Here is a 72,089-nt window from a genome sequence, read left to right as displayed (position 1 = left end):
GATGCCTAATTTTCGGAACGGAATTTCGAAGTATTTCTTTCTCTGGATTGCGAATCGGCGGCCGTTTAATAAATAAGGATCAATGGTTTCAGGTTCATTGCAGAAAAGACATAGCGGGGACATCGCCAGAGAAGACCTGTGTAGATAAAAATTTAGGGGTGGAATACGGCATCGTAATTTTGTAATTGAGATTTCCAATTTACGTGTGGGACACCATTGATTATCCCAAGGGTAAAGCAAATGCTTTAAGTCTGTGATTTGGAATGTCTGTTTTGCAGAGTAATTTAAGAGACATAGTTTTGTAAACCTAGCCGCGGTGATATAAGCAGAAGTCGGCAGAACATGCATGACTGGTCCCTGTAGGGATGTACGTGCGAGTGCGTCGGCCATTTCATTTAAAAACAAACCATGGTGACCTGGTACCCATATTAAACGCACCAGACGTAAGGTCGAAGGGATTAATCTTTCTAGTTTGTTCAAAACTATTGTCTGAGTATGAGGTGAGTGCTGTGCAAACTGACAACGAATCAGTTACTAATACAGCTGTCGAAGAATTTCAAGGAAGTTTACGAAGAGCTAATATAATTGCTAATAATTCTGCCTGAAATATAGGTGTAAAATCAGGCAGTCGCATTGAATAAGACCAGGATAGCGCCTCAGAAAAAATACCTATACCCGCTTTCTCGTCACACACTGATGCATCCGTCGCTATTACAGTATTGATTTTCATTTGCGCTAAATGATCTTGCAGTAATCCGCTTAGATATTAGTTGGCCGGAGTTTAGCATTGGAAGGAAATATATCATCAAATTCAATTCTAATAGCATTTACGGGTTTTTTGAGGGAAATGATCTCGCCTATCTGAACCTTTAACGGTTCTAGTTGAGTTTGCACAAAAGAACCTGCGGATTGTATAGACGGGACCATGTTCCTTCAAAGAAGGCAGATCTTTCCGTAATACATACTGCGATCGTCTCAATGAAGATGCGTAAATGTTTAAGTAGGTTTTTACTGTAGGGATGCGGAATCTGATAACGAGTGTGAGTAATCGGGCTTCTTGATATAATACATTATTAGCAACAAATTTTGGCAATCCAAGACAAATCCGGAGGGCCTCTCGCTCTAGAAGAACGAGGGGGTTGATTTTGTATTCTGGACCACCAGAGAATAAACACACCCAAATTAAAATATGGGGCGAACATACATACAATAAATCATAATGAGAGTGTCTCTGCGTAGGCCAGAGCGGCGGTGACTGAGTTTTTGAATCATGCCAACAGCCCGCGCTGCCTTAGACGTAACGTGTTCGATGTGGTTGCGCCAACTAAGTTTTTGATCGTCTATAACGCCTAGATACTTAATAAAGTCGCGCCGAGGGATTATTTCTTGACGGTATTGATTAACCGGTATATATAAGAGAAATACAAGCAGGCACTCTTGCTACATTTAATGTCATACGAATATCATCAAGCCAATCTTCAAGTATTGCTAGATATAATTGTAATATTCTTTGCAGAGATTGAATGTCACTCGCTGACTCAAAGAATGCAACGTCATCTGTGTAAACCTGCAATTGTACATCATCACACAGTGGAATTGAGCTAATTAGAATATTAAACAAAATGGGAGAAAGAACGGAACCCTGTGGAACTCCCCTGGACTGATTATATTTTGACGTCGGAACACAGCCTTGTGAGCAATCGAATTTTCTACATCTTAGGAATTCATAAATTTAATTTGTTATATATGGAGGAAAATTAATGTTCTTTAGGATATTGAGGAGAATGATGTGATCTACACTGTCGTATGCCTTAGCTATATCAAGAGCCACTAGCGCTGCAAACTGTCGCCTGTGACGAGCAAGCTTAATACGCAGTAGGGCAAGTGATGATGATGATGATGATGATGCCTCAATCAATTGCATAACCCACTGTGGGGGATAGGCCACGAACCGGGTGGTATTGTGATAGAAATTTAAAATAAATTAGTTTAGAAATAAATAAGTAATAAAAATTAAAGGAACATAAATAAATAATTGAACATGTGAAACGAACCGATAATAAAAGAATTAAGAAGTCTATACCAAGTTAGTCAGCCTTACCTAGATAGGAGTATTAATATGATTTTAATAATAATTAAATACAGTAAAGGACAGACGTAAATTTTGAATAATAATATCAACACTAATATAATTGTGATTTCGTGACATTACTTTTTGAATTTGCTAAGTGTATAATTTATTGAAGAATAAATAAATAAATCATGGAAAGTTGAGAAAATATTAATAAGGCAATCTTTTTGTGTCACAAAGAAAGTTATAAATTGCTCGGCAAGCATTCCCGTGGCCATATCCTAACACCGTGGCTCCAAGTGAGAATATAACTGGACTGCTTAAAGGCAGTCCTAGATTGCGAAGTGGGATTTCCAAACATCGTTGTCGATGATTAGAAAAGCGCCAACACGATAATAAAAAGTGATCGATGTATTCTGGTTCATTGCAGAGGTAGCATATTGGGGATGCCGCCAGACCACATCTGTGCAAGTAAAAATTTAGTTGTGGAATACGGCAACGCAGCCTTGTAAATGTTACTTCGAATTGCCGGTTAGGACACCACTGTCGGTTCCAAGAATAATTTAGATATATAAAATCTGTAGAATTTGCTAACGCGAGGCTTTTCTTGTCTTCGCTCAAAGAAAACTGCCTATATCTAGCGGCAGTGATATGCGCAGTTGCCGGCAGCACAGATATTGCTGGACCTTTTAAAGAAGATCGTGCTAAAGAATCAGCTATTTCATTAAGTTGGATGTCTCGGTGGCCTGGTACCCATACTAAATGAACTAACGTTAAGTGGGGTAGAGCTAATGTGTAAAACGTGTTCAATGCTGTTGAATTTGTAGACGTGTTAAGCGCGCTGCATACAGAAAGAGAATCTGTCACGATAACAACTTTTGTGACATTTAGCGGTAACTTTCGCAATGCAAGAACTATTGCCAGAAGTTCGGCCTGAAAAACTGATGTGTAATCTGGCAGGCGAAGTGAAAAAGACCAGTCGAGGGATGGTGAGTAAATTCCCACGCCTGCCTTCTCTTCACATGAGGAAGCATCAGTCGCTATTACATTTGTTGGGAAATGGTCCAAATAGTCTTGCAAAAGGGCATTCAAATATGTTGGTGGCAGTAGTTTTGCGTTATTGGGGAAAATGTCCGCAAATTCTATTTTAAGGGAGAATGAGGACCTATCAAACGGAATGATTTCCCTAATGCGAACATTTAAAGGAGCTAATTGTGCCTGCACAAATACAACCTGCGGGGTATGTAACCAGGGCCAGGTGTAATCAAAAAATAAATTTGGTTCACTAATAAATATATATTTTGTACGTCTAAGAGGATATTCATAAGTCCTTAAGTAGGTTTGAACCGTAAGCATGCGGAATCTCGTGTGAAGAGAAGGTAATCGTGCTTCCTGGTATAACACGTTATTAGCAACGAATTTAGGCAGACCTAAACGTAATCGAAGAGCTTGTCTTTCTAAAAGAAGAAGTGGTCTTATTTTATATTTTGCACTTCCGGAAAACAAAACACAACCAAATTCTAGAATTGGTCGTACATACATACGGTAAATCATAATTAATGTGTCACTTCGCATACCAGAACGCCGGTTACTGATTCTACGTAATAAACCTACAGCTCGGGTCCCTTTCGTTGCAATATTTTCTATGTGAGAACGCCAGTTAAGTTTTTCATCATATGTTATACCCAGGTACTTAAGCGACTCTACCTGTGGAATGGTTCTCTATTCACATACTAATAATAAATATATCGGTCCGGAAAGCGGAAAGACAAGGACTGCACTTTTGTTTACGTTTAGTGACAGGTGAAGGGTGTGAAGCCACTTCTCTAGAATACATAGGTACGTTTGCAAGGATATGTAGAGGGAATTTATGTCTCTTGCTGTCGCAAAAAATGCGATGTCGTCTGCATAGACATAAAGATGAACTTCCCGGCACAGTGGAATTGAACTCACCAAAAAGTTAATAGTACAGGAGACAGAACAGCCCCCTGGGGCACCCCTCTTGTCTGATCGAACTTTGTTGAAGAAAATCCGTTTTGAAAACAATAAAATTTTCTGTTTCTTAAAAATGCAAAAATCCATGTCGTTATATATGTCGGAAAATTGTAGGACTGTAATCTGTCCAGTAGTAGTGGGTACTCGACACTGTCATAAGCTTTCGCTACGTCAAGAGTCACTAAAGCACTCAATTCTTTTCTATTCCGAGCAAGTTGAATACGGCTTTCCGTATTCAACTTCATTTCCGTATTCAACTTCAAGAGCTCACAGCTCACACAGTGAGCTGTGAGCTCTTGTTTGCACCTCACTCTCTGTTTTCGTCCTTGTTTAGCGTGCGACATGAATTCAATATGGATACGAACTCATTCAAAGCGCTGCACTTCTGAATCAAGGCATTCTGGCCATGTGGTCGATATAACATGCGATTCACTAGTGCGCATGTAGAATGCCTACATGCGCACAACAAATGGAGAGACCATGTCGGAAACCTATTTGACTTGGGCTCAGTAACGAATTTTTAGATATATGATCCATCATGCGGTCATATAGAACTCTGTCAATAAGTTTTACCATATTTGACGTAAGAGAAATAGGCCTAATATTGTCAAGATTGTAGCCAGCTCCTTGTTTTTTAAGTAGCGGAATTATTTTAGCTGTCCTCCATTCTTGAGGAATCCAAGCATTTTTTAGAGAATAAATTACTGTGTTCAGAAGTTCCTCAGGAGACATTGCAAACAAAATTTTTAGCATGGCATTGGAAATGCCATCAGGACCTGGTGCTGAGGCAGGCAAAGATATAACGATATTGGAAAGCTCCGACACTGTGACTTGCACAAAGTCATCCGCGATGGGAGGTCTTAATTGTCGATTCGGCAAACGTGATGTTAAGCGTTGTGCTAAGCCCTTTGTTATGAATTCTAATGAAGCAGTCATCTCGCGTGGTGAAAGAATTACCGACGCAATATTCACTGGTGTTGGTATGAACTTTCTATACCGAAAGAATCTGAATATAGCTTTTTTGTTGTTAGGCTTAGAGAGGAATGCATGATTTTTTTCATCATATTCGTCTTTGGCATGTGATATTGTTCTCATGAATGTGGCAGCTGCAAAATTATAATCACTCCAGTTATTCGGAGACTGATTGTAAAGTAGTTTTTTCCAAGCAGCTTTTCGTCGTCTATAATCCCGGGTGCATTCCGAAAGAATGAGTACTTTTATCTTTGGTAGCATTAAACTGAGACCTTTTATAGGAACTTTTTAATACAGCGCAAAGGCTCATGGCTTTGATGTCATCCGGCACCGTTATCTGGGAGTTGAGGGTCGCTTTTAAAATACTCTGAAATTTCTGGTAATTAACAAAAGTGCGCGCCGGAGACTCTAAAGAAGTAAGAGGGCACACAATATATAACCGAATGGGTAGATGGTCACTGTTTGAGGCAGAGTCGACTGTAGACCAGGAAGTGACGGACATCCCCGAACTGGCAAATGTTAGATCCAATGCTGATTTATAAAGGCTAGTGGGTGCCGGTACTACACGTCGTCCTTCTCTTCCTCGATGCTCTCCTAATTTTGTTGTTGCTGCTGCTGATGCTGCCTCCCCACTACCTTTGACCCACTGTAACAATACACCGCACCCTACAAGCAAACTGACACCAGTGAATGTTACGCCTCATCTGGCATGGATCCTTTGGATAAAAGTTTCCTCGGATTTCATCTACAGGCATGCGTAGAAGAAAACGAAGAACGCATCTGTCTCGTGCATTGCGCACCCGCCGCCATTGTGTGCAGCAAAAGGAAGCTCCACTCTACAAAATTGGATTAGGTTTAAACATACCAGTATTGTTATCATTTGGGGCCTCAGCACTAGGCTATAGTCACAGAGACGTGTGTTGCGCAGTACTTAATATTTTAACTGAAACAAAACGATTACACTGCTAATTATTGTATTTGTATTCTACACATCAGATGCATTCATATCACCTAAATTGATTTCTCCAAATTGTTTTGTTAATGTTACCTCCCCCTGGTTGTAACAGCTCCTCAATTTCACCTTTTCAGTTAGTCTGACTGCTCGCTCGCATGGTAATCTAGTTATTGCGACATCTGCCTTTTTTGTCTTTTACTGGGCGTTTCTTGTTTTTTTGGTTTCAAATATGAATTTTCTTTAGCATTCCCACTGCCGCCCGATTCTTGGCCTAGCCCCCTTAGTGGGTGCGAGCCATGACAGAGGCACATCATCATCATCATGATTAAAAGGGCTCCTTCGTCCCGCAGTGCTGTATACCAAGAATCCGGCGAGGTTTTAGGGCGCGCCCAGTGGCAACGCCTTCTTTAGCACCAAACTACTGCCAACGCCGAGCTATACTGTTCCGACACCTCGTGTCGATCATGATGGAACGGCCTCACCCTGATGCTGGGGCACTGCACCGGGATTTGGAGATGACTGGCCATGGATCTCGGGACGCGGCTCTTCTAGACGACCGATGCGGCTGCGCTCAGCGATCAGAATCTGTGTCCGTGCACGGTTCCTCTCGGCCTCGAAGCCCTCGTAGGTGCACGAAACACGGCGGGCATCTGTGCATCTTTCCTCCTGGCGGCTGCCACGTCAACGGGATGGCTAAGAGGTAAATATTCGTTTCATATTCTGCAACCACAACTAAAGCGTTTCTGGCAGATAAATTTGGAAAGGTAGCCGCCACATGCAGTCCTCTGTCGACAGTTCGCGCTCATCTCGGTGGCACCATGCACTTAATTTGGCGGGAATCGTCGCTAGAGCAGTAGTAGGGCTATTTGAAATACTCCTTTTCACTTTGTGGTAGTCGCAATAGAAACCTCCATGAAAGTGTACACTGGTTGCGCAGACTCCTGGAAATTGCTCATGGGCAAGTTGAGGCTAACTTAAATACAGTTCAGGCACGGCAAAAAAAAATAAAACAAAGGAAGAGAGATCACACTGCACCTGCATCGTGTGAAGGTGTTATTTTCATGGCTGCCTGATCACACTGCTTCTTATATTTTAATGCAGCAGGCAAGCGAGCAGACGCTCCTTGTTGTTAAGTGGCAGTTTGTCATTGGCAGGTCGACTTCGGTAATCAAACGTCCAAAATCATGATCGGCTTCCATCTGCTGTTGAGAACAGTTCAAGCATAATGATGATTTTGTGAATACACGCCTAGCAGCCAAATGCACGTTTTACAATTAAAGACTTCGAATGACCTTTACCCATGAAGTTATTAGAATAAAGAAAGAGCATTTGATTTCGCGTTACTTTTGTGCAATTGAGGCATTTAGCATCGAAGTTCATAATTGGAACAAAATATTATAAGATGGAACGAATAACCTACAAGGTAATTTTGGCATTCTTGGTACAAGTATTCTGATTTACGGCGACATATTTATCTTTCAGCGGAGAGCTGCACATGAGAGGCGGCCCTTGTAATTCTGGGCGTGCATCGGCTGGTGCAGCCACGGCGTCGCTTCTGGCCTCAGTTGTCTTGTCCAAGACGATGGCTCACAAGGGGCTGAACGAGCTCGCAGCTGGTGCAGTGAGTTGTCACCCCACCCCAGCCCTGGGTTATCGAAGCATCCGCCCACCGCCTGACAATCACAGGAACACTGCGCTGCCCTAGACACGTTTCCAGCGATTGTGCTTGGAGCAAGGGCAACGTGTCTGGCGTTGAGCGCAGCCACAGCTTGTGCGTGGTTGGCTTCGCGCGTGGCGTCGACAATCCCACAGTGGTCCCCTTCCACGCATCGCTCCGTTTCGCGGCCACCCTGACCATCACTGTCATCCACGGGGGCTTCGAAATTCTGTGAGGCAAAGCACTCCACCACTGTTCTGACTTTGGTGGGGTAATCGTCCCACGAATTCTCGTACTTTTCACGCAGTACGAGGACGTCCTGGTAGGTCTTCTGGAGGTTATGTAGGCTTCCATAAAATCGGCTCTGCAAAGACCGACCCGGAAGCCAGGCTGCGCCAGCGAAATTTTGCCGATGACGCGCTAGTCGAGGAAACGGCGGATGACGAAGCTCGCCTGTGACGCGGACTATCCGGCGTTCTTTATTTGCGTACCGTCCTGTAAAAACTCGTACGCAGCTTCGTTATTAGCGTGAGATCTTATTTTGTCTTGGATTTGTAAAAATATATTGTCATACATGCTATAGTTGTTGATTGGCTGGAATTTCTTTTTTACTCATCATTTTTACTTTCTTGTTCTAGTACCTTGTTATTTTAACAGACATAAGTTAAAACGTCTTGCCATCACCATGGACGAAACGCACTCCCTCCCGCCCGTGCCGTCGTATACGTTGCGCGCAATAAAAATAGGGGGGGAGGGGGGGGGGGGAAGCTCACATAGTGAGCTGTGAGCTCTTGTTTGCACCTCACTCTCTGTTTTCGTCCTTGTTTAGCGTGCGACATGAATTCAATATGGATACGAACTCATTCAAAGCGCTGCACTTCTGAATCAAGGCATTCTGGCCATGTGGTCGATATAACATGCGATTCACTAGCTTTTACACACACACACATATGTGTGTGGACACGCAGGGTATCCCAGCTATCACGCAGCACGATTAAAAAAAAAAGGAATGGCGTTACGCGAAGCAAACCTAGTGCGTATTGTTTCGAGTACAGTGTAGTAGCCGCCAGTAATTTTTTCGTTACTGAGATTTGTATAGGTAATTGTAATTATTATCTAACTCGTTAAGTACTGTCCTAATTATCAAAGTGTAAATGAGAAAGTTCTAGATGAACATGAAAAACTACCGATACAGCTTTCTTTTGCTCAATACGTGCTACTTAAGTGTGTTTTTCCGAGCGTGAAAGAAGTCTGCGAATACACGAAAAGTGCCTCGAGCGGCCAGTCGCGCGGCAATTGTGCGTGTATTCGCGGGCTTCTTTCACACTCGGAAAAACACATTTATGTAGCACGTATTGAGCAAAAGAAAGCTGTATCGGTAGTTTTTCATGTTGATCTACAACTTTCTCATTGACACTTTTATAATTAGGACAGTACTTAACGAGTTAGATAATAAATTAAAATTGCCTAATTAAATCTCATTAACGAAAAAATTACTGGCGGCTACTACACTGTACTGGAAACAATACGCACTAGGTTGGCTTCGCGTAACGCCGTTCCTCTTTTTGTAAATCGTGCTGCGTGATAGCTGGGACACCCTGTATATATATATACAGTGATGTTGAACAACACAGTAGCAAAACTGTGAATCACGAAGCTAACTATTGGGCGAACCTGTGCACTGAACGCTAAAGTCCCTATATAGTAAAGTACCGCCACCTATACTCTCTGCCATCGGCGCAGAGGGACTTTCGACATGGCTCTCAGGCGAACAAAAAAACAATATAAAGCAGTGAAAGCGCGCTATATCATCGTCCAATCGGAGATACAGGAGAGAGAGAAGCGGCGTTGTTCAAAGGATGGCGGTACTTGTCCGAAGGTATAGGGACTTTAGTGAAGCAGGGGACACTCAGCGCACAACGATAGCGGCGAGCACAGGCGGTGATCGTGGAAAATCTCATCTGCGAGTCAAGCGCAGTTGGCTCTTATACGGGACTTGTCGAAGATACCAGCATAATCGCTGGTGCCCGCGTGCCTTCCAGAAAATACTACGCAATTCGTGTCGCGCATACAATCTGATTACACACGGTTCGGCGGGAACTTACACGACACATAGAATCACCGATAACGTTTAGTAAGTTACAATCATGCAGGCGTGTCACGCGGTGAGCGATAACTTGAAGTTGTGTTGTGAAGGAGTGAAATGCAGACCCCGATAAAAGTATAACTACACGTGTCAATGGCCCCCTCTTAAAAAGCATCGCACCGATGCTACAAACAGAAGAGCAAGAAAACTAAAGCACAAGTAGCGAAGAAAACCCATAAAGAAGAAAAAGAGCTGTCCCAACGTTATCCAGCGGCTTAGAAAGGCTCAAGGCGCATCACGTGTACGGCTTCAGGTCGATCGCGGCGCTGCCGTGATTGCGAAATGCCGTCTGCCGCGACCACATAGTTCAGTGCGCCAATACGTCGGATGATCTTGTGGGGCCCGAAGTAACGTAGCAAAAGTTTCTCACTCAGACCTCGTCGGCATATCGGGGTCCAAACGCTAACACTGTCGCCGGGCTGGTTTTCCACGTAGCGTCGTCGAAGATTTTAGTGCCGGCTGTCGGTCCTCTGCTGGTTCTTGATGCGCAGGCGGGCGAGCTGTCGGGCTTTTTCGGCGCGCTGGAGATAGGCCACGACATCGAGGCTGTCTGCCTCAGTGACGTGCGGTAGCATGGCGTCGAGAGTCGTCGTCGGGTTTCTTCCGTAAACCAGATTGAATGGCGTCATCTGCTATGTTTCTTGCAGCGCCGTGTTATAAACGAAGGTTACGTATGGAAGGACCGCATCCCAGGCCTTGTGTTCGACGTTGACGTACATAGAGAACACGTCGGCAAACATATATATACGCAGACTACCCTTTCTTCGCTACTGTAATATTCACTCACTCTATCATTGACTACAGAACTACGTCTACGCCAAAGAAACCTGGTTAAACATGATTCGCGTTTCACCTAACGTTAGAAAGTGCTCGGTATAATGGTTTTTCCTCTTAATAATCCCGTTAACATATCGCTATGCAACCGTCTCGAGACTGAACCTCAAGTGGAGTTTGTGAAGTGTTTGGGTCTACTCTATGACGGTTCCCTTAGTTGGCTTGGCTAGACTGACCACATAGTTAAAAATGAAGGCAGTTGGCATGCTACGTCAGCTCTGCAACAGTCGTTCGGGGATGTGTAGTGACGCACTTCTAATGATATACAAAATGTAAATGTGGCCCACTTTAGAATCTGGATGTGCAGTGTTTTCTGGTGCACCAGCTTATAAATCGTTTTTTTTTATTATTCTTCCGCCGTTTTTCTGCGTTAAGCAAATACATTTTAGAATCAACGTTCAGACAACTTGGTTTAAATTTTTCTGATCTGAATATTCTTTCTCTAAGAGCCTCGTCTCTTGGAAACTCCCACAGTGACGTTTACTCAGCCGTGGAGGAATCTCTATCTGTTTCAGGGCGATTTTCTTAAGTTCTTCATTCGTTATTTTTGTTCATTTCCTCCTGACAATTTTACCAATTTTAGTATTAACAGCAACTTCCTAATTACATCCAAATATTGGCGAATTTCTCGCGGTGCGCATGCGCCATCGTAGAAGGAAAAGCAAAGCCAAGCAGCTCTCTGGTTACGGTGGCTAGATTGGTAGGTGTGCCGACCGGCGTAGTTCACTGCTTCTCCGCATCATGACAGCAGGAGTGGCGCGGCGGTCAGAAGTTTGCCGCGAAGCGCACCTCGTCTGCTACTGAGAGTGTTTTATTGCGCGCTTGTTATATTTAAGATGATAAGTTTTCATAGTAAAACCTGAAAGAAAATGGTTAAATTATGTTGAGAGAGTGCTTAACAGTGCGAGGTTTCTTGTTGCAATGAGTAATTTTCAAAAGCGGTCATTTATATCGTCTGTTAACAGGCTCACGCCACGGAGCGCTGCGCTCGCAGTCACGATAGTTCTTCGAATTCTTGTGATTTCCTTGGACGTTTAAGGAGCGAAGTGAAGACTGTGGGTGATATTCGTGAGACTCCGGGACAGAGTGAAAATGTTCCTGCACAGAAGAAAAGAAGCCGGAAGGGCACCACTTGCATTGCGCCTAATTGTAAGTTCGGCTAGAAACATGCAAGCCACGCGCAAAACAATAATTGGTTTCGATGCGCTGAGACCCACAACTTTCCGAGAGGCGTGAGCTTGCCCTTCGCCATGCTGAAAAAATGTTTCAACCGCATTAGTGATGTGCCAGGGCTACTTCAAGGAGCATGTCATCGAGCGTATGACCGGCAGGAAGATTGTGCTGCAGCAGATACCGATGGCGTACGTGCGATTAGAGTGACACTGTTCCTTCGGTGCTACCCGACGCTGCGCCTTACACATTGAAGAAAATTTCTAGAAAAAGATCAAGCGAGGCTCCAACGGCATGTTGGCCGTTGAAATAATCCGAAAGAGATAGCGAGCCAAACCAATGCCTCCTCTGGCGACATTGGCCAAACTTACACACGCTCCAAGCAAATAGGATACCAATGGAAATGTCGCGTGTTCTACAGGTGAAGAATGAGTATTTGTGGACAAGTGAAGAAATGAACCTGCTCAAAGACGGTCACCGAAATGTTTGTGCGTGCAAAATTTCAGCTTCAACTGCAGCGGCCGCGGCTTATAACGCAACGACTGGCAGATATGCCATGCCGCTGGCATTTTTTTTCCCTTTCGCCAGCTGAAGCGTTCAGGAGTCATCGGTTGTGAGCAGCATAAAATCTAAATTACGAACAGCATCATCAAGCTAATACATTGCTCGACTGCACTTCCTTGTCACAACCAAAACTTTGCTTCTGAGCGTACTCCAGAAAATAAAAAGCACCTTACGCTGCGGCTACGCTACGTGCATTTTGAGCGCAGCAGTGATGCAGTGCAGTGTCTCATTTAAAGCTATAGTTGCAATAAAAGCTTGGTGTTGCTGCATAGTTTGCGTGTGTGACCGAAGAATTATCTAAATTATTATTGCATTCAAGTATACATACATACGATCTTCATGAGTCCAAACTATGATTTTTCATGCTACAAGCTACTGCTCTCATCATACATAATCGCACAACGTAAGAACTTTTTTTCATCGTCCCGAACAAGTTTATAATATATTTTATAAATTAATAATAACCCCAATACAGTCAAGAAAATTCAACCGAAGGATTTTAGTTGTACGAATATCAATATTGTTACAGGGATGTTGGGAGTATAGACTGGATGTATTTACAATATATTGTAACGTAGATCGAAGACGGAGTCTTGAAAAATAGATGCTTCTCTTTAATGGCGGGCCAGAAGAAGAACGTGCAGCCTACGCGCTTCGTCGTCTTTCACGGCGCCGACCTTTGCGCGCGCCGTCCCGCTGTGCGTGAGCCCCACATCATTGTGTCAATTGCCCCCCGTGCGAAAAGCGACCGTCTCGGTCGCGTCAAAAAGTTCTTTCAGCCATGACAAGAAATGGAGTTCCTCAGGTGCATCTGGGCGTTCACGTTCGCGCATGGTATGGTTTCGTGCGTACTACATGAACAACTTCAGCGCGAGGACGACGACGGAGCGAACCGGGGTTGGAACTGCAGGGGACGACTTCGTAAGTTACGTCGCTGAGGCGGCGTGTAACCTTGTAGGGACCGAAATACCGGCGGAGCAACTTTTCCGAGAGTCCACGGCGACGGATGGGCGTCCAGACCACACGCAGTCGCCGGTATTGTAATGGACGTCGCGGCGACCCTGGTTGTATCGAAGGGTGTCGGTATGCTGTTGGCTCCGGATACGATGCCGAGCAAGCTGGCAGGCTTCTTCGGCTCTTTGTACGAACTCTTCCACGTGTTCGCTGGTCGGGCTGTTATCATCCACAGGTAGCATGGCGTCAAGTGTTGACGTGACGTGGCGCCCGTATACAAGTTCGAACGGCGTAAACTGTGTAGTCTCCTGTACAGCAGTGTTATACGCGAAGGTGACATAGGGTAAAATCTCGTCCCACATTTTGTGCTCTACGTCGACATACATGGAGAGCATATCAGCCAGCGTTCTGTTCAGACGTTCCGTTAATCCATTGGTTTGAGGGTGATAGGCAGTGCTCTTGCGGTGAGAGCTATGTGTTAGCTGGAGAACGTCCTGCATAAGTTCGGCTGTAAATGCTGTACCGCGATCCGTGATGACAGCAGAAGGTGCACCATGTCGCAGGACGATGTGGTGAACGAAGAACTTGGCCACTTCATACGAGTTTGCTTGCGGAATAGCTTTGGTTTCGGCGTACCGGGTTAAGTAGTCGGTAGCGACGACTATCCATCTGTTGCGCGAAGAGGTCACTGGGAATGGCCCAAGTTGATCCATTCCTATTTGTTGGAACGGTGCTTGAGGAGGGTCCACAGGGTGGAGAAAGCCAGCCGGTTTAAAGGGCGGTTTCTTGCGGCGCTCACACAAGTAGAGTTAGTGCGGTCAAGATAGCTGACCAGCAACAACATGCAGCGGCCAGTGTCTCTCGATCTTCTTCTTTTCTTTCCTCCTATCCTTCCGTAACAGGACCCCCGGGTGCTGAAGCACCGTCTTGGCGCATGTAAGGCGAAGAACTGCGAGCGAAGTATGGCTTCAACCGCGAAACGTGCACGATGTCAACTGGCGTCGGACTTGAGGACGGATCAAACTGTAACGGCGAGATCTCGTAATTGACGTCGTTAACCTGACGTAGGACTTCATAAGGCCCTGTGTAGCGAGAGAGAAGCTTCTGGGAGAGACCGACACGACGACATGGTGACCAGAGGAGCACCCAAGCACCTGGGGCGAACTTAACGTCGCGATGGCGGCGATCGTACCACTCTTTTTGTATATCCTGCGATGCCAATAGACTAGATCGGGCGACTTGACGCGCCATGCGAGCGCGATCGATGACTTCTCGAGCGTACTCAGTTGTAACACGTGGCACAGAAGGTAGGATGGTGTCAAATGGCAATGTGGGGTCGCGACCATACAAAAGATAAAAGGGTGAATATCCTGCGGTGTCATGTCTGGACGAGTTATACGCGAATGTGACGTAGGCCAGCGTAGCGTCCCAGTCGCGGTGATCATTGGAGACGTACATCGACACCATCTCTGTGAGTGTTCGGTTGAGACGTCCCGTAAGACCGTTCGTTTGTGAGTGGTAGGCGGTGGACAGCTTATGCTCTGTGGCACAAGAGTGGAGGAGGTGGTCAACAACTCGGGACAAGAACGAGCAGCGGCCGCGGTCGGTTAGTAACTGTCGAGGTGCACCGTGGTGGAGGATGATGTCATGGAGGAGAAAATCTGCGATGTCAGTTGCGCAACTAGTCGGCAACGCCTTGGTTATCGCGTAGCGTGTCGGGTAATCAGTAGCGACGGCGATCCACTTATTCCCTCGAGTCGTCGTCGGAAAAGGGCCAAGCAGGTCAAGGCCTACGCGCTAGAAAGGTTCAGAGGGAACTTCAATTGGATGGAGTCGTCCGACAGGTGGCAGGGAAGGTTTTTTCCGGCGCTGACACAATTCGCAAGTTGCGACATAACGACGCACAGAGCGGTAGAGTCCCGGCCAGAAGAACCGTAGTCGTACGCGGTCGTATGTGCGCAAAACTCCAAGGTGTCCCGCCGTTGATGCATCGTGAAGTTGTTCGAGAACGACGGATCGTAGATGACGAGGAAGGACAAGGAGAAACTCAGGGCCCTCAGGGTTGATATTGCGGCGGTAGAGGATGCCGTCGTGCAGCACGAACATGCGTAACGGGCCGTCGGTGCTGCCAGATTGCACTCCGGCGATGATGGCCTGCAAGGACTCGTCGCAATGTTGTTCAGCGCGCATGTCGCACATGTCAGTGAAAGCCAACACGCAGGTCTCCGGATCATGTGCAACAGGATCAGGAGGATCCACGGGATGACGAGAGAGGCAGTCAGCGTCTTTGTGCAGACGTCCAGACTTGTAGATGACAATAAAAGAAAATTCCTGGAGCCGCAAAGCCCAGCGACCAAGCCGTCCTGTCGGGTCCCGGAGGGAACACAGCCAGCAGAGGGCATGATGGTCTGTAATGACCGAAAACGTGCGGCCGTACAAATATGGCCGGAACTTGGCGACAGCCCAAACTAAAGCCAAGCACTCACGCTCGGTGATGGAGTAATTCCTCTCAGAAGGTGACAGCAGGCGGCTGGCGTAAGCTATCACGCACTCGGTACCATTCTGCTGCTGGGGGAGAACAGCACCGATGCCGTGGCCGCTGGCGTCAGTGTGGACTTCGGTCGGTGCAGATGGATCAAAGTGGTCAAGTATGGGGAGGGGTGGTCAGAAAACCGATGAGAGCGGCGAGCGCGTGAGCCTGCTCCGGGCCCATGAGAAAGGCGCATTCTTCTTGAGAAGATCTGTCAAAGGGCGAACAACGTGGCGAAGTTTTGACGAAACGCCGAAAGTAAGAACACAGGCCGACGAAGCAGCGCACGTCAGAAGTAGCACGAGCACAGGGAAACTGTGAACGGCGCGAACTTTATCCGGATCTGGTTGTACACCGGTTGCGTTAACGAGATGTCCCAACACGGTAATCTGACCGGTGCCCGATTGACATTTCGTTGAGTTCAGCTGAAGGCCGGCTTTTCGGAAGACCGCAAGAATTGCAGTGAGCCGCGTAAGGTGGCTGCTGAACGTGGGAGAAAAAACAATAACGTCGCAAGATAACAAAGACAGGTGGTCCATTTGTAGCCTCGCAGAAGAGAGTCCATCATTCGTTCAAATGTCACAGGAGCATTGCATAGGCCAAAGGGCATCACTTTGAACTGATATAAACCATCAGGTGTATGAAGGGCAGTCTTCTCGCGGTCCATTTCATCAACAGAATCTGCCAGTAGCCGGATCGATATCAATGGACGAGAAGTATGTAGCTCCGTGGAAGCAGTCCAAGGCGTCATCGATGCGTGGTATGGGTAGACGTCTTTTCGCGTGATCTTGTTTAAATGGCGATAGTCGACGCAAAAACGCCAGGTTACCGTCCTTTTTCTTCACAAGGACGACTGGCGAAGCCCAGGGACTGGCTAATGGTTCGATGACCCCTTTGCGGAGCATTTTGTCCACTTCTGATTAGATTACTCTACGTTCAGCATGTGATACACGATGGGGGCGGCCGACGATAGGATTCATGTCCTCCAGTGTTATACGGTGGTGAACAACAGATGTTTGGCCGAAAGGGCGGTCGCCGAAATCAAAGATGTCACTGTACGATTCTAGCAGGAGATGAAGGTCCTTGGCCTGTGCAGAGGTGAGGTCAGGTGCAATCATTTTGGTGAAGTCATCCGTGAAATAACCAGAGCTCTGAGCTGCAATTGGTGCTAATAATCCACTCTCGGCATCCATACTCTCAATGTCAAATTCGGACGTACTGGAAATGCAGGCCAAGAACATGCCGGCCGGAAGCACTTGAGGGTACACGCTGAAGTTCAGAAGCGGGAGAACGACGTCATTATTCGTAACCGTGATCAGCGTATGCGGAACAGCAACGTTTCGGTTCAAAAGTACGTCGACGATGGGGCGAAGCACATATTCACCGTCCGGCTGTGCGGTGAAAGCGATGTAAGTGACGGCCTCGGGTGACAGACGCACATCTTGAAGCGAGCACAGGCGCGGTGCTTGGAGCATCGGCGAGTTGAGGCAATTCCAACTGAAGGACGCCGGCCGCGCAGTCGATGAGAGCATAATGGTTGGATAAAAAGTCCAACACAAGGATAACGTCGTGAGGGAAGTTGTCGATCACAGCTAAGAGAACAGAAGTAGGGCGGCCGGCTATACTTAAACGTACAGTACACATTCCGAGAACAACCAGCACGCCACTGTCTGGCACACGAAGCACTTGTGCAGCTTCTGGGGTGAGGACCTTCTTTAAACGCCTACGTAGGCTAGCACTCATGACAGATATGTGGGCTCCAGTGTCGACGAGTGCTTTGACAGGTACGCCGTCTACTTCAACGTCAATTATACTTCTCTTTGTGGGACAGACAGAGGATTTGCTGCAGTATTTGTCAATGCAGCACCACCTCCGAGGGCTCCAGTGCTTAGTTTTCCGAAAGAACGCGGTCGAAAGCCACAGGGGACGAAAGGCGACGTGGCCTGCGGCGAACGGGAATATGGCCGACGTGTTTGTGGTGAACGAGACAGGTGTCCGCGAGGCGATGATAAGCCCTGTACCACGTGTTCCTGGCAGAGTTGTCGGCACTGTTAGACTCGGCGGAGGGCGAAACACGGCGGAATTTCCATCAAAACGGTTCAGGTTGGTCGGCGTGCAAGGTGTTGAGGACCACGAGTTGCGACAGTATCAGGCGACATGACCAATACGGCGACAGGGGAAACATATCGGCTGGTCGTCCGCAGTTCTCCACTCAGTCGGGTTACAATAACGCGGAGGGAAGCGTCGCGGTGGTTCAAACAGAGTAGAAGGGCGTTCGTTGGCTCTGGGGCTGACGACAGCACAGACAGAATGTAAACCCATGCTTTCAAGTTCCTGGCGAACGATGGCTTGAACGAGGGGAACTGAAAGAGGGGTAGCGTCAGGGCGACGCGAACAGAAAGCTGCGGGCGCCATAGCTTCCAGTTCACGTCAAACGATTCGCACCACGTCCTCTGATGGCGACGCATGCTGCTGTGTGGGCTGATCTTCACACGTCGACGTTGCGGCAGTATTGGGAAGTCTGGCGACTGGTTGCAGGACGTGGCGGCTTTTGGCCTGCTCGAATTTTCGGCACTGTTTAATGATAGCATCAATGAAGAACAGCCTTTGCACATGAGCAGATTAAAGGCGTCGTCAGCGATTCCCTTCAGCACGTGCCCGACCTTCTAAGCTTCAGTCATGTCGTGATCGGCTTTACGACAAAGCGCCAAGCACGTCCTGGATATACGAAACATAGGACTCTGTGGGGATTGGGCACGGGAGGCGAGTTCCTGCTTTGCGGCAATTTTACGGCCGGCTGGTTGGCCAAACAACTCTTTTAACTTCTCTTTGCATTGGTGCCAGCTGGTAAGCTCTCTTCGTCGTTTTCGTACCACACCTTTGCCGTGCTTAGGTACAACACACGTTAGCTAGCATAAGCGTAGGGTCCCATCTGTTGACTCCACTCACGAGTTCGTACATAGCCAGCCACTCTTCCACGTCGGCGCCATCGGTCCCACAGCAAGTTCAGGGATCCTTGGCTTGTACAACCGCAATCGATGGGGACGACGACGTAGCTGGCGCTGACGTAGACGTTGAAGGCGGCAACGATGTTGATCCTGCGTGCTCACCGTCAGTCATAGTGGGGACGGTGATGCGACGTCCACTGCGGAGCTCCGTTTTCAGCCTTGGTACCCAGCACCTCCACCATATGTTACGGGGATGTTAGGAGTATAGACTGGATGTATTTACAATATATACACAAGTAGAGTTAGTGCGGTCAATAGCTGACCAGCAACAACAAGCAGCAGCCAGTGTATCTCGATCTTCTTCTTTTCTTTCCTCCTATCCTTCCGTAACAATATTTATGCCATTGCGTTTTACATCCCTTTAAGCTAAATCATTTCTCTTGCGCATTCCGTGGTATAAGAATACGCCCTGCATATTTGCGTACAGCATTAACATACTGCTGTATACATCTATTCTGCAAAGCAAACTTCGGCTTTCTCGCTTTAGAATTACTGATGAAGAGCTATTTCGTCCAGGCAGAATTTGTGATTCTCCTCGTAGACTCAATTTAACGTGTTTACCGAACTAAACAGCGTTAATAGTTCTTATCTTCTTTAATCTCAAATGTGGAAACAAACAGGTGACGGAAAAGGCAAGTACGTTACCTTCGCAAGTGACAGAACTCTGCTGTGTTCAGAAATTTGTAACGGTCTATGATGCTACTGTGAATGTGGTTTTCAGTTTAAATACGATGGTAAATATGCCGCAGTTGCAATGTAACGTGGCCGCAGCAGCAGACGACGTGCGGCGCCTGCGACAAACCCCCGACCCCAGCGCCAATTTTGTCGTCATGATGCGGAGAAGTGCTGAACTACTCTTCGTACCCGGCGGACGACACACCTACCCATCTAGCTCTGGTGTATTGCGCTCCCGCCGCCATTGTGAGCAGCAATAGGTTTCTTCGTTCGGCACGGCTTCATTTGAAAAATCCGGGGACGTTCTCGGACAAACCGAGTAGCAAGTCATTCTTACGGGCGAGCTAATGTCACCGCTTAGTTACACTGTTGCGACACCTCGTGTCAATCATGATGCAACGACCTCAATCTGATGTCGGGGCACTGCACCCGGATTGGAAGACGACTGGCCACAGATCTCGGCACGTGGCTCCGCTGGACGACAGATGCGGCCGCGCTCAACGATCAGAATCAGTGTCCGTGCACGGCTACTCTCGGCCTCGACGTTCTCGAAGGTGCACGAAACACGGTGGGAATCTGCGCATCTTTCCTTCTGGCGGCTGCCACGTCAACCGGACGGCCAACAGGTAAATATTCGCACATATTCTGCAAACGAAAACAACGTTTCTGAGCGAAAAAGTTGGACAGATAGCCTTCCCATGCTTTGCTCTGTCGAGAGTTCGCGCTCATCTCGGTGGCACCACGCAATAAAGATGGCGGGAATCGTCGCTAGAACAATATTAGGGCTATTTCGAGTACTTCTTTACACTTTGTGGTAATCACAACAGAAACGTGCATATGTTCCGACAAAAGGTTTGGAGGCTCCTGGAACTTGTTCGTGAGCAAGTTGAGGCCCACTTAAATACACTTCACACATTGCAAAAAGACAAACACAAAAAGAACACATATGACATGGCACTTGCATAATGGGAGGGTGCTCTTTTCATGGTTATTTTCTCGCAGTCGTAATCGTTTCAGCGTATTGACTGTTTGTGCGTAATGACAATTCTGTGAACACACACCCTTGAGCCAAATGCACTTATACAATAAATGACTTCGATGGGCATGTAACAAAACATTGGAATATAGAGGCAGCACGTCATTCCGCGTTACATTTGTGTAATTTAGCCATTTAGTATTGAAGTTCATTATTCGAACAAAATATCGCGAGACACGCGACGGCGATTGGACTTTCTAGCGCCGTTCTTCTTCCTTACAGAGGGAACAAAAGAGGCAATTTTGGCAACTGTGATGCCGAGTATTATGTCCGCGGTAGCAGTAATAAAGGGCATTCGGAACTTGGAATGGAGTTTATTCAGAGGGACTTGCACGCTGCGCGGTCCGAAGCCGTCTCTCGTTGCTCTGTCTCGCGTCTGCTCCTGCGTCTCTCGGGAGCCGCCGACGGGGAGAGAGTCAGGAGTTGGAGAGAGGGTGCCGTGTAGGCGGAACGCGTGTTGAGTTCGGAAGAAGGAGATCTCGTAGACATAGCACGTCCTCCCCCTTAGTTCTGCGCTTGGTAGCGGTCCGGAGGGCGTCGCTGTCTCCGTTATGAGTAATTGCGCTCTGCAGGGGACAGCGTGCGGGAAGCGAAGGCGATCGCTGCTTCTCTGCCTTGATCGTCTCTCGGTGAGAGAACATGCCAATAGTAGGGGCAATGTCTCGTCGTAGTGCCTGAGCACTACACTGTCACGGAGCAGCTCCTTCAAAGCTTCAAATGCATTCTGATGGCCTGGCGACCAAGTCCAGGAACGTCGTTTTTCAGTAGGTTGTAAAGGTCATTGGCTACTGTTGCTTGGTATTTTAAGAACCGGTCATAGAACGTTAGGAGCCCAAGAAAGGATTGCAGCTCCTGCTTGTTGGTTGGAGCGCGTGCCTCCGTGATAGCCCGCACCTTGTCATTAGTGGGGTGAATGCCTTCGCAATCGATCAGGTGACCTAAAAATTTCACTTGAGGCATCGCGAAGCAACACCTATTCATGCTCAAGCTGAGGTTCGCGCTAGCAAGCCTTTCGAGAACAAGTTCTAAGCGAGCTGCATGTTCCTCACTGCTTGTGCCACTGATGATTACGTCGTCCAAGTAGATGCACATGCCAGGGATTCCTTGAAGCTGGAATTCCATGTACTTTTGGACAATTGCTGGAGCGCCGCTACTCCAAATGGTAGTCGCTTCACCCTGTACAGTCCTTTAGTGGTGTTAACAGTGAGCACTTCTGAAGTTTTCTCGCTCACTTTCAGCTGCTGGTACACTTGGGTTAGGTCCAGCGTACTGAAAATCTTTCCTCCACGTAGCGTTCTGAAGACTTCCTGCGGTGTTTGCAGCGGGTACGAGAACGATTTTGTCGCCAAGTTTACGGTAAACCGTAGTCCCCGCAAGACGTAGGCTTTCGTTTTAGATGCGAAGCAACTTATGGTCGGGGCTATGTCACTCCCTCCCTCCCCCCCCCCCCCCGTGCGGCGTCCCACCCCTACTGAGCTAGCGCATCCTCCTCCCCCTCCTCTCCTCTCCTTGTCTCATCTCCTCTCCTCTCGGCATTCCTCTCCTCTCCGACGCTCCGCTCCTCTCCGGATTGCGCAACGAATGGCAACACCCGTGGCTCCGCGCGCGATAATGCGAAGCAGCTTAGCTGGGCTGCTTGGCTGCACCAAGGCGCAGACGGTGTCGTACGTCTGCTCACCACACAGCGTCAGCAGGTGTGCCCTCTTCTTGTTAGGGTCCGTGATGCTGTTAGCCTCGAAGTAAAACTGGAGGCATCCAAACCACGACGTCCACGATGCGCCATTAAACTCCGGTAGTCGGCCCGATGGGTGCGTTGCCATTGCGTAGCACAGGTGTAGGTCAACGTGAGGTTTAAATCCGCTTACTCGTCGCCACTGTTATGTCCACGGTAGCCGTAATAAAGGGCATTCGGAACTTGGAACGGAGTTTATTCAGAGGGACTTGCACGCAGCGCGGTCCGAAGCCGTCTCTCGTTGCTCTCTCTGTCTCGCGTCTGCTCTTGCGTCTCTCGGGAGCCGCCGACGGGGAGAGAGTCAGGAGTTGGAGAGAGGGTGCGGCGTTGGCGCAACGCGTGTTGCGTTCGAAGAAGGAGATCTCGTAGAGATAGCACAAAGATTCCGATTTATCATGAAATCTTTATATTTCAGCTCAGAGTTACACAGAAGAAGCGCCCTTGTCATTCCCTTCACGGATCGCTGGTGCAGCCACGGCTGTCACATCTCACTGCAGCAGTCTTGTTCAAGACGATGGTTCACACGGGGCTGAACGAGCTCGCAGCTGGTGCAGCGCGTTCTCACACCAGGCGATGCCTAAACCAGCCCTGGGTTATAGAAGCCTCCGCCCACCGTCTGACCATCACAGGAACACTGCACAGCCCTAGCCACGTTTCCAGCGACTTTGCTTGGAGAAAGGGCGATGTGTCTCGCGTTTAGGACAGCCACAGCTTGTGCGTGGTTGGCTTCGCGCGCGGCGTCGACAAGCTCGCAGTCGTCGCCTTCCACGCGCTGCTCCGTTCCGCGACCAGCCCCACCGTCACTTACATGCACCGGGGCTTCCAAATTCTGTGAGGCAAAGCACTCCATCACTGGTCTGACTTTGATGGAGTAATTCTCACACGAATTATCGTAGTTTTCAAGCAGTAAGAGGACGTCCTGACAGATCTTGTGGAGGTTATGTAGGCTTCCATAAAATCGGCTCTGCAAAGGCAAACACGGAAGCCAACCTGCGCTCACGAAATTTTGGCAACGACGCACCTCTCTAGGAATCGGCTGAGGACGAAACTATCCGGTGACGCGGATTTTTCGGCGTTGTTTTTTCCATGTTGTCATGCGACGACCTCGGCGTTGCTTTGTCTTTATTAGCGGGAGATTTTTTTTTTTCTTGGTTTTGTAAAAATATATTGTCATACATGCTATATTTGTTGATTGGCCAGTTTTTTCTGGCCGCATTGAGCTGTGAGCTCTGTACCGAACTGGCTCTCTCTTTCGTCCTTGTTTGTTTGCGCGACGTATGCGAAATACAGATGCACACCAACTCATTCAAATGGCTACACTTCTGAATTATTCTACTCTTTCTGTTTGTGGAATATAAAACATGCGACTGACTAGCTTTTAGTGCTGTATATTCATTTTCACATAATGCAAACTAGCAATGAAGCCAAAGAAAGCGTATGGGCTGATAGGAATTACGCATAAGATGCAGACCGCAGCATTGTAAGTCGCGAGACCGCAGCATTGCTGTGCCTGAAATTGAAATGTAGAATATAGTGAAGAAATGAGAAAACTCGAGTGAACGAAAAGATAACTTGTCGCTGGTGGGGTTCCGAACTCACGACCTTCGCATTATTTTTATTATTTTCTCCATTTGAATTTCACCCACAGCTAATACCCCTATGCTTTCCTTCGTTTATTATTTATTTTTATTTATTTATTTATTTATTTATTTATTTATTATTATTATTTATTTATTATTTTATTTATTTATTTATTTCACATACTTTCAAGGCCCGAAGGCGTTACAGAAAGGAGTGGAGTCAAAACAAAAAATAATAAGTAAAAATACAAAACAATTATTAACACATGGCATTCTGAACAGCGGTCTTGAAGTTGGTAGGTTCGGTGATGAGTGCGACTGATGCGGAAAGGCGATTCCAGACCGTGCTTGTCCTACGGATGATGAGTCACTGTACCGGCTTGTGCGGCACAAAGGCGACTTTGAGGCTGTGGTCAGTGCGGGACGAAATATAAGGGGGGAGAGAAGGGTTTCTTTTAAAAGGGGGTTCAAATGAAAAACTTTGGGAAAAGGGGAGAGACGGGAACATTTGCGGCGTGACGAAAGATCAGGTAGTTAAGGGTTCGTTTCATTGAGTATATACTTGCATAGCGAGAATAATTAGACAAGATAAAGCGTGCACAGCGGTTTTGAATACTCTCTAGAGTGGAAACTAATGAAGACTGAGTCGGATCCCAAATGGCTAAAGCATACTCCAATTTGAAGCGAACCAAATTTTGTATAAAGTTAGTTTCAAGGAGGAAGGGGCAGAGCTAAAATTACGGCGCAAGTAACCGAGCATGCGGTTAGCGTTATTAGCAAAATAGTCAATATGCGGTAGCCAAGAAAGGTTATTTGATATGTGAAGGCCGAGATATTGTAAGAGGTAGCTGACGTCACAGGTGCACCATAATAAGTAGGTGTGAATGGCAGTGCTACGAGATATGTGAATGGCCTTGCATTTATTTGAGTTTAGTTGCATACACCAATTAGAACACCACTCAGTTACGCGGTTAAGATCGCCCTGCAGTTCTTGGGAATCGAAAGCATTAGTAATTTTACGGTAAATAACACAGTCATCCGCGAATTGTTTTATGGAAGAAGAAAGAACGCAGTTCGGAAGATCGTTAATATAGATTAAAAAGGAAGTGGACCCAGGACTGAGCTTGAGGAACACTTGCTGGTACATTAGAAAACCTAGAAGTACAGTTATTAGCGTTTACAAACTGCGTCCGGTTAGAAGAATTTTTTTATCCACTCGAGTACCTTTACGTCCAGGTTAAGTGTTAAGTTCAGTCAGCTAAGCAGAAGTAAAGCATGCGACACAGAATCAAATGCTTTGGCAAAATCGAGAAATACGCAATCGATGTCTGTACCTACATCAGAAATTGCAAAAGATCGTTCGTAATGATAAGAGCTGTGTTTCACACGAAAGAACTTACGGAACCATGTTGACAGGGGTTGAAAAAGGAGATGGATTCTAAAAACTAAGCCAAATGAAATATTATATGCTCGAGAATTTTACATGAAATGCTTGTTAGCGAGATAGGCCTGTAATTGCTGGGTAAGTGTGTGTTACCTGATTTGTGAACAGGAATCACCTTTCCACGCCCAGTCGTATGCAAGAACAGACTGCTGCAATGACTGAGTGAAAATTTGCGACCAAATAACAGCATAAAATACATCGGTACACTTAAAAATGTTTGAATTCAGGCAGTCTGGGCCGGCAGAAGACGTTTTTTATTCCTAATTAGGCAGCTAACACAACCCAGTCAAAATTGAATCCATGGGCAAAAAACCTGAATTGGATACAAGCAGTAATCTATGTGCATAACATGGGAAAAAAATACATCATTAAATACATTGCAGCACTCTTCAGAGCAACAGGTTCATCATTGGGGTATGTTAATTGGATGATTTTACTTGGAGTACCGTAAACTATGGTCCAGAATTTACGAGGATTGGTTTGCAAAAGGGACGGAAGTGTGACAGAATTAAAATGCTGCTTCGCATAGCGGCAGCTGCATTGTAGTCACTTTCAGTGCGGTACTAAGCGGACCAAGTAACTTCACTGCGTGAAGCTTTTGCGGGACGAAACAACCGTTCTTTTGTTACGAAGCCTCTTCAAAAGGGAGTTGAACCAAGGGTACCGTGGCTTGCAAACGACTGTTCTCTGCGGCAGGAAGCGTTCGATAAGTGACAACACATTTTTTTTAAATGCACCAGTTTTCTTCAACACAACGCTGATCGCAATTAGCGATTGTAAGAAGCTGCGAAAGTTCCATTTCAGCGGTAATGGAAGCAAGTCGCTTTGCTGTAATCGCGGATGACCTTCGAAGTTTTTTTAGCAGTGGTCCGTGTGTTGATATCAAAAGTGTGTAGAAGGTGATCACATAAGTGATCACGTTACTGCCTTCATTAACTGATGGCTTTTATGTGGTAGTGATAATAAAAAATTAAGCGCCTCTCTTTTCCCCTTCACGTATATATTTTACAGGGAACCGTTTATTCCAGCCGAGCTCAAGCTACGACGACGAACACGCTGTGCGGCTGATGATTATAAATATAGATGAGGAATTTGTAACAGTGATGATGACATGTAGAGAGGAAGACGGTCAGTCAGGGTCGCGCTAACACTAATTCCTCGCGCGGTGGAAGCGGTCGCCTAGTCGCGCGGCATTATACAGTTTTAGTTTAGCGTTAGCGTAATAGCGGGTTACGGGAATAGCGTTACCATTCCGCAAACGAACTTTGGAGAAAGAGAGTTTTAGTATAGCGTGATAGCGTAGTTTACGTGCGGGACGCTATTCCATTACGCTTTGAATTTCGCATACATAGGGCACCTAAGTCTATGTGTGTGTGCGTCCGGAAAGTGCGATGGCAGCGCAATGGAAGCCATAGGAGCACGTTTATTTTTTACTTCACATGTCCGTCGATCTGCAACGAAACAGACAAGCAGTACAAGCTGTCTACCTTAGCCTCCGAAATCCTCTCATCTCAGAGACCATATGCCGTCGTCGCGCCAATCTCCCGACTTTAGCGACAGATGGCGCCGCATCTCAGACAAAAATTTTCTCGTTAGGCTTAGGCGCGTTCGAACGAGAAGCGATCTCGAAAATTCCTCAAGATTAGCCATAACACTCTCTCGGCGAGCGGCATGAGACTAAGCAAAATCCGTTTACGCAGTCATTTGCTACGAACGAAGTGAATTCTACAAAAACAACGCCAAATTCAGTTCGAAGCGGGCCACCGGGACCGCCGCCATGTTTACGTACATACTACACCACGCCAGCGCCTCCTCTACTGAGTAACGCCGCACCACGCCAACGCCGCTAGTAAGGAGGGCGTTGACACGCTAACACGTAACGTTAACTCTGAAAAATAGCGTGCGCACGGTAAACGGTATTGGTCGGTTAAACAGTTTAACCAGTAAAACCAGGTAAACGGTATAGCGGGATCGAAGTGCGCATGCGCACTTCGATCCCGCTATTCCGGTACGCCCGCTATTCCGGTAACCACGCTTAAACAAACTATTATCTTATGAAATGCCGCGAGGTACGGTTTAAGCGCGATACTGCACATTTCTGTACCATGGCAAGGGGGTCGGAAGAAATTCTAAGGGGCGGGAAGCGGTCATTAACCGGGCATATCTGCTCAATGACCATGTAGGCTTCAATAAAACGACTGCCCAATTTTCGCATGAACTTGTCTCCAGGGAAAAATGCCAACATGGTGATTCGAGTCGTAGCGTGCTTCCGAAGATGCTGAGCAATGTCGGCTCGATACGGCATTTTTCGAGGCGAGACAAAAAATATTGAGAAGGGCGTTGCGGGGGCACGGGAACCGTAACGAACGAGACGTCCAGACTGAAACTAGGTGAGAGGCCATAGACGAGTAAAAATGGAAAAAGCCGGTTGTGTGTTGCACAGCCGTATTGTAAGCAAATGTCACAAACGGCACGATTGCATCCCAGTTGGGTGGTCGGAGCTGACCTACATTGCAATTTATCCGATAGAGTACAGTGAACACGCTCTGTCAGCAGTTGGTCTGCGAGTAGTGGTAACTCGAAGTGGTCTTGTGAACGATGTTTGAGGCGCGCAGAACTTCGTAAGAAGAGACGAGAGGACCGCTTACGCTGTCGCGGGAGAACCCGCGGAGCTCCGTGACGGAAGAGGATGTTGCGTAGAAAGAAATCGGCGACTTCAGCGGCACTCCCAGATGTATACAGGCTGTCTCAGCGTAACGTGTCAATGGTCTACGGCTCTAACAATCAGTGATTGCCTTTTGGACGTCTTGGGGAGAGGACGTTACAAGTCTATTCGGAACGACCTCGAAGGCGAAGCGGGACAAGGAAGAGGTTGCAAAAGACCAGACGGAGGAGTCGTAGGCCGTTTGCGCGCGTTGACAAAGATCACATCATAGACGTACCTGGCTCGGCAGAAGAGAGTCAGGCGAGAGCACGATTAGTATTATGTCGTATGTTTGGGTATCCGAGATGACCTGTCCTCGACCATCATGAAAGGTTTCAAGCACTCACGTTGCAGAAACGTGTATGATGGTACCCATTTGTTGCCACCGACGAGATAATGAGCGATGCAAAGGCCATCGTGAAGCTTGAATGTTTAAGTTGTCGACGGAGTGGGTGTTCGGAGTGGAAGTAGAACCTTGTATGCGGTCGAGAATAGTTCGGCGGTATGGGTCGGCCGTTGGTGGGAAACAAGGACAGATGGTGATAGGTTTCAGCCTGTCGAACCAGTCGAACAATATCTACATATTTAATATCTAGGAAGTCAACAAGCATAGACGACAAGGAAAACATAGGGGAAATACGTGCATTATTATTAAATATAGAAAAGGTGAATATGTGGAAATTAAAGTGGATGGAAAAAAAGTTTGCCGCACGTGGGGAACGAGTATTCACACTACGCGTGCTACGCTCATATGAGACCTACCGCGGCGCGTTTTCCACCCATCTGGGGGTATTATGTTTTCTAATTACAACTAACCTTGGGAGTGTTAGCCAGCGCCACCAATCACAAACCTTGGTGGCGGAGGTGGAACATACTTTCTGCTGCAGGCGTCACGACTACGTTTTTTTGGGTGATGACAAATGGTCAATGAACCCACATATGCTACCCTGCAGCCATCATGTCCGGATTCGAGACCCTCGTTATGTAATGAACGAAGAAGAAAGGGGAAATGATGGGCCCGATTATTATAATATCATAAGAATCCAGACAAAGGCACAAGGACAACATAGGGGAAAATTACCTGTTACTAATTGGATTAAAGAAGGGATAGATTAATGCAAATGAAAGTGGGATGAAAAAACTAGCCTCAGGTGTGGCAAGTGTTTTACGCAACAAACGCGACAGGTGGGCGTTGTTCCTAGCGCCCATTCAGAGCTTTTGATCTCGGCCTGCGTTAATCATGTAATCTAAGACACCCTTGATGGATCGCTTCATTAATATGTCCGGTCAATGGCCTAGTACGACTGCTTCACAGAACGGCCTCTTGTTAATTGGCCTTACCGAAGAGATCAATCACTGCCGTTCACGCACATACTGTTGGCAAGCAACAAGTATACATATATGTCCTCCACTGTCTCAGATACTTTGCACACATCACAGTTTAGTGAGACCGCGCGTCAGATGCAATGGAAATATTGTCGCGTTTATACAACCTAGTCTGCCCCTGATGCAATACTGTGAAATTCGTACTGACTGTGCTGTTGCATCTAAAATCACTGGTTCAGTTCCGGCTCAGGAAAAATAACATTTTTTTCCCTGGCTTTCGGTGTTTGTTTCCGCTCCGGTTCGATACACTGGAGGCAAGACGTTGTGCCAACATTGATTGAAGGAAGAGCGATGACTGTCGGGCCTTACCCCGACAGTCATCGTGAGATGGGTGCTGCCGAATTGTTTTAAAACTACGGGTCATACATGATGCCTTCGAACGTGTCAACTGGTTACCAAACGGTTGCAGAACTTAACCATTTATAGACCGCTCATGTAAATACCTGAAAACGTGTTTATATTCTAATTCAGCGAAATACATGGAGAATAATCAGAATCAGTGAAATAAAAAAATATTTTGTGGAAGCTATTTCAGCAACAGGAGGAAACACAAACTGGAAGTGGGCATCACCACAAGGCACCTATGGCTCCGTTGGGAATTCGTACAGACAGATTCGTCATATGTAAACCATGGAAATACATTTCGTTTGATTTACGTCACGTGTGTGACATCACTACAGCCGTAGATCTCGTATCAGTGGGTCACCTCTGAGCATGGGTTCAAAAGACAGTGAGTCACGTGCCAAACTTCTTCCGCACCCTGTGTTGCTGCGCTTAACCAACAAAATATACTTGCTTCCTGTTATTCAGTGTTGACCCATTGCATCGTACTAAACACTGAAACTCGGCAAGACTGCGCACATCAACTCATTTTTCATTCGAACCGGGAACAACTGGAATGATCTGACCACCGACGCTGCGCACCACTGAAATCCTAGCTATAGTTCAAGGCATTCATCGAAGGCCTCACACAATATAACAACCCCCCCCCCTCATGTAATACCCCGCTCCAGGGGCGTTTGAGGCATCAATAAATAAATAAACTTTAAAAAGTTTTTCTCGTATGTCAGCTGTAGGCAACACTCTTCTGAAACACTGACCTCAAATGCAAGAACCACCGCCTCTCCCTTGCTTCACGAATCTATGGGAACCTAATTATTATTCTAAGTTAACCTTATTTATCGCATCATCGCGCCGCAAACTCAATAAATGAACTTAGCACAATTTGTTATATTCGCGAATTTCGATCAAACGATATTATTACTTGATGTATGCATTCTCTTTACGCAACATCATAAGATGCGTGATGTGAATGCGCAATGAATGATTCGCACTGTGTTGAGTGGTTAAAACAATGAGTGGCAAGGTATATATATATATATATTATATATATATATATATATATATATATATATATATATATATATATATATATACGGAAGTTCTTTTCGTGCTTTTGTGTACAAAGTAATACAGTAAATTCATGCTTACGAGGGTGTGTGCGTTGTCTCCACGCCTCATAAGCTTTACAAACGAATAAGCTATTAGTTTTCCATTACTTTATGTGTTTAAAGGGACACTAAAGGCGAATAATAAATCGACGTGGACTGTTTAAATACCATTCCAGAAACCTCGAAACGCTTGTTTCATGCAAAGAAATAGCTTAGTTTATGAGAAAATTGCATCTGGTGGGTCGGATACCTTTTTGGCAATTCAAGTCTCCCGCCACGCCAACCAGGGAGTGGTAACGTTACATACGCCCACCGCCTTTTGCTGCCCCGGGTGAGGAAAACGGCGCCCGACAGATGTCGGTACGATGCGCCACTGCAGCTGCTTTTTGACAAGTGGCGTGGACCATTTGGGCTGTTTGGGCATCCCACGACATCACATAGAAATGGAATTATCTGCTACTTGGAGTTTGTGCGAGTTTCGGGAGCCAGTAAAAGCAGCGCAGCATACGCGATAACGGAACTACTGGAACGTGAAAGCGCGGGCGGCGCAGAGTCGAGCGAAAACGAAATATTTCAACCGCCCGCGTCGTTGTCAACGGTATATGTCAATGAGTTCTATAAAAAAATGAAATAGAAACTGGTCACGTAGCATTTTCTTTAGTCTTATAATACAGTACAAATGACGTTTTTATAAGGAGTGGTTGAGTACTATTGACACTATTTAATGAGGAGTGCCTTCGTCTTCGGGCAAGTACTTTGATGTCCCGGGGTAGTCTCTAATCGTGTCCTGCATTTACCTCAATTTCTCGATTACTAAGGCTCTGTTCGCGATAATATTGACTAGAGATGGGCAAAACGGCTCACTTCAGTGAGCGGCTCGGAACGGCTCAGCTCACTGAAATGAACGGATTCATTTGAACGGCTCACCTGTTCACTTAAACGTGTCTCCTGTGTTATGCATATTCTATAGTATTTGGCTTTAAAAAAACGATATATGCATAATTGAATAACCGTATTATTGGTATTTCGCTATGTTTACATATTATTTTTACATATTTTAAAAGCAATAATTTTTAGTTGTAATGAAACTTTCTTTTCTCGTATTGAGGATAAAATGCTTATAATACTGTAACAGGCAGAATGCGACGTACTTTTTCCAGAAAAAAAAAGTAACTTAATCGTCATTACAGGAGCTGTTCCGTTTTTGTAGTACTTTAAAATCAACTTTGGTCAAAATAAGAACACAAAATTATTGTACATTATCGTTCAAATTTCTTCATTTATTCTCATACGCACGCTCACTATAGTATGAGTGAGCTGTAACGCCATGCAAAATGAATGTCGAAATCATCTCTTGAAGTACAATACAAAAATCATACTAAAGATCCACAAGACTACTGCACGTAGCTTTCGTTTTCTTTTCTCTTGAGCGCATGCGCGATACTGGCAATCATGCCATCATGTGCCAGGACAAAAAAAGAAAAAGAAGAAATGAAGTTCTATTACAACACAACAGATCATTCGCCTCGTTTTATTGACGTGCTAATGATACACGCTCAGAAAATGCAATGAAGTGGATGCCATAGGCGACATATTCATGACTACAATAATTAGCACAATTAAGACCAGGTCGTAAACTGTACGTTCACCTGTTGTCTTTAAAGACACGGAAGATCATCTTCGAAGTGCTGTTGCACCAGCGCACGATTTGCGATCGGTGAGAGTCGTGAGACATCGTTCGAACAGCAGTAGGCAACGAACGGTACCATCCTTTGTCAAGGCTTCTTTACTACTCCCTTCGGTGGCATCGGGACGGACAAAACAACAAAGGGACTGCTGCGCACCCCACACTGCGAGCGAGTACGAGTAGTGCGAGTCTGCCCACGCCAGCCACCACTCGACGGTTAGAAAACTAAATCTCGAAACCCTGCAGAAGACAAGGCTCTGACGGCACGGTCCGGCATGGCCCACTGAAAGAGATAGAACCAGCTTCCTCTCTCCGAAGGAACCGCCGCTCACTTACTGAACCAGCGCTCACTCGCTCTTCAAAAGAGCGGCTCAAAAGATCCGGCTCGCTCCTGAGGGCCACGGCCGCTGGATAAAAAAGAAAGGTGCGGCCTGCCGCGTGCATCGAAAACGGTGTGATCCGCCGCGGCGCCACACGCCGGGGTCTGTTGTCTGGCATCGGCATAGCAAATGCGTCAGGAACGCGCTTGGAACGCCGTCGCGCGTGCAAGCCGAAGCGCTCCATCCCTAGGGTGCCTCGATGCCAGCGCCGCCGTTCAGGGTGGTGCCATCCTTTGACTGTACCAGCGCCTCCGCTTTCTCGCTGCGACGCCATCTTGAGTCACAGCGAGCGGTTGCGAGTGCTTGGTGCCGGTGCTTAGTTCGAGACACAGTGCGCGAGGATGCTTCGCTGACGCTTCTACTTGCTGGACAGTGTTCAGCCGCATGAATGACAAGCTTGTCAAGTGCATCGAGTCGACATGACGGGCTGTTGTGTTCCAAAGTGCACCGGATCGACGCGTAAAGGGCTTCGTTGTTTACGCTTCCCCCGGAACCCAGAGCGAAGGAAGAGATGGGAAGCCCAAGTAATGCGGTATCACTGGAAGGCAACGGATAGCTCCTACATTTGCGAGGTAAGTGTCCAGAAAGTTTAGACTATCGCATCGTGTTTTTCATTTAAATAAGAAAGTATTCTCTGATCCTCGCTCACGTACCTACGTTCGCTCACGAACTAAGCACTGCACCGATGCTGTCTGAGTAGCCTATGGTTTGCGAGCGCGCGTCGCATAGACTTTTGCCGTTTTGATCGGCGCAGTCTATGCGAGTTACTACTCGCATAGACTGCGCCGATCAAAACGGCAAAAGTCTATGCCCTTATTTTAAGGACTGACAAAAATGCTTCGCCGCGAAATAGCCTTACATTAGCTACAAATCGTCATGTAAATCACCTATTTTACTTTTTCACGGGAAGCACACATCGTGTGTCCCTTGTTTCTTGTTTTTTTTTTCCCTCAGTTTCTTTTTTCGCTACTGGTTATTTGGGACTAAAGAACGCAGTGCTTCTTCTGGGGAGAGCGGCTGTTGTGTACGTGGCAAGCGAAGCATTGTGATTTTCTCTATTCTCAGCAGTTATCTTGCGGATATCAGGTTGTTATGTTATATAGCTGATTTTTTTTAGACGAATATATTTGTAGCGTGGTGCTCGTAAGCCGATGGTCATTCGTGCTCATTCCCGATCGTAGTGGGTACTGTGACGGTCTTTAAATGCCTGTGCACGGTATGCCCAGGTGTAGTAGAGTTAAGGGGCATCATGGGACCAAAATGTTTCGGCGCTTTCTGGCATGGTGTCTGTTGTAGCCTGTGCATTTCTTCGAAACGTGTGAAGCGAGGTAATACAGCATTACTTCTGCGAAAATTTATTTTTAAGCACTGTAATGCGTTCGCTGTATTCATAAGGCAACTTTTCATATCAATAATCACTTTTTTGTTTTAATTGTACTTAGAAACACTTTGAAGAGGACCAGTACGACGGAAATCGACAGGATGGGCGCCGTCTGTTAAAGTCAACAGCCCTACATCATCATGGACTATATTTCGAAGTGAAAAACATTGCTAATCTGTATTTGACTGTCTTAGTTTCATTTACGGTTTTTGTACGCGATATGTATACAGTGTTGTTTATTTTTTCAATGTAGTCATCAGTGTTCTAATGGTTATTTATAAACTGTTCTGTACTCGCCATCGATGTGTTTGGCTGATGCGACGTATTCGATGGCAGCTGATGTATTCTGGCTGGATATGTTGATTAATATTACCCGCGGTTGCGTTTTCTTATTTGCATTCTTGTTTTTGATTTATATTGTGTGTAATAAGGTTGATGTACTCACTGGAACACCCCCCCCCCCATGTAATGAATAAATTAAAAAAAAACTCTCCCTATCCCGAATTGTGTGTCGAGCCTACCGTGCGAATTTTTTTTATCTCGTCTTTCAACATAACCTTCAGGCGCCACACACAGTACATATATTTTTTCATGTACATATCTCTTTCCTGACTGATTGTACTAGACATTATAAGTAAATGTATTTTGTGCATCGTTTGGTTTCTTGTGTGTACTACGCAAGATTGACCCAGACAAGTTACGTTACATGTTTCTCTACAGCACAAACTAAACCTTATTTTCGCATCGCAGTTAATTTTACACCAGCTTAATCCTGTCAGCACACAGTTTTGTGGACAAAAAAAGCAAAATTGCGCGTAGATATGGTCAAATAATTGCAACGAACGCGAAGAGCTCGCGCAACGCAAGGGAAACTAACCGCCGTGCGCGAGTGGCTGGCTACGGTAAAGGAGGCGTGACGTGTAAACCAAAATACAACAGCGAAAAAGAAAAACTTCCACACACAGGGGGTCGCAAACCTTATATACCAAGCAGCGAATCGCAAAAAAAATAGTGCGTATTTCAAACATACACACGGCATACTAAATGTGATTGAATTAGGCAACTTGGGGCATGTTCCCGGCGCCATACATTTACGTCTTGGACCTTCGACGAGTTAACGGCTATTGGTTATAAAGATGTGCAGATGCGATACCGATAAAAAAATCCTCATCAAGGCAAAGCACTTGGAATGGCGCCGCGAGTAACACTATTTATGAACGCAAGCGTAGCTGAGTCTCAGCTCGTGTGACTCAATATGGCGGCGCCAGCGGGGTTGTCTCCACCCTGGACGGCGGCGCTGGGCATCGAGGCACCCTATTCCATCCCCCTCAGCTAGCGCCATTCGGCACAGCCAAGCGGCCGACAATGCAACTAGGGCCGTCACGCTCGCTCCCATAGAAGCGCGCCCGACGCGGCAGGCCGCACCTTGTTTTTTTTATCCAGCGGCCGTGTGAGCGCTCTCTAGGAACGGTTCCTCACGGCTCGCAGAACGAGAGAGAGCCGGCTTTCCCTCTCCGAAAGAACCGCCGCTCACTTACTGACGCTAGCTCCTGAGTTGAACTCGCTCAGGAGCGAGCCGGATCTTTTGAGCCGCTCTTTTGAAGAGCGAGGGAGCGGTGGTTCAGTAAGTATCGGCGGTTCTTTCGGAGAGAGGAAGCCGGCTGTCTCTCGAGCCGTGGCGAACCGTTCCGTCTCTTCTGCTGCTCTTCTGCTGGGTGCGATTTTCGCGCCATCTATTAGCGTTGCGAGAAAGCAACTGCCCTCCCGCCCTTCCTCGCAAGAGTCGCCTCTACTCCCTCGCCTTCGGCTGTCTTTTGAGCCGCTCTTCTTGAAGCACAAGTGAGTCGTGGTTCAAGTGAGCGGCGGTTCTTTCGGAGAGAGAACCGGCTTCCTTTCTCCAAAAGAACCGCCGTTCACTTTCACTGAAACACGGCTCACTCGCTCTTTAAAAAGAGCGGCTCAAAAGATCCGGCTCGCTCCTGAGCGACCCATCTCTAATATTGACGCCCTAGAGATACTCGAGCACTAATACATCACTTTAGCTTGACTTAATAGTTGCCTTTAGTGCCCCTTTAATGGTCGCATACACGTGAGCCTAATGCGGGACATAATGTACGGCGAGTTTTTTTTTTTTTTTTTAAGTGGTACAGAAGTTCAAAACGCGCCTCTGGCAGATAGCGTTCCTTGGGCTGAATTACTAAGCGGTGGACATTATTTGCACGAGAAATCAAATGGATAATCGACTAATACACCAAAAATCACTAATTACCTCTTAATTATTTACTTTAGGCACATATTGAATCTTACGAACTTTAGCGGGTCAGTTTTCAAATGATTTCCGTTTGAAGCGGCCTATAAGAATCATACCGATTTCGAGATGCGCACCACGAAACTTGGGTAAAAATGCCCTGTTGTTCCACTGACTTTTTCAACAGACTTATTTGTACCCGCGGTGGTTGCTTAATGGCTTTTGTTTGCGCTGCTAACCACGAGGTCGCCGGATCAAATCCCGGTCACGGCGGCCCCATTTCAATGGGGGCGAAATGGGAGTACACGGGTGTTTACCCGTGTACTTAGATTTAGGTGCACGTCCACCTCGAGGTGGTCAAAATAATCCGGGGTCCCCCACTACGGCGTGCCTGATAATCAGATCGCCGTTTTGGCACGTAAAACCCCATAGTTTCAACAAAATCTTATTTTTTGGGCTGAAGATCAAAAGTAACCAGAACGCCCATGGAGTTCGCCCCACACACTGGGAATAATATCTTTAAAATTGGTCACTTTAAATTGGCCAGCTACAGCACTTCTTAAATTGCAATATGTGCTCTAAAGTAATTATTAAGAAGTTAATTAGATCATTTTTACTACTTATTTCATTAGGCAGTTCGATTTCTCGAGCTGATAATGTTCGGCTCTGAGTAATCCAGCTCAATGACAGGAATTATGACATCTGTCGCAGGTGATTTTTGAAATTCTCTAAGGTTTATTAGGGTGTATTCTGTATAACAGGCTTGGGACTCAATGTGAATCGACAATGAATATTAGGAATTGAAAATCAATATGTCCGTGAAAGCAATCATCAGTGCGATGATAAAGGAAGCTTCGGAACTGTGAACAAAGGTGGTGAGTGCCTAAACCATGTGCCGATCTTGCATACCTACGCATCGTCATGTGCCGCGTAGTCTTGCGTTGATTAAAAGTCGACGAAGAAAGAAATGCAGAAAAGAATAAATGAACAGTGAGGTGGTTAAACAACCCTGAATCTTGTTGGCTACACTGCAATGGGGGAAGGGGAAAGCGATGGGAAAGATTAACAGCCAAACAAAAATCACAGCGTCACCCGCCGCGCAGGCGTAGCGGTTATGGGGGCAATTGTGTCGCGCTGCTAAGCGCCACACAATCGCGGTACCACATACTGTCCGCGGTGGCCGGATTTCAACGGGCAAGAAGGCCCGTGTCCCTTGCATTGGGAGCACGCTAAAAAAACTCCAGGTGGTCAAAACTATTCGGGACTCTCCCACTACGGCGTGTGTCCTAATCAGATGGTGATTTGGCCGCATAAACCTCAGAATATAATCTAATCTATAAATCACAGTGTTGATGTCGCCGACGTAGTGAAAGTACTCTTTCCCTGTGTCACAGACGGTCGCTCAGTTCGGTAGCCGTCAGAAATCGTAGTAGCGTTGCGCTCCTCTGCAGCTGTGACATGCGAGATCTCCTACGGCAAAGGTCTTCCTTCTAGCTGTTTAAGAGCAATGCGGAGGTCGAGTCTTTCAGTTTCAAAGGACAAGTAGCAGCACAGTAGGCGTTCTCTAGTCTCTTAGACACCACAAACATTGCTCTCGGCGCCATGGGATATTACAATTAAGAAAGAGCATGCATGCATTGGTGAATGCAACGCCCCGATCTCAGCGACACATGCACTATTTCATCGCTTCCGTGAAGTCAATGTAACAGGCGCTGTTGCATTGAACGGTCGGACGAATGCAACCAATGGCGAGTCGAGTCAGCTGCGTGGCACTTCAGCTTGCACGTGTTCTGCGTGGCGTTAGTCCTGGATAAAGCTGCACTAGCAAGGTTAGTTTTTTCATGTGGTTTTATAGCACCTTCCACGTTGCAGGGGTTCGTTGCACCAGCAAGCCACCCTAACAGGATATTCTGTGTTTTTGCGATCACGTAATGGTGCGTTTGTGGTATCTACAACAAGATATATTCAGGAAATTAACAACAAATAGCTGACATAAGGCACTGTAATGCCGTATTCGAGTCGCACGATATTGACCATTGATTAGATGTGTCTTGGTTAATATAATCAACGGCTCCTCGGCGGCCAATACACTCTGAACACGTCGCTGTTATGATGTGAGGAATCTTCGCTCTGATGCTCATTGATCGTGATTTGCTAACCATTGCGCGGGTATAGCAGGTCTGAGTGGAGGCACCTCCGTGTTTAAGTGGACTGAGTAAAAGTACAAATGCTTCACTGCCGTGGTGAAGTATTGAGGTGACGGCCCTCACTTGAGGCAGCATCGTAATGGTTACAAAAGGATGCACGTCTTTCTTCGTTGGTTTTCCATTTTATTCCCCGAACACATCTTTGTCTGCCCAACGTTTGTCTCCATTCTCTCCAAGGACACAATAAGCGACATGTAAGCGACATGTTTTTTTTTTTTTTGTTTTTGTTTTTTTTTTTTTTTTTTTTGCTTTGGTTTTGGTTCACTTCACTCCAAGCATATGGACGGGGGATTGAGAGTACGGCCCGAACTTCTGTTGCTGAAGCAGCTTTTGGTTAGAGCTCTGTTGGACAAGTCAGCACCACGCGTGTCCGTGTCTCTCTCTATTTACTAAACCCTGCTTATTTCATCGCCTTGCACGCCACTTCTTCGCAATGAAGAAGTACTTGCGAAACAATATATAATAATTACAATAAATAAATGATCCGTCTCCATCTAGTTTCCTCGCACCTACCCATTTCTTTACACAGACGTCCGTTGCACCCTTCAGTGAGCCTCTACTGCACGGTGATTCTGACGCCATCGCATGGAGATAAGATTCTGAATTTAGCGTAGCGTTTACGCTAAACATTCTTTCAATGAGCAGAGTATTACCAGCGGAGCTTTTGTATGTTAAGGCTGCACCGTCCGTCCGTCCGCCGGTGTCAGGTAGGTCACGTGACCAGGAGCGAATGACAGCCGCGCCGGGGGAGGGCAGGTCGCGTGACCAGCATAGGGCAGAGGAGGAGAGTCGCGCTGTGGGAGGCGGCGACCAATAAGATGGCGCGCGTTGGTGGAAGGAGGCGACCAATGAGAGTTGTAGCGATTTGGGCCTGTTCGTTGTACATCGGAAATAGTTTGAAGCGCAAATACACAGACACAAAAGAGCACACGAGACACAAACGAGCGCAAACTACCAACAAGGTTTATTGACCACCACACGTGTTTATACTATGTTCACCATTACCGCTGCACATGCGCACAGTGCCTTCTAAGAAAGGACAGCTCTTTATCGGACAGGTGTACAGAGGGTGTGCTGATACAGGCTGCGCCTAATGAAGACGAGCGCTCGTCTGTGTCTCATGTGCTCTTTTGTGTCTGTGCATTTGCGCTTGGAACTATTTCCGACCAATTAGAGGCCGCGCTGGGCGTGAGGAGGAAAGGCGATGGGTAGTGGGGGCGAGCTCCGACACAGCGCCCGCGTCGTCTGCTTCGGAAGCACCGAAGCGACCGGAAAATGAAAGCTTAGTCCCACCTGCGCTGCCGTTTTGATTAATAGGCTATGTTCTCCCGCATCGGGTGTCTCCTTGACAGCACTTGAAAAGACTATAACAGGTAGTGGTTGCCTTTCAAAGCGTCCGACATGGTAGGCTCTTGCTCGGTACCGCATTGCCGGACGCGCACGCAACGGAGCCCGGTGAGCCTTCACACGTACCCGCAGCCCAAGAAGTTGCGTGTAGCTTGTATTGCGAAACTTATGGTGAATTCCACTGGTCGATCTAGAGCGGGATGCTGAATCCACGCGAGATCAACAAAATATGGCACGGAGCGACGCAATCCAGATCGACCAGCTAAAAATAAACATTCCCCGGCAGGGAGCGCCCCGGAAGTTGGGCGCCCGCCATATCATCCGCCAGCCATATTGGGATTTCATAATTTGCACCTCAAGCCTTCAACAGCGCTAGAGTGTAATAGAATGGGGGAGTTGGTCCAGCGGACGTCTTTGCAAGCGACTGGGTGAAGCAAAAAACATTGAAATTGCGTCGGAGCTTATCCTCAAGCTCCGACTGTTTCGGCTTAGGCGATCCTCACAGGCTCAGTAGGTGTCGTCTGCTCGACGCACAGTCGTTTGCATCGTTTCTGCCGCTCGTTTACCCTTTTATTGACTACAGGTCGGTGGGGAATAAAGTAACTGTTTCCGTCACCGAGTATTAAAACTACATGCAGCACAGGGAAACGCCTGTCAAAGATCCCCGCAGCTGCGGTAGGGTCTCCGAGGCGACCAGCGTCCGGCCGGCGCTCGGGACCTCTCATTCAGGTGAAGGTGACGGCGACGCCACCAACATTTAAAACATTCCTCAGCAATAAGCCCGCCCTGTACCAACTCCCCCTATCTAGTAGACTCTAGCAGCGTGGTATTTGCGATGGACGCCTCAAAAAAGAGCTGAAAACATGGAGGAAGAAAAATATTGACCCTTTTCGCGGTGATCCTGTGGACGCTGCCATGTTTGATCACGTGGTGATGGGTCCATTGCTTGCATCAACTGCCTCCGTTGCCTCCTTGTTTACAATGGAAGTATATGACGCCGGCGCGGCTTAGAAAACCTCTGTTTTCGGAGATATCGTAGACGGTGACTAGGTGGACGACACGAAGCTTTGATCGCAGCTTCAGAGAACATGCAAAAGCACTTTCGGAGCTGATTAAGCTATGTTCAAACGGCGCAAGCAGCGGATATAGTGCTTGTTCTAAAAGCGGGGCTAAATATGTATTCCAAGCTATCCAAGCTTTGCGATTATGAATTCAGTGAGGATTAGTGTGTTTTGCTCTTTTTTCTTTACTCGGAAAATATTTTGAAGCAGTGGCTAGTCAGTTTCTGACTCCGTGAACTTCATCGGTGCGGCCACTATCTGATTATTTTCTGCCTAATCACTCGCGGGTGTGCTCAGTTTCGATAGATTTGTTCTTGCTGCGCACAAGGCTTGAAACGTAGCTGTTTTGTACATTGTAATACCTTGTAGCAAATATATATTACAGATAGTAACTCACTTACTCTTGTGGACCGTCACGAAACATTCAGCTTCGACCATTCGTGCGCCATAGGTGTAGTCTGTCATTTATTGCGCGTATACAGTGCGCATATATTCAAGTGTGTGCCCATTCATTTATTCTTGATACGTCGGCGATAGAGTATAAGCGTTAGTTTTCCTGATATTTGGGACAGATGTGTATAGATAAAGTGCGCGAAACTTACTATGACAGGAAGCAGCGCTACTCCCTTTGTCATTGTTTACCAAGTGGTACTCACTCTTACCGAAGTCCTGGGGATGAAGCCCTTTCTTTGAAGGTTAGTGATACAAGGCTGGCGGATGAGCAAATTTCTGTATCCTCGAGGAAAGCCGTGCATCACGATGCGCCGGTAACACGTTTGGACAGTTGCAGCAGCGGTCGGCGAACTTGGCCAGACATATTCATTCTATTCCTTAACATCCCAGTCACTATTTTTACAACCAACTCTTGCACACGTCTTCCAACCACTTGATTCAATCTAGCATGACTGGAGTACAGTGTGTTAGCGAAAACTCAGTCGCATTTCCGACAGCTGATCGCACCGAAGCAAGGTAGAAGCGGTAATGGTTTCGTACTCGTGCGCGGTAGCTGAGGAGAGGTATGGCGCGCCGCCGTGAGCGCCATCTCGTTTATCTAAAACAAACTGCTCCGCGAAAAGGGTCAATAAGAGGGAGCATTACGTCACGCAGCCAGCCTTGGCAAGCGAACGCTTCGTGTAGCAAGCAGTGGTGGCCCAACACATGACCTCTTGCGTCGAGATAAGAAAATCGAGATTTGCTGAGACGTTTGGTCACCGGTAGTTTTGATTCAGTGCGCGCTCGGCCGGCAGCTGCTCACATACAGGAAAGAAAAAGATTTTTCCTTTTTCTTTTTTTTCTTGGTTTTGTTTTTGTTTATTTCAAGAATTTCAAATGATTTCGAATAGGTATTGAAAAAAATCAACCGGGAGTACTAAAACCTACCACGCGCGCTGATGTGTCCTCCGTGTTCTGACGTTTTCACCACGTGTTGGGCCACTACAATCGGCGTCAATCGCGTTGCGGTAGACTCCCTCCTATCTTTTTCCTTCCTCCGTGGCTGAAAACGCCCAAATCACCCGGCCAATCCAGAAGTGACGCGAACGCGTCGTCGAAGTTCCGGTGAAATCCGTCTAGGCTCGGCAGATTAACGAAGGAGCGCTCCGTCGCGTAGCGGGTTGATCCCAATCGACCGGTGGAAAACGCAAACTTGCTCCAGATCGACCAGTGGAATTCACCATTAGAACCGGTAAGCATCCATCGGCTACAACTTGGGTGCGTAGTAAGCACTTCCCCGAGGAAGATTTCAGCTACGGCGTTGGGGCTGCGATGTTCGGTGAGTTGCAGAAAGCGCACACTGAGAAACTCGCCCGCGCGCGCTGCCCCGTTAATGTGACGAAGATTTGGTCCATGAACTTGTTGATGCTAGATACTGGCAATTTCACCAGTATGGAAAGGGAACGGTAAGAAGCACATTCAAAAAGGCATGACGTATGATCATGTTTGTCTTAGCACCAAACAATGAATGTACTGGGTTAACAAAAAGAAGTAGCGGGAAATTCCTCGCTGAGAAGACCGATAAACATAGAGCGCGACGCAACGCGAGAAATAACGATACGGAAATTTTCAAGAATTTAGAAAAAAATCGTCCCGATCGCATTTCGAGTTGCCGTATAGCGTCGAAGTCCCTAGTTATAACGAAATTATTTTTGAACACCTCTTATAGCGTCCACGCAACCATGTTTGCTTGTGTACTGTGAAATGTTCACATGCTGCCGCCTAAAGCTCACGGCACGGTGTTAGAGCGGGCTCGCATGCAGACTCGCAGTCGGTCGCTGCGAAACCGTGCGATCGCTGCATTGAGATTTAATTCTGTTATGCTCCATTTGGTTATACAGACAACACACTATTAGAACGCACTCTCAGCGAGTGCCTACCTTTCAGGCAAGAAGCTGCTTCGATCGGTGGACTCTATTGCGGCGACCGCCCGGGATGAGCGTTCACTGTGCGTGTTCGGTAAAGAGATAGCGCCTGTAAACTATTCTAGGCTTTCTGTTTGCCAAAGGTTATTATTTTGACAGTAAGAAACTTCCCCCGTTTGGAAAGCACCTACAGAAAAGGCCAGGAGAGCTTCCGCGTGGTGTTTTTATTAAGCGCCGACAGGGGGGCCAAACCTATGGGGCACGTTATCACTCATACTACGCAAGCGAGGCCCTTCCGACAGATGGCGACTCCGTAAGTCCTCTCCCCCAATAAGAGTATAGGTGCTTCTGTGCGGCGCACCCTTTCGGATAATGCGCAACGCACAGAGCTGCAGCCGACGCCGTCCGCGTTTCCCCGCGTTTCCTAACGCGCATGGTGTCCATGACTGCAGCCGATGCCCCTGGCGGCGGCTCGGCAGGGTTCGACCAGAGAACTGGACACTGGTTGAGTAGCGTTGGAAGTCGCTGCCTCGTCTCGCCTCGCAATGTTTCAATATAAGTTCGTGCTGTAGATTTGTGTTTACTTGTGTTTACGCAATTGGTGTAATTGTGTTTACGCAATTGGTGGTGTAAGTAACACAACTTGGCTGTTCGACCATCTTCACGGAGGGGAAGGGAGGTATAATTTTTTCCAATCCGGGTCAGTTGATAACCTTTGATGGTATACGCGCCACTAGCGGAGTTTGAGTGTGTCAATGACTCCGCGAGTGTGAGTAAATCCGAGTGACAGTGAGCTTGAGTGAGTATGAGTCGGTGACTCCGAGTGATCAATCCTTGGCCCGATGCTGATTGCTTAGTGACTTTGACATCTACGTAACAAGTTGCAAGTAACCATATCCCAATGTGAACAGCAAAGACACTGTGATGAGGAACTTGGATATGACTGAAGACGTGACACGCAATTCTGACTATGAATACACCACAGACCCTATAGTTAACGAAAACTCAATGGCTCAAGGTAAATAAAGAAAAAAAAAATGCCTAATAAACCAATTTACTTAGCAACGACAGCTATCGTAACCAACTTTTCTTTTAATGCAGCACGCCACAATACGCAAAGTTAAGTTGTGAGCACAACCTTATCGATCTAGACGGCGTACATATTATATTTACCAGCGTGAGTGACAATAAGCGTTAATCAGGACCAGAAATCATTAAAACTCTTGGCTCTCGTCGTACCCTATTAATATTTCTGTCTCTAATAGGACAATTTTAATGTTACACAATGATTATGCAGTCACTATTGTTACCTGGGGCAGCAGCAACAGCAAAAAGAACATCTTTAAAACACATCGGTTTGCGCGACGCCGTTGCTTGTTTCCATCCCGTGGAGCACGTGAGGCCGGAATGGATGCAGTTCGGAGAGCGCGCTCGTTTTTCATACCACGGTTGACTCCTTATCTTTTTTTTTTTTCTATATGCGCTCGCGCTTACTCTTTCTTTGGGAGAGCGAGTTACAGACACCATCATATCTTGTCTCTGAGGGCTGGCGTAAAGGGAAGATGCATGATCAAATTTCCGTGAACGTAATGCGAACGCTGACTGGCTTTGCAAGAATTCAGTCCCATGCCAGAAACCACTTGCGAGCAGTCACAGACTGTTTTGGATGGGATCTCTTTTTTGCGCTTCCATGTTTCTGCGAGTCAGTGGTCGCCGTATCACTGTCTTCCAAGTACTTGCGTGCGGCGGAGCCCTTGAATTAAGCTCACTACTTCACCTCCATCGAGGGTCACCCCGTCCTTACATCTCGACGGGCCCTCTTAAAGGGCCCCTAAACCACCCAGAGGTGGAAATTTAGTTGTGGTGTTGCAGTTGTGCACGAGTCTACAACGAACACGTAGCCGCGAGAATTTTTCGAAATGGTGCCGTAATAGCGGAGTTACACGCGTTTGATGATCGAAAAACGGCCCTCGCTCGTTTCGCTCTTTCCTTCGCTACGGCTGGTCTTTCCTCCTCGCCGATTGCTGCTCCAAATGTCACGTAACATACGTCATAGCCAACGCGCTTCTCAAAACACTGCCTACTTCCGGTTAAGGCACGTCCACGCTAGCCATGCTAGCGGCACATATGCGGACGACGATACAGCCTCCAGTCTGCCGCGCGAGAGGTTTCCAAAGTAGACGACAGTTCGGCCGGCGCCCCGCCCGCTGCAACGATCAACGGGCCAATCGACTACCGCGAAGCTGCGCGCCTCTGCCACCGGCAACGAAAACATCGGCTGCAGCTGAGTGCACGGCTACCGACGGGATACGACCGGCTCGGCTGTGCTCGCATCGTAGCCGACGGCGCCGCTAATATCAGCGTATTTTTCTTCTTTGTGTATAATTATTGCGAAGAGCGATAACAACGATAATAAAATATTGCGGTTTGTGAGCGTCGGTTATTCATTTCGAAGAGCCGTCCGCTTTAGCTTTGAAGGGAACCGGAAATAGCCTAGCGACGATATCGGCGTCGTCGAGCGATCAGCGGCGGTGAGGCTGCCGCACAAATGAGTCCCGGTCTCATCCTCTCTACGTACGGCAAGGAAATCTCGTCGCTCGCGAGCAAACCCGCTGTCGAACGGCGGTCCGCGAATGGCAAACGGCGTGCGGCGGGTTAGCGTGCCGGTAACGTGGACGTGAACTCGGCTCTTCTCGGGTACCCGCTGTTGCTGCGGTGCCGGCGCGTGTTATGCGAAGCGTGCCCCTATAGACCCTGTGTTGCGCGCACGTCTGGAAAGGCCAACACTGTCGCATTATGTTCGCGCAGCATGACCGCTAAGCATGACTGTGTTGGAATACGAGCGATTTGGCACTTGCGTTGCGGGCCGTAATTACCTATGCGCAAGCGCGCTCAAGCGAGCAACACGGCGAGGACGAGCAGGGAGCGCGCGTACCTGCTAGCAGACAAACCGGAAGTCGTAGGTTCTTGTTCGACCAATGGACATCGTTTCCGCCGTTGACATCACCAGATTCCCCCTGCTGACATCATGAAGACCGCTGGGGTTACCGGAAAGTCGAGGGGAGGAGGACGGCATTGTTTTTTTGGTTTTGTGGCGCGCCCGCGGCGCGTAGCGCTGCAGCGTTTGGCATCGTTGATCGTGACGGCATTCTGAACTCGATGCGCCTGTTTACTTGCAATGTTTAAAAAATATCTGAGGTGGTTTAGGGGCCCTCTTAAGGAATCCCAAAAATAGACCACTACTACACAAAGGGGGCCCTGTTATTCAAATCAGTTGACCGATTTAGAGATAAACCATTAGATATGCCATAATTTTGAATGCGGGGCGGGGCCTTCTTTGGCGAGTACCACAGCAATTTTGGCAGCAAAATCGTGCGAAATCATGTCTGTAACGCAAAAAGGTTACAGAAGCACATACGTCTCCTTACGTGCATTGCATTGAACGCGAAAGCATTCTGACTACTCCGCACGATTCGTTTCACTTGGTGATGTGCTCGAATTGGGCAAAGTCAGCCAGAACCGCGGGGCCACTGTGGCGTCGGAAGCGTGCTCGTCTCGCACCCCGGTGGGCGGGGTTAGATCCCCAACCAGACCGAAACTTAGCAAAATCTGTCTTCAAAGCCATTGATTTACTTTGTTTAGAGGAACTTCTCTGAGAAATTTGATGCCATTCCGAGCATTTTAGGCGTATTTTTACTCTTTTAGCCGTCACCCATTTTTGGTACGATGCTCGGTGGCCACTCTTACGACGCCGCATTTTCGCGTAGTGGGGCGTAAAATGATTTGGCATTAAAAAGTATTCCACCGTACTGTTCCTTGCTCCGGGGGCTCCTATCTAAATACGCGGGATAGCAGTAATCCTTTTTCTCAGCAACCACGGCACCAATTCTGATGGAGGTTCTGGCATTAAAAAGAAAATTGTAAAATTTAGTGCCAGTTGCAAGCAGCTTATCTAAATAGGTCTTCAGACTTTTGCGAAAATTCTTGAAAATCACAGTTTCGAAAAACTAAACTATGAAGTTCACAACTCTGCGAACATCACTCTGTGAAAACGGAAAAAGTTGATATGTTATACACCACTCTGATATATACCACTAATTTGCTAGCAGGACTTTTGTGAAATCTTTATAAACGCTAACAGACTTACGGAAGCTACAAATTCATATATCATATTTGCCCGCTTCAGATGGTTTAACGCAGGAGTCTCCAAACTTTTTGGCCTGAAAGCCCGATTGGTGTCCCATGGCGGTGAAGAGGACCGAACAATAAAGAACCGCATCAAAAATTTGTCAAAATATTCTAGTAAAGATTGGTAATGTAACGGTATCGAATTGATAATGTACGAATTACTAAGATTAGTGATTAATAATGCAACAATACCGGATTAGTAAACTAACCAAGTAAAATTAGTAATATGATCACGAATTAGTAAGGTAACCATACTGGTTGTAGACTGAAGATTATGCTCTCTTGAATCGACGTGGTTAAGTGAAATAATTTCTTACGTTAACTAGTGGCGTTGACATTCTGGCATAGCGTCCAGAAAAGGAGTGAAAAACTATTTCAGTGTCAAAATCTTGCATTTACCGCACAGCTTTAGTGGGTATATTGATTTGAAATAAATGACCGACTTTTACGATGCTCTTAACTGAGAAACTTGAGCACAGCTGTATACGTGTTTTCATTTCGCAATATATTGAGGCAAATAATTGGAGACCGAAATCACCGCAGCGACTGGCAGTTGACCAGTGCCGTTAGCACCTTTTCGCAGAAGGATAGTCAGTATATGGGAACTCTGGCATGATGAGCAGGGTCGGAACCAGCTGTGGAAGAAGACGACGGCGAACGCGCGGGCAGGGGCAACATGCAGCGCGTTCGGGTGGTTACGCCAACGGACGCCGACGAACGCCGACGGACGCCGATGCTCCACGCGGGAACGTGTGCCTAAGAGCTGTGCTTTAATATTATCAAACATGCGTGGTTGGGAAACGAGCTTGACGTTTCCTGGGAGCGCGCAGTTTTCTGGCTTGTCCACAGTATTCTATCCGCGCCAACCTGATACACACATATATATAGGACCTTGCGGTGATCAGCGAAGCGTTACCACTTTATAGAGAGCCCCTTGTTTTGCTGGTATGTCGTTACCGCAGCACCGATATTTCAACGAATCCGTGTTCCCGTTTGTGCATAGCGTTTCAGTAGCATAGAAGTGTAGGCCTGTTGGTGAAGCATTGTCACGAATAAACTCTCGCAATACAGAGGACAGAGTGCCCTCGTGTTGTTTGGCTTTGCTGTCTGTCCTGTGTAATGCGCTATCGTATTCTTGACAGCATTTAAGTTTTAACGTTTCCCAGACAATACGACTAGTGTAAGTTGGAGTATAGGCTTATTTTAATAAAATGAGGCATTACAAAATGTTGCGCGACTTCCCGTTTTAAAGTCGCCCCACTTCATGTTTCGATAATCTGCGATCGCAGCCATGCAGCTGTAGTTGTTATACCTTGCGGTCTGCCTTTTATGGAGAATAATAATTTCCGCACTGAGTACCTTATTCCTTACAAGGACACTAAAGTCAAATAAAAAGTAAAGCTAAAGTCATAGCGCAACGCTCTAGAAATTCTAAGGCGTCAATATAATCGCGAACAGACCTTTAGTAATCGAGAAATTGAGGTAAATCCGGAATACGATAAGAGACTCTCCAGCGACATTCAGGTACTTACTTATCCGATGACGAAGGCACTCCTCCAAAAAAATTGTCACTAGTATTCAACCACTCGGATTAAAAAAAGATAATTTTTTTGCATTACAAGAAGGAAGAAAATTCCACTTGTCTACTTCCATTAGATTCTTAGAAAAAGTAACTTTTTGGCGTTACCCTTCACAACGACGTGGGTGGAGTAAAGGTTTCGTTTTCGCTCGACTCTGCGCCGCGCGATTTCGAGTTTCAGTAGTTCCCATATCACGTAGTGCAGCGCAGGTGTTACTGGCTCGCTAAACTCGCACTTGAAATTGGAAGTAGCAGAGAATGCCACGTCAATGTGATGTCACGGGATGCCCGAACGGTTCGCTCGACGGCACGTCCAGACGGTGGCCAGCTTTGTCGCCCGACGTCGCATTGCTGGAGGCCTCGCTGCTTTCGCGTTCAGAAAAGCCGGTGTCGAGGCCGCCGTCGTAGTACGCAAAGACGCTGGCTTTTAGCAGCTTAGATCGCTGAAATCGAGCACAGCATCGCAAGGCACTGTGTCGTCAGTGCCGTCAACAAGGTCCAATGAGACGAGCGTCGACGATCATCATGTTTACAATTCGGCGCACGTTTTTCCTTCCGCTTTCGCACTGCCGTCGGCTCTGTCTTGGCTCTGTTTCTAGCCGCGCGTCTGCGTTTTCCGTAAAATAGCCGTAGCGCCGTCTGCGGGCGGCGCGTTGCTCACCGGTGGCAGAAAGTCACTATGAGACCATGACGTCACCACTCCTCGCTCGGGAGGACGGGCGATTTGAACGGCGCTAAAGGTACGCGGCAGCTTCAGACGCAATTTTCTCACAAAATAAGTCTTTTCTTGGCAAGAAACAACCGTTTCGAGCTTTCTGTGATCGTATTTTAACACTCCACGTTGACTTAATATTTGCCTTTAGTGTCTTAAGAAGAAGTGGTACGTCACGATATATTTTCAGGTGCCTACAAGCAATTTTGGAATTGCACGCTAAGCAAATTTTCTTGCCTATTTCAACGGATGAATTCTACTGAAGAATTCTACGCGACTGAGCCCCTAGTGAATTACTCGATAGTTAAAAGACCAACTCGTCCAGGCGTAAAAGGTAATCTGTTCAACGCAGCTTTCAAGTATAATTTCAACAAAACCAACAGACTTCAGCGATTCCTTCGGTTCTGAACTCTTCTACTACGGCCGCAGCCATTCTCCCATCAGTGAAGACCGCCATCTTATTTTCACTTGCCTGATTTTTCGTCGAATAATTGCGCTCACGCACTGTTAGGTAAAGGGCGAGACGATAGTGGTTACGAGGTTGTTGTGTGCGGGAAAAGGATGAGTTTGGTCGCAGAATGTTGTAATAATTTATTTATAAGAAGAAAAAAATGAAAATATTTAATGTATTATTTATTTAAAGCTACGTGATGGCATAGCTGACTACTCTTGTGCATACCCTTGAACCTCGAAGAACCACGGCAATATACAAAGCTAGAATTCGAGCGAATAAATCTTGCGGGTATATAAATTGCAATATACGCTGCTTTATTTTGGGTTTATTAATTCCGTAACACATATAAGCTCTTATAGCTCCATTTTATATGAACAAACAGGAGTAAGGCTCAACCCGCCGGGGTGGCTCAGTCAGCTAAGGCGTTGCGCTGCTGAGCACGAGGTCGCGGGATCGAATCCTGGCCCCGGCGGCCGCATTTCGATGGAGGCGAAATGCAAAAACGCCCGTGTGCTTGCGTTGTAGTGCACGTTAAAGAACCCCAGGTGGTCAAAATTAATCCGGAGCCCTCCACTACGGCGTGCCTCATAATCAGAACTGGTTTTGGCACGTAAAACCCCAGAAAGAAGAAAGGAGTAACGCTCATGTGGAAACATATTGTCATACAGAACACGAGATTTCTATTGCTTTATTCGGCTTTATTTTATTGTAAATTTTCAAGTCAACAATTCACGCATCTGGGCTTCGTAATACGTCTAAGTTTCTGATGTGTTTACTTTTGTCTTAATATGTGGGTTGTTAAGCACAGTGCATGTACAGCTTTTGACATTGAGCTTATTCTCAATGCGAAAGCAGCGAAAGGCCCATTGAGTGAAAAAGCAGGCGTCCGTAGCACCAAAACAGCACCTAAATTCCCAATGGCGGCGACACTACGTGATCTGCGCGCCTCGTCGGAGCAGAGCGGGCGATAGCGTGCACCTGATGCCACGCTGGCGCACCAGGTGTCGCGCGAGGGGAGAAATGCCATCGCCACGACGCCACGTCACCCTTGCTCTCAGAGCTCTGTGTCATGCACGCGTTCTTTGTCCGTGCAAGCTCTCGCCTGCCTGATAACTTCACCTCGGTATCGCTATAAGGAAGTTATTGTATAAAAAACAGCATAAATTCGAAAGGAAAAACGTTCCCGCTAGTAAGTTTCGAATTTACGAGCCCACGCTCAAAAGCCGGGTGGGTTACCCACTGGGCTAAACCAGTGCCTCTAGGGAGAAGGTCTGTGCACGCTGCTTTATGACATCAAGCAACTGGAGCGAAATGTCCACTGCAATGCCTGGCGTGACGAAAGCGGTGACGTAAAAGTCAACGCAGCTTGCTAGAGAGAGTCCCCATTAGATTCTATGGCAGTCGGCCGGGTTACATGACGTCACGGATCGAAGTGCAGCGGCCTTGTGCTATCTAGGAGGCGCTGGCCAAGCGTCTCAACGCGCTCGCTTGCCCGCGAGGAGTTCATAACTCGAAGGGCGGCTGAGTGGCGTTCAATTGGACATTAATGCTTTTTGTTGCGACTGCGAGTCCGACGATTTGGGTTATCCATTCCGCAGGAGGATTAAGGGAACGTGGGGCTGGGCCCGACACCCAAGACGTTTACACACACACGACTATATTACATATTTACAAGCGTATTTCAAGAAATGCTGAAGATATGAGGTTCTCGCTCAAGTTCAAGCTTTCGAAAAACTCTCACCATTCGTGCGTCCCTTCTTTTAACACCTTCGTTCTCTTTGTCCTGTCGCCTTCCCCCAGGAAATATACGTTCGGACTACATCCCTCTTGCGGGAAAAGGCACGCCACAAGAGTCAGTGCTTTCCCCCGTGCTATTTAATATAGCTATGAGCAGACTTCTTGCACTACTAGATGCCATACCGGGAATCAGGCATGCGCTTTATGTTGATGATATCACCATCTGGGCCACCAGTGGCTCAGATGGTGAAATACAGGACGCACTACAAGCAGCACCCGATGTCACCCAGAAATATGCACGAGCAGGGGGACTTACGTACGCAGCTCAAAAGTAAGAACTGCTTATAGTAAAAAAACTCCAAAGGAAACATCACCTACCACCTGACATCACGGTGACTATCGAGGGTGAACCTGTAAATAAGGTTAACAAATTACGCTCACTAGGACTCCAGGTTCAAGCCAATGCGAAAGCGACATATACCCTGACGCTACTGAAGAAACAGATTAATGAAGTAGTGCACATGATCCGGCGGGTCACGAACCGCCGCCATGGCCTAAAGGAATCCGACTTCATGTGCATCATACACGCTTTAATCGTAAGCCGCATTACCCATCATGCACCTTACCACCGACTCACCCAAAACCAAACAAACCAGTTAGACACACATACGAACAGCGGTGAAAACAGCGACAGGCCTTCCTATCTACACCTCAACAGCCAGACTATTACAGCTTGGTTTGCATAACACCATGGCCTAATTAATCGAAGCCCAGAAAGTCGGTCAGTTTGAACGACTGAAATGTACATCGACAGGAAGGCACGTACTCAGATAAATACGTTACCCACCATCAGAGTTTGCCCCACGAGAGCCCCTGTCAATCGCCCCAAACATCAAAGAAAATATTGCAGTGGCCCCCATACCTCGGAATATGCACCCCGAACACCATAAAGGCAGGCGCGCTGCACTTGTAATGGCACTGCACCGAGCATACGGCAACGACCTCGACCTTCTATGCAGACGCCGCGTGCTACCCTGACATTACAGCCAAATTGGTAGCGGTGGCCGACTGGAGGGGCGAAGCACTATTATCAGCCACAATACGCACTGACAACTGCACGGAAGCCGAAGAATGTGCCATAGCCCTCGCCATCAGCGCTCAACCCCCAGATACGATCATACATATCCCTACACATTCCAAGCAAGCATGTCGAAACTACGCACAAGGACGGATTTCACCGATCGCTCATAAAATTCTACACTAGAAGCAAAATATTCCGCTAGTTCACCTAGTCTGGACACCTGGGCATGCGTCTCTCCCTCGCAATGAGCGCGTTCATGCGACAGCCCGAGGCCTAACCCTCCAGGCACCGGTGGAAGATCAGTCCAACCCAGACAAGGTGGAAACGATACCGCTTACATACACGCATATACTACAACACCACAGACTATTCCGTGGGACATTCCCTCCACCACACGTGAAGCTAAACCGTGCAGATGCAGCCGCTTGGCGCCAGCTCCAAACTAATACGTTCCCCAGCCTTGCTCTCCACCACACTTTTTACCTTAGCCAGTACCCCGACAAATGTCCTTTCTGTGGAGGACACCCAAACCTCTACCATTCTCCGTGGGAATGCTCCAAACTACCCAGCTTACCTAGAATACCCAACCCCTCCTCATCCCAGTGGGAAGCCGCTATTTCCAGCACAGCCTTCGACGACCAGCGATACCTGATAGACCGGGCCAGCCGGATAGCAGCAGCAAATGGACTGAGGGCTCCACCCTCTGGGACTTCATTGCAAAACATCAAATAAAGTTTTCTACTACTTCTACTACTACTAACGCAAAAGAAATTCGTGAGATTTCCGTAACAGCTCGAAAATTTCATGGAGCAGTAATTAGTCACTGTAATCAGTTACATTTTTGATGAAGTAATCCGTGATTGCAATCAGTTAGGGTGAATCAAGATAAGAACGAACAGGTGGTCCTGGTCACCATTCCTGATTTTGATGAAATTTACTTTAGGCACAGGCCCTGAACAATGATTCTCCCAAAATTTTTTCTTGGCTGAAAAAAAATGCACAAATTTTGGCCGTCAAAAACACTTTCCCGCCCGTTTCGCGATTTCTGAACTTTGAGCGCGCATAGAGAAACGATGGTACACCTTTCGATCACAATAGTTTTTCCCACAAAGAAATAGTAAAATGCTACCTTATGAGTATTCTATTGCACTTGGCTACAGAAGGAACTTTGAGAAAAAAATCACAAACATGGTAAACGGACCAAAATACCTGTAATTCAGGAATTTATTCCTCTAAGCTAATTAAAGTGAGGATAATAAAACTCAGTGCACACGAACTTTTGCGTTTTAGCATTCTTTAGAAATAATTTTCGTTGCTTTGTCAAGAACCGTTAGAATTAAAAATTGCACTGAGACTTAAGTGGTTTGCCAAAAACATCGAAATTTGAAAATAGTGTTCTGAAAAAGGTCATTTTAAACTTTTTTCTGAAAATCACTCTGGTTGAAGTCGAGGACGTTGTATACCACTGTGCGTAAAAAAACGTTGCATTATTTGAGTACCGAACAAGTTGCTATGCGTCAAATGTGACCACACTCAGCCTAGCGGCCTCAACACTGATTTCGTCCGTTCTAATTTGATGAGCTATGCAAGAACTCATTCAACGCATTATTCATTGTTCAAATATAACGCTGCCAACAAGCGATGCTGTCCTGTGTGGGTTACAACATTTTTAACCGCACAATCGCGCATATTTTATGCCAATGTGGCCTAGGAACAAGGCTGACGATACTGTTGCCATGGGGTTGTATTTTATTAATCTGATCTTGCACCTTTTTAACAGCATGTGACATTTGATTTCACTGCCGATGAAGTTGCTTTTCTGAAGCAACTGTTCATGCCACGAACAACTGCAGTTCGGAGTTGTGGGTCCGCTTACACTCTCACATATGCCACGACTGAATACCAGGCCTTGCAGGAACCGTAACCCATTCTCTTGCCTTCAATCGCTTGAAAGATTCAATGGCAGCTTTTGGAGCGTAAATAATGTAACCTTTGGTAGCTTAGGAGTCAAAACTTGCATCATATCGGAAGCAGAGCGGATGGCACATACTGCCAATTTGATGTTGGCACAATACACACAGACACACACTTCCTGTGTCGGCGTGGGCGTGACACATTTGGGTCGCAAAGAGTAGAACTTTGTCCGACCGATTGCAGTGTCAAGATGAGGTTCCTTAAACATGCGGTAAGTTTCACGTATAGAGCGCGTCATTAGACGTTTCGCAATAAATTCTTTCTTGCCATCCAGTATACCATGAACCACATCCTTCTTATTTGGACTTGGTTGGCTACAAGTAAACTCATCTTCAGTGTAATTGTGCAATGATGCTTCGAGATCTCTCTGGTTTACCTTTTTTCTTGTGTAAGAGTCATGGCCGGACCACACACCATGATTTTCTTTGTACTTTCTGGATTTATGGATCATGTAGCGTGTCGCTGCTGGAATATCATGCTGTATCTCTTTGATGTCAAGCGACTTTGGCAGGAAAGTTAAAATACGACAATGCTCACTGAACGACTCCGAAGCTTCGAAGGCTCGCTTTAAGTTGTTCAGCCAGTCTGAACAGGTATTGCAGCTTTCTGTCGATGTCACAGGCTGGCTTTCTGTGCCATATGCTGCAATAAACTAGACCTAAGTGTCTTCTTGAGACCATGCTCAATGTCTCCTTCCTTTCGTTTGGCATATGAGCTTCGATGTTTTCTTTTAATAAAATGTGGCTGTTTTAGTGGGGAAACAACTGGGCGTCGCACATACCTATCGAGCTCTTCAACGGCCGCTTGTTTTGGAGCGAACACTTCCTGTGACGTAGATGCCTCCTCAGACTCAGATCAAACGTCATTTCCAAATGTTTCAACCAGTGTCGATGCATTCTCATGTGTCAGCGTGTGCTCAGGAGCCGGGGAAGTTGAAGAATCCGCGGTTAGTGCCTTGAAGCAATTGACACAGTTCCCGCAGAGAAAATCTGTTTCTCGAACAGGAACACATCTTTCAGGCAGGTGTTGCCTTGTTTGAACAATGTCCAAGTCCTCTACGCTACGAAACTTCCGCTGATACAAAATTTTCTTCTTGTGTCTCTGCAGATAATCAGCACAAACCACGCGTTTCAGGCTATATACTTTGCGGCTTGAGCCATCCCAGCGGAGGAAGAAACATTCGTCGTGCACTGGAGGGCGTCCTCAGAAAAACTACCGGCAGACCTAAGATAATATACCATGTTGACGCACTGACAGCTTTCGCCTTTCACTTTCTACGATCCTTATCTCATTCACTCTCCGAACTTCGGTGTCACACGCAGGCGGACTCCGCTTACAATCGAAGCGGCACTGATCAAACGTGAGCGCCGCCACGGATCGCCTGCTAAAGATTGCTAAGCGCCATATCGGGAGACAAAGCTTGAGGCACCATGCAACCTGTTGGCGCATATCTTTTCTATTTTCTTATTTTTATTTTTGGAGGGCTTCTCTATGAGTACGTCGGGTACAATTATTTTTGAATGACCTGCGTCCGACTTGCAGCACAATATCAGTGGCACGGCTGCTATGCTGAGTATGGTCACATTTCACGCATTGTAACTTGTTCGGTACTCAAATAATGCAACGTTTTTTTACGCACACTGATAGACAACGTCCTTGACTTCAACCAGAGTGATATTAAAAAAAATTAAACTGGCCTTTTTCAGAAAACTATTCTCAAATTTTGATGTTTTTGGCAAAACGCTCATGTTTAAGTACAATGTTTAAATACAGCGGTGCTCGACAATGTAACAAAAATTATTTCGAATAAATGTGAAGACTTGAAAGTTTTTCGGCACTGAGTTTCATTAACCTCACTTTAATTCGTCTAGAGCAATAAATTCTTGAATTACAGGTATTTTGGTTCGTTTACCTAGATTGTGATTTTTTTTTCTCAGTTACTTCTGTAGCCAAGTGCAATCAAATACTCATAAGGTAGCATTTCACTTGTTATTTTTGGGAAAAAAAATATTGTGATCCAGAAGTGTACCATTGATTCTCTATACGCGCTCAAAATTCAGAAATCGCAAAACTAGCGGAAAAGCGTTTTCGACGGCTGAAATTTGTGCATTTTTTTTTTCAGGCGAACAATTTTTTTTCTTAGAACTAAGTTCACAATCATTGTTCTGGGCCCAATACCTGCGCCTAAGTAAATTTCATCAAAATCGGGAATGCTGACCAGGATCACCTGTTCGTTCTTATCTGGCTTCACCCGTTAAATGTTTTTCTATAACGTGCCTAAGTCTGGCTCGAATGAACAACTTGCTGCTGGGTGCTGTCTAGCCTAGTAGACAACTTGAGCCACTGGCTATGTGCCCAAACGCACACTTTCGGCAGTGCTGTGCAAAATATCGGTATGTGCCCATTCTCGGTCAATTGCCCGTAATGCATCTTCCAAGGTGATTCAAGTGGCATGTACCCTATAATACATTAATGCGATATCGCCGCATACGCTACAGACACCTCCTCGTCGAGCGTGACCGTTGCCACAAAGTTGCAGCCAGAATACTTGGGATAGGGGGGGTTGCTACGGAGCTTCAACAGGGGTGCAACATTTTTTACAATGTGATACACAGTATCGTTGTATCATTAGGCATTGTTGTTGGCAGTGAGATTGCCACTGCTGATGTGATCCAAGGTGTCATGATCTACGGATACAAAGGCATATGCAGCAGGTTGCATGATAAAGCTATCGCTGACTTTGACGCTCATCTACGATGTTTTCGGCCACAATTACTTCTAGCTTTTCCATGGCTCTCCGCCATGAAGGAAGTAAGTTTTTCGGTCTGGCAGTGCGGAGGATCAAATGAATACGATGGGAGATGGTAGACACAGAGCAATTTTAGTACCTGCAACTAATTTCTTAACACTGGAGGCTATATCGGCTATATTGAAGTATTGTCAAAGAAGATTGGGAACTTTTTCCCACCCATTACTTACGTGTTTCTACCTTTTCTTATTCTCAAAAAACTTAGTTTTTGAAGACTCGTAAAAAGAATGTCGCCCAAGAGTTAGTGCAGTGTTCGTATTGCACTCCCTGTGGTGTTGATTTTGCGCTCTGTAATTCTGAGATATTGTCATCTTCATCCATGCTTACATTTTGAGCCAATCAGAGTGGGCATAGCCATCTGTTGAGCCAATGAGAGCTCAGAAGAAGGCGAATTCGATAATTTCACTCAGTAGAACAGCACCGTATGGTACATTGAAAAGAGGAGGAGGAATAAACTTTTATTATAGAACCAACACTTTGTGATGGCCGGGCCTTAGCCTCCCATGAGGGGACGTCGAGGGCTTGGTCCACCGCCTCCTCACGGGCGTGCTGGGTCGCGCAGGTTTAGTCGTCGAGGGCGGAGCTCCGCAGAGCCTCCCGCAACCTCGACGAGATGGTCGTGGTGTTAATGTGTGTGTACTGTGCTGGGCATTCTCACAGCATACGCGGAAGCGTAGCCGGGTGAGTGCCACAGCACCGGCAGTTGGGGGTACTGTAAACGTCTGGGAATATAAGGTGGAGGCGTGTGGGTGAAGGGTACGTTTATGTAGCAGACGTAGGGTGGTAGCCTGCGCCCGGCTGAACTTGGGGAGAGGTGGTGGGAAGGCTCGGAAACTGAGGTAAAAGGCTGTAACGAGATCGTTATAAGTGGTCAGATTGTCCCTGGTGTCCAATTCGTCTGCAGTGACTCCGGTGCGGTGGACTAGGCCTCGCGCAATGAAGTGGGGGACCTCGTTGAGGTTAGGGACGTGTGGGTGGACAGGGCCCGCATGAGCGAGGATATTAAAACTCCATGCGAACTAATTAGTGAACCTAGGATCTCTATGATAAGTGTCCTCCAGCGTGCATAGGAGTAATACTTGGCTCAAGTGTTCACGACAGCAATTATCTGACGTCTATATCACCAATTATTTGCAACAGTACGTTGCAAAAGTATCTCAGTTACCTTTTAACGCATTTCTGACGCACTCCTATAACTATGAAGATTGAAGTGACCTATTCATTGGCCACCTCAGGTCACTTCATTGTCCCAATGACTCACTGGGAGGACAACTACTTCTCTTTAGCAGCCCATCTTATGTCCAATGCTGAACGAAGGCTTCTCCCTGTGATTTCCAATCTTCCTGGTCCTGTATGAGCCTAACCCACCTTATGCCAGGAAATTTGACCCGCTGTAATCGTTTCCAGCCATTTACTTCATTTTACTTCCCACGAAACACGCTCTCTAACTCTGAATAATACACCACCAGATTATGTGGCCCGCCACTTCTCTTTAATCTCATCAGCGAATGTATTATGCACTCGTGTTTTATCCTCTAAGCCACAACGATGTCTTCCTGTCGCTTAACGTTCAACTGATCAGTTTTCGAGCCATGGCTTCCTGCGCGATACTTACGCCCTTCTCAAAATCATTCGCTATGATGTCCAGGAGTTTTGGATATGGTCCCTACAGGATTCTGTGGGACTTACGGCAATACACCTGCGCAAATGAATGGGCACGATTGTTAGAAAATTATATTTCAAGATACCGGCCGAGTTTCAACAAGTTTAAACTTACGGCGCCGAGGGGTTACTCGCTTCTAACAACATATGGGCATTTACGGCACTTAGCCCCAACATTCGGGCTGCGTTAAAAACTTGCAGGACACTTAACCTTCGCCTTCAAGAGTGGTACACTGATAGCATTCAAAGATCCCTGACTGCTTCTCAAACTTTCCGGCAACTGCAACTTATGTATTCGTAATGTTTACCGGAAAACGCTGGCGGCGAACGCTATGCACGAAGGCGAGCTTTCTGGTAGGAACGCGGCCTCTTGCGTGGGCCGATCCCAGAGGTAGTGCACAGCCGCACCCCCTAAAAATTAGAAGATTGTTTTCAGGTTTCTGTTAATGTTTCACACAATTAATATTTCAGTCTGAGGAGATTTAACATAAAAGGCATGCCCTGTCGGTGTTTTGTTTCGTGACATTTGGTTGTGGGCTTTCATTCCCCAAATTCCGAGGAATAACTTTGTCAAGAATGTGAGACAAGGTATGAATAACTTTAATGATCGAGTGGTGTGGCAATATAACCCGCATATACCGCATGTCATATAGCAAGGGGTGGCATATACATATATCTAAATATACTTTTCTCTAACGGACAACGCCGCCGACGCCCACACCGGATTTTCTGCGACGCGGGGCCATTACGGCGCTTCCTGAAGAAGGTATCCAATACTCGGAGTCTATTCTTTTCTACGAAATCTACAATCTTCAAAAAAACGGCACCCTTAGGCGCTTATCTTGTCCCACAACAATCGTCAACTATCTTGTCCGCATTTGCTTTCTTTAAAGCTGCGAGCCCGGTACTTCCAAATAACGAACGACATGCACGTTATCAAAGTGCATGCCGTTGTCTGTCGAGAATGCTGTTCTCATGCATTCTCGACAGGAAATTACCGAGCGCTGAGTTTTCAAGAAAGCAACCGCAAACAATGCTCATAACGATTATTGTTGTAGTATAAGATAAGCCCCAAAGGTTGTAAAGTTCCTTAAGACTGTACCAACATCTCTCCTCTAGTGCTCCTAGAATCGATGTCATAGTTCCCCAGCCTGCTTTTCCTCCCCTTTTGCATTGAAGTCGTCCATGACTCTAGTATTCTGAGTTTGCACTATTCTCATTGCTAATTCAAGATCTTCACAGAACTGTTCTATTTCTTCATCATCATGAATGGAGGTTGGCACGCAGGCTTGTACTACCTTTAATTTGTATCTCTTGTTTCGCTTTATTACGACGACTGCTTCCGAACGAATGCTGTACAATTCATCAACGTTGCCCACTACATCCTCATGAATTAGAATTCCAAAGGCATATTCTCTTTATCTGGAAGACCTCTGTAGTAAAGGATATGGCCGTTAGTGAGCGCAGGCGAGTGCTGCCCCGATCCAGCCGAAGGCGACACCCCTCGCCAGCTGGGAGAAATTTATTTCGGTGGTTGGGGGAAGTTAATGTGATACTTAGTATCGAGGACATCCAGTAGACGACCGGGCTGTGATGTGTTGCCTGTGTCAGGTCGCATTGTGCGCCTGTCGCGATTGCACCTTGTAGCGAAGAGGACTGCAGTGTATCAAGCCGCAGGACTAGGTGTACGTCAAGAGACAACTGTGATGGGAACTGTTGCCTCTTGCTCTTAATTATGATCGGTAAAAGCTTTTATTGCGATAGCAATTTTATGGACACTCCAGGCCCATTTTTGCCGTCGGCGTCGCCGTGATGTTCCGTGTAAAGTCCAAGGGCGATACTACCGTCGCCGCGCGCCCTACGCTGCATGTGTGAGTGAAAGCGGATGAGGGGAGCTGATGGTCATGGCTCAACCTAGCACGCGCATGGGAGGTAAGCGGTAAGGAAGCTCGCCGTCTTCTTTTGCGCGTTAACTTGCGGGGGAAGGGGGGCGGCGTTATACTCGCAGTAAATGCGTATTGCACGGCCGTGCGCGCGCCCTATCTTGAGAGCGATCTGTGTTGGGGCAGACTCTAAGAGCGCCGATTGCTCATACCTTTGTGCGTGCTGTGTTCTCGCCGCTCAGTTGCGCTGAAGCGACAGATAGCACGAAGGTCACTTCACTCGCTGCTGCTGGCGCGCTTCATCACGCCAGCGTTCTGACAGTGAGTGTCTGTGCTCATAGAGTGTGATCTGCTCATGTTTGCCTTTGCGCGCTGAAACCATGCTTGTTAATTTAGTTAGTAAGCGATTGTTTGCAAGTTTAGACGGCCGATAGAAGTAATATCCTTACTTTGCATAGCTGTCTATTAATTTGCTATCGCAATCGATGCTTCGCCATTCGGGCGAAACTGCGACTTTCGTCTGCCGAAGCGGCTAAACATTTCACGAAGACGATCAATGGTTGCCGTGCTAGTTGTGTTTTTCATGATGCAAACCTCTGGCCATTTAGAATGCGCATCCACCACAACTAAGAACATGTGCTGCCGGAAGGGCCCAGCAAAATCGATGTGTACTCGCTTCCAGGGGGATGTTGGCCACGACCATGGGTGCAAAGGAGCACTGCTAGGGGCACTACGCTGCTCCTGGCAAGGTTTGCATCCTTTGACGTGAGACTCAAGATCGGCGTCAATTGGAGGCCACCACACATAGCTGCGGGCCAACTCTTTGGATCGCACAATACCTGGATGACCGTCGTGAAGTTCTTGTAGAACCAGAGATCTCAGCTTTGCAGGCACCACAACACGCATTCCCCACAGGAGGCAGCCTTGGTGTGTGGTCAACTGTGTTCGCCTGTCAAAGAAAGGCTTGAGCTCCACGTCGTCCGTAAGGTTAGGCCACCCCGTACTTGTGAGCTCGAGTACTCTGCAAAGAAGTTGGTCATGCAAGGTTGCACGTGCAATATCTTTGTGTGTGACCGGCATTGATTGCAAGCGTAACGAGTAGAACGTTTCTTCTGCGTCATTAGCGGACTCCTGACGAACTGGCAAGCGCGACAAGCAGTCAGCCTCTAGATTTTCTTTTGCCGGTCGAAACTTCAAGGAGTACGTGTAGGCAGACAACGTCACTGCCCAACGTTGAAGTCTTGCTGCGGCCAAAGTTGGTATGCCAGACTTCGGGCCTAAAATAGTCTGCAGTGGTTTATGGTCCGTTATCAGGGTGAACGGGCGCCCATAAATATAGTAGTGAAACTTCTTAACGCCGAAGATGATAGCTAGCGCTTCTTTCTCGATCTGGCTATACTTCTGCTCAGCATCGGACAGCGTCCGTGAAGCGTAAGCAACAGGGCGAATGGTGCCATCAGCAAAAATATGAGAAAGTACAGCACCTACCCCGTAATGAGATGCGTCGCAAGCCATTTGAAGTGGTCTTTGCGGATCATAGTGAGCCAGAACTTCTGTAGACGCCAACGCATTCTTAATGTCGTCAAAGGCCGTTTGACACTCGCTGGTCCACGCCCATGCTTGGTCGTCACGCAGCAATTTGTACAGGGGATGGGCCAGCATTGCCAGTTGAGGTAGAAATTTTCCGTAGTAGTTTACGGCTCCGAGCAAAGAACGAAGCTGCTGCTTGTTTTCTGGCGCTGGTGCTGCTATAATGGCATCAGTCTTGTCCGTCGTGGGATGTATGCCATCGGCACTCAACTTGTGTCCCAAGTAGGTCAATTCCTTCTGAAAAAAAGTGCATTTCTCAGGTCTTAATCGAACTCCCCGGCTTTCCAAACGGGTTAAAACTGCTTCCACGTTTTGCAGGTGTTCGGCTCTAGTCCTTCCGGTCACTAGAATATCGTCCAAATAGCATGCGACACCTTTGAGATCTTTGAGCATGGTGTCCATTATTCGCTGAAAAATACCAGGCGCCGAAGACACGCCGAAAGGTAGCCGGTTTACAGCGAACAGTCCTTTCGTCGTGTTGATCGCTAGAAGACGAGGTGCCGTTACGCTAGCACTACCTGTTGATAGGCCCTGTTCAAGTCAATTTTGGAAAATTCTTGTCCGCCACTGAGTGCAGCGAAAATTTCTTCAACACGTGGTAAAGGATAGCGATCGGTGTCTAGCATAGGGTTCACCGTTGTCTTATAGTCGCCACACAGGCGGATATTTCCGTCTTTCTTTACCACCGGCACTACCGGCGTGGCATACTCACACGTGGCTAATGGTGTGATCACACCCATTGACTGCATTTTGTCAAGCTCTTTTTCAACTGATGGAACCAGTGCGAAAGGCACACTGCGCGCCTTCAAAAACTTTGGACGAGCGTCCGCTTTGAGAAAGAGTTCTGCCCTCTCTTCTGTGATGCATCCCAATTCTTCTTTGAAAAGGTTGCTGTACTTTTGCAAAAGCTTGCTCACCTCTACTTTTGCTTCCGTGTTCGTCGGCTGCCGTGCCGAGCAGAGCTTGTTGCAGGAAAATACAGCGTTCCAGTCGAGCCGCACGTGCTGTAACCACTCTCGGCCCAGAAGTGGCGGTCCTCCCTGCTCAGTGACATACAAGGGTAATGGAACACTTTGCCCATTATGTTCAACAACAACTTCAGCCACTCCTGCTGGTTCGACTAATGCACCTGTGTAAGTGCGTAAGCGCAAATTTGTCATGCGCAACTTCAAAGAGGGGAAGAACTGTTGCTGTTGCCTGCGAGAAATTACGGATACCGCCGCTCCCGTATCCAATTCTATTTCAAGCGGAGTCTTGTTTATCCGCAGGCGTACGATTATGGCATCTTTTGCCGAGCACGTCATGCCGTTTAGCATCACTTCTGTGGCACTGTCAAGAACTTTCATGTTGTGCGCTCGCGCGTGAGACACCTTTGCGTTCTTATCAGACTGACATATACGCTGAATATGCCCTTTATTGCCACAGCCGAAACACGTCGCCGACGCATGTCTGCAGTTTTTGCTCACGTGCTTAAAAGAGCCACACCGCCAACACATTTTTGACGCTTCCTTTTGGCTGGCATCTTTTACTGCAACTGCTTTCTGCCCTTGCTTTTGTGCAGTTACGTGATTTACGTTAGAGACGCTCGTTGAACCATGTACTTCTGCTGCACTTTTTGTTGCGGAATCCATCGCTAAAGCTTTCTCAACTGCCTTCTGAAATGTTAACTTCTTGTCTTCAGCAAATAGCACTCGCTGAATATCTTCCGTTCGTAACCCGCAAACGAATCTGTCCCTCAGTGCCTCGTCTAAAAAATTCTCGAACTCGCACGAACTCGAGAGGGAGCGTAGTTCCGCGACAAATTCGGCAATGGATTCAGTCTCGAGCTGAGACCGTCGATAAAACTTGGCTCTCTCACCAATTACTGAAGGCTTCGGTGCCAGATGGTCGCCAAGCAATTTCCTGAGGGTATCGTAAGACTTGCTTGATGGAAGGTCAGGGGCGGTAAGCGACTTGAGAAGGGCGTACGTCTTCGCCCCTATTAGGCTCAGGAACGCGTGAACCTTGTCTGCCTCCGGTACTTTGTTGAAGTTGAGAAACGATGTCAACCGCTCGTCGTATGAAGTCCAGTCGCTTGCGGAGTCGTCAAAAGGCTCCATGTGGCCAATTCTTCCCACCACTTGCGTCACTGGATCTGCCATCCCTGCTGTTCCGGTAGCTCGCAATGTGGCAGCGACAGCCCCAGGAACTTCAAACAGGGTAGAACCTTTCTTCCGTTATGTCAGCGCCGCTGCAGGTTCGAAGCAACTCGTCGCCAGATGTTACGTCCAAAGCCAGGAGACAAACGTAGAACAGTAGCAAGCACTTTATTGCTACATAGTGCCGCAAGTACGACGGTACAAAAGGAAGTGAACAGTGAGCGGGGAGGCAGCCGAGACATGCCAGCTTTATAGTTATCGCAGTCGGGTCACATGATTACTGGGCGGCTTAGCTGGCCGGTCTTATCAAGAACACGTGGCGCTATCGCATACATGACACTTGATGCAGCCCAATCCACTTCTATCGCAGCGCCGCCGCTGTATTTTTCCACGTCGGGCGCCTCACTGCAAAGCATGCGCCTCCCTAGCCCCTCGTCCCACTCAACCGTATTTCTAGTAGAAGCGCAGCCACGACCGGTCGCGAGCGCAGCACATGGATTCAGTAAATGGAGAAAGAAAGCTTCTCGTCCGCCCATGGTGCAGCGCAACGCGCTGCTGCTGCGCGCAATCATGGATGGATGCAATGCCATATATCGGCCACGTGATGAACTATCTTATCTTACCAGTCATCGTTTTACCAATTCGCCTTTGAAGAATCCGGAAGTCGCGAACACGCTTGCACCGCGCTAAAAGCATTAATTAAATTGATTTAGGTAAGGAATACAATGGAATAATTTGGTTTGAGACGACTTCGGTCTTTCTGAACTTTTACATTCTGTTCAAAGAGCGCAAAATACGACGGAAGAAGTAAAGGGAAGTACACAGAAGTAGCACTGCTAGCTTCCAGCTGCGCCGGGGCAACAGGTTTTTCAGAGTAGACGCGCGAAGATAACTTGCTGCACGTTACATATACACAACCAGAAAGCCCAAGCCCGGCCCGGGCCCGCGTCAAAATACCCGAGGCCCGGGCCCGGGTCATAAAGCACATGCCGTGCCCGAACCCGGCCCGAGCCCGTGAAACAACTGCCCTACCCGGCCCGGACCGGCCCACGGGCCGGGCCGGGCCCGGGCTTTCGGGTAAGCCGGAGCCCGTGCAGTGTTCTACTAACGGTTGCCGATCAACCACTCGATGCCTTAAATGCAGGGATGAACATGATGACAACAATCACACATCTCAAAATGGATCATGGTGTTTGTGCAATGGAAATCATCCCGCTGACGATAATAACTGCCCCGCAAGATCAAAGGAGCTTCAAGTGGTTGAAATAATCGAAAGGAGACGTTGCTGTCGTCGTGAAGCTCTTGCTGAAATTCAGAGCAGAACAAAGCGATATGCTGGAGTTACAGCGCGCCACTCACTCAGTATGGACCCATCCTTTTCCCAGACGATCACAAACGTAATAGAGAAAGCTGTTGAAAAAGCAATAGAAAAGCTTCTAGGAAATCTGACAGACTCATTGGCGCAAGTACTGTCTACGCACTTCTCAAAGATATCTCAGATTATAACAAAATATAGTGTCCAAAATCGGATCTCCACTCTTTCTCAGTCTCCTAAATGACAATTGCCGAAATCACTCCCGTCCGCGAGCTTCAAGTTCACAACACTTTGATCAAGATGTTCACTCGGAATTGGAGTCGCTAGGCAATCAGGATGTAGACATGGACCCTCGGACTCATAAACGCACCAGATCTCCTAATAACAAACTGCCTAATTCTCCTACTAACTTGCAGTGCGCAGTTCTGCAGTGTGCTTCAAAGATTGTTTTGTATGTAGTTATGAAATGTCTGTTTTACAAACTGCTTTTGTAACTTGCAAATTCCGCTATCTCTGCTGCCTCAGCGAGGTAAGGCCTAGTCAGGAGATTTAAGCCCTCCTTTTGCCTTACCTCGCGGGCAAACCTTGTACCTGTTTTGCCGAATAAAAAAAAAACAAAAAAACGTTTGCCAAAAATTCCTTTAATAGGACAGGCTTTCTGAAAGAGAGCATTTTGGAGCAAGCAGTGGCTGCTGCTCAGCTTTCGTCAACATAGGGTGCCTTAGGGTACTCCATTGGAATTGCCTCTCAATACTTTCTGCTACTACTAATTTATTATATCTAATTTACCAACATACTCCCGATATTCTACTTTTGCAAAAGACTTGGTTGACAGCTGGTCAAGATTTTCATTTAAGAAACTATCGTTGCTTTCGATTGGATAGGCCTTCCCGAGGTGGAGGGTTGGCTTCGTTCATTTCATCTAAAGTTTGTCATAGAGCAAAAATTTCATATCAGACTACATCTCCTGAATGCAAAATTTTAGTATTAGAGATAACACTTCCAGGCTGCGCACTGCTATCTGTAGTTAATACCTACTTCCCTGCTGGGATACAAGATGTCAGTACACTTGAGGTCACCTTGGCCTACTGCAAAAAGAACACGTAGTTCACGGGTGATTTCAATTCACATCATGTGGCGTGGGGCTTCCGCACTGATGCATCCGGGAAACGTTTATGGGATAGGGCTTCTTCGAACTATTTTACTTGCTTAAATACTAAAGTTGCAACTTTTGTTCGCTGTCAGTCGCGGTCTGTCTTAGACTTATCATTTGTTAGCTCAAGTTTATCATCCTCATCTTGGGCTGTCGTTGTGACGCCACAAGTAGTGATCACCATCCTCTACTGATGGGTACTGTCTGCCCCTTAATTTCTTTTGATAATGAAGTTCATGTATTTGTGGACTATTCAAAATTTGAGAAAACGTTACAGTCCACGTTAGCATGTTTGACAGTTATGGAGAGAGATATTAAAGCTATACGCCTTTGCGCGCTTTTGAAGGGTACCCTAAAGAAATCTGAGTTTGCAGTTTCGAAAGCTAAAGGTAGTTCTAGCTGTCCCTGGTGGAACCCTGACTATGCACGAAATTATAGACGCCGAAAGGGTGCGTGGAAGAAACTTCTTAACCAATGCCCTACAAATAGGACTAACTATGCGTATGCTGCAGCTATGTTTAAACGAACTGTTTCATTAGCCAAAAGTAATTATGATGAAAAATGATATAACTTTCTGTGGAAGAGTGGCAATAAAAAAGCGCTTTTTAGGATTCTTTTTTTCGCAAGGCTATACCAACGCCAGTAAACATTGATTCAGTAATCCTATGGCCTAACGAATTATGAGAATCATTGGAAAAAATTTCCAGAGGATTAGAAAACCGTTTTCGAAAACCGAAAACCGATTAGAAAAGCCGTCTCCAGTGGCAACCTTCAAAAGTTGCCACTGGAGACAAAGGTATCATTGTACAAATCAAATGTCCGATCTGTTCTGGATTATGCGTGTGCTGGGTGGGATCCGTGGTCGGCACGTGACGTAAACAGTTTAGAAAGAATTCAAAGCATAGCCGTTCGTTTTGTTTGTTCAAATTGTGCCAGGAATTTCAGTGTTTCAAGAGCAAAAGAAAGCCTCGGTTGGGAATCGCTGCAGCAACGCAGGAAATATCTAAGATTGAAATTTTTTCACAACATATTCCACTCTCGAACAGGTATAGACCCCGGGAAATATTTTTTTCAAGCCTGATTATGTTTCTGAACGGCTGGACCATGAAAATAAGGTTAAAGAAATAGCGTGCAAAACTGAAGCGTTTAAAATGTCATTTTTTCCTAGAACCATAAGCCAATGGAACAAGCTACCATCCGATGTCGCAACGATTTTTTCAAATGATGTATTTTCAAACTGTATACGCCCACTGAAGTAAGATAGTGTTTTTGTGTGTATGTGCGAGTATGAAAGTGTTCCGGGTACATGTTTTGCCTGCTTTATTGATTGGTTCTTTGTTTCCTTCTCCCCCCCGCTGTAATGCCTAAGGGCGCTGTGGGTATTGTGATAAATAAAAAAATAAATAAATAAATACAGCTCAGTTACAATTTAATTTTGTCAGTATTGCATCCGTAGACAGTTTTATAAATGTGACGATTGATCAGCCTTCGCACGTTGTAAGACTGCTACCTGCCTCAGCTCCAGGTCCAGATGGCATAACAACGAGCATGCTAAGAATATTATTTGAGGTGTCTCCACAGGTCCTACTTAACATCCTCAACTACTTCCTAAAGAACAGTTGGATTCCTCCAGATTCGAGGCTTGCTAAGATTCTCCCCCTACTTAAGAAACAAGGAGCGAGATTGCATATGGACAACATAAGGCCCATTGCATTAACATCTAACATTAGGAACTAATAGACAGAGTGTTATACCATACGTATAATGAAGTTTTTAACTACTAACACATTACTGAGCTCATGTCAGATCGGATTAGACCGGGATGCTCGATTTGGTGCGCGCACGTTGATTTGGAGCGATGTATAAGCTTGCTCGTCACAGGCAACAGCTTGCAGCGCTAGTGGCTTTTGATATAGCTAAGGCATGCGACAGTGTAAGTATCCTAAAGAACATGAATTTTCCTCCATATATAACATATTGGATTTATGAATTCCTAAGATGTAGAAAATTCTATTGCTCACAAGGCGGTGTTTCGACGTCAAAATATAATCAGTCCAGGGGAGTTCCACAGGGTCCCGTTCTTTCTACCATTTTGTTTAATATTCTAATGAGCTCAATTCAAGTGTGTGATGATGTACAAGTGTAAGTTTACGCAGATGACGTTGCATTCTTTGCGTCAACTAGTCTGCAAAGAATATTACAATCATATCTAGCAATACTTGAAGATTGGCTTTATGATATTCGTATGACATTAAATGTTAGCAAGAATGTCTTGCTTGTATTTCCCTTAAATATACCGGTTAATGTCTCCCTTCAATACCGTCAAGAAATAATCCCTCAGCGCGACCTTTTTAAGTATGTAGGCGTTATAGACGATTAAGGCAGCGCGCGCTGTTGGCATGATCCAAAAACTCGGTCACCGCCGCTCTAGCCTACCCAGAGACACTCTCATTATGATTTATTGTATGTATGTTCGACCGATATTGGAATTTGGGTGTTTTATTCTCTGGTGGTCCAGCATACAAGATCAACTCCCTCGTTCTTCTAGAGCGAGAGGCCCTCCGGATTTGTCTTGGATTGCCAAAATTTGTTGCTAATAATGTATTATATCAAGAAGCCCAATTACACACACTCGTTAGCAGATTCTGCAACCTTACAGTAAAAACCTACTTAAACATTTACGCATCTTCATTGAGACGGTTGCAGTGCAGTATGTATTTATTACGGAAAGATCTGCGTTCTTTGAAGAAACATGGTCCCGTCTATACAATCCGCAGGTTCTCTTTGTGCAAACTCAACATGAACCATTAAAGGTTCAGATACGCGACATCATTCCCCTCAAAAAACCCGTAAATGCCATTAGAATTGAATTTGATGACATATTTTCTTTCAATGCTAAAATCCTACCAAAAAAATATCTAAGCGGATTACTGCAACATCATTTAGCGCAAATGAAAATCAATACTGTAATAGCGATGGATGCATCAGTGTGTGAGGAGAAAGTGGGTGTAGGCATTTTTTCTGAGGCGCTATCCTGGTCTTATTCAATGCGACTGCCTGATTTTACACTTATATTTCAGGCAGAATTATTAGCAATTATATTAGCTCTTCGTAAACTTCCTGGAAATTCTCCGACAGCTGTAATAGTAACTGATTCGTTGTCAGTGTGCACAGCACTCACCTCATCCTCAGACAATACAGTTCTGAACGAACTAGAAAGAGTAATCCCTTCGACCTTACGTCTGGTGCGCTTTTTATGGGTAGCAGGTCACCATGGTTTTTTTAATGAAATGGCCGACGGGCACTCGCAAGTACATCCCTACATGGACCAGTCATGCATGTTCTGCCGACTTCTGCTTATATCACCGCGGCTAGGTTCAGAAAACTATGTCTCTTAAATTGCTCTGCAAAACAGACATTCCAAATCACAGAATTACAGCCTTTGCTTTACCCTTGGGATAATCAATGGTGTCTCACACGTAAATTGGAAATCTCCATTACAAAATTACGATGCAGTATTCCACCCCTCAATTTTTATCTACACATGTCTGGTGTGGCGATGTCCCCTCTATGTAATTTCTGGCAAGATCCTGAAACCATTGATCATTATTTATTAAACTGCCGCCGATTCGCATACCAGAGAAAGAAATACCTCGAACTTCCGTTCCAAAAATTAGGCATCGCTATAAACACTGAAACTATTCTATCTTTCGGGGCATATACACTGGGTTTTAGCCACAGGAACGTATGCAGGGCCGTATGCGAGTTCCTTGGTGACACAAGGAGAATACCTAGTTAATTTACTGATATATTGTTTATTATTTTACAAAATTCCAATTTACGTTTATTTACTAATTGATTATTTATAAATTTCAAAAATTCTAATTAAACTGATTGAAATATATTACCTTCTACCTTGATCTCCTTCCAAAAAGCACACGATTCCCTATAAGATAAAAAAAATAAAATACGGCTCTAACATCAGTTCGTTTCATTGAATAATTTCAACCCACCTGTTTAACCGCCGGCTTCTTCGCCAATCCCCCGTGGTGGGTATGCGCCATGGCATAGGAAGCCAGCAAGCAAATTTCTCGTATGGGTAAATGCAAATTACTTCATGGTCATCATCATCATAATCATCATCATCATCATTACATTTCCTAGGATGTGATCGACGCGCCTGAGTAGAAGCAAACGAACAATGCACCAGGCTGCTGTTGCGTGCATGCGCGCCCGCCGCCATTTGTGAGCAACAACTAGGTTTCTTCGTACAGCAAGGCTT

The sequence above is a fragment of the Dermacentor silvarum genome, chromosome 1 (genome assembly GCF_013339745.2).
Source record: "Dermacentor silvarum isolate Dsil-2018 chromosome 1, BIME_Dsil_1.4, whole genome shotgun sequence".
Lineage (NCBI taxonomy): Eukaryota > Metazoa > Arthropoda > Arachnida > Ixodida > Ixodidae > Dermacentor > Dermacentor silvarum.
The sequence above is the reverse complement of the archived record's forward strand: the minus strand, read 5'-3'. Positions refer to the sequence as shown.